We start from the raw sequence: 72,089 nt of genomic DNA on the forward strand, positions 1-72,089 counted from the left end.
TGGACTCCCACTCTACACCCCTAAACAGTCTATTCAGTGCTCAGTGTTTAGTGACTAGATCTCTGTGACCTTCTGCAGAGAATGTGACAGGAGGGAATCATAGTAAGATAGAAGCTTTGGCCTAGGGCAGAAGTTCTGGGTCTGCTTTCTCGTTACTCTGATGCATATCTCCCTTTTTCCTTCTTTGTCCCTCGGTGTCTTCTAAAAGAATCTAAGAATGTTTTTAGAGGGAAGGAAAAGCAGGGATTATGAGTTCTTCCTCTGCACCAGACACTGTACTTAATGCTATCACATATACTACTTCATATGCTAATTTATTTTTTTAATTTATTTAGTTTTTATAAAAACATCTAACCCTATCCATTCATGTTAGAGATAAATAGATCAAAAGTCCAAAAAGGAAAAGTGACTTTATAAAGGTAAAGTCATTATTAGCACTAAATATTCACTAATTGAGTCTGACACATAAGTCCTTCTGTCCCCATTTCATAGCCTAATACTGTTTATCCAAACCCATTATGCTAAGGTCTTTTTCAGCCTCTTGTTAATTGCTAGTATTATGCAATGCTAATAAATTTCAGAGTGAAACTGCAGGTCTTGAAAAAGATTCAGGGTTTCATGAAAACAATGACAGTGACATAGAAGACAATCTCTAATGTCATGTAAAGTCCTTGAAAATGGGATTTGGCAGAGATAAACCAGTCACTACCACTGTCAGAAAAGAAAATCGACCTGGGTAATGACAGGATCAAGGCTTCAAAGAGAATGATTTAACACTTAAAGGATTACAAGAGGTCCTAGGGATAACTGAAGAAGCTCTCTAATTCTGGAAAAACAAAACAACCTTTATGATTGTGTGGCAAAAGTCAATAATGTATTGTCATGCGCTTTGGTCAGGAAGACTGTCATCCCCCAATGATTGATTCATTCTTTGTTCAAAGAATTAGTGCATATTTGCAATTATTTACACTTTTTAAATTTAAATAAAAATGTTTCTCACCTTTTCATTTTATTTTCCAAGATAAAGTCACAGTCAAACCCTTTCCTCCTTTTCCCCCTCTCTGTTATGAAATATTGGTCCCCACTTCAAATGGACTCATTGTAAGAGGCCTTTTTCTAGCACCACTTATCTGAGAATAACAAGGACTTCATGTAGCCCCAATCATCTCTTCATCCTGTGATTGCATGCCTGGCTGCACATTAGAACCTCCTGTAGAGTTTGTTAAACAATACTGAAGCCAGGACCCCAACCTGGACTAATTCAATCCGAATCTCTGCTGGTGAGACCAGAGTGGAAACTCTGCAGGTGATTCTGTAGCATGGTCAGGGGTGTGACTGCTGCCACCGCTCCTGCACATGCTGAGACTGTAAGAGACTGAGGCTGCCTACAGTTGGACTGCTCTGAAGGGAGCACACCAGGGCCCAGGCCCAGGATGAAGGAGCAGCTGCAGGGCAAAATCCAGGAGTCAAAGGGCTGGTAGGGCTGGTAGGGTCACTTCTTTGGCAAAGCTGTTGTGCCCTTTACTGTCTTGGCAATGTGGCTACATAGCCTCCCCCAGTCCCTTGCCTTACTTTCCTGTGCTTTGGTCAAGAGAGCCTGGCTCCCTCATGGACATGTGGTGAGACAAAAACTTGAATGTTATAGTAAGTATATTATGGTTGCTGAGCACATGACATCATGTTATCTTATGGACCAATAACATGTCTATGTCTTGTTACTGCTGTATTCCCAGCACACAGCATGGTACTTGACTTATAGTAATTCCTTGATAGGTATGTTTTGAATGAAAGAATGCCTAAGTCGAATACAGGCAGGATGTGGTAAGTACCATGATTCAGGTACAAAGTGGTGTAGAAGTACAGAAGAGGAGAAGAGAGTGTTTAGCCTGGGAGAAGGGGAATAAGGAAATCTTTGTAGCAGAGGTGGCATTTGAGCTGGACTTTGAAAACTAGCTAAGGCACTGATGGGTAGAGATGGAGCAAAGACATCCTGGTCAGAAGAAACCATGTGAGCCAAGGACAAGAGGTGAGAAGGTGCAGAGCTCATTCAGTGAAAGGTGTATGGGATGGGAGTGCTTGACAGTCTCAGACTGGTTGGATGGGAATTAGAATCCAAAGAGGCTTGAAAGTCTTGCTAGGAAGTTTAAACTTGATTCTACAGGCAATGTGGAGCCATCTGATGTTTCTGATCATAGGTGTAATATGTTCTCTTTGGGAAGATTAGATGTGTACTTTACCACAGCAGTTCTTTCACAAAATATTTATAGTGTGCCTCCTAAATGCCAAAGCAGGTAGTGCTGGGGAAGATGGATCAGAATCGGAGTAATCGAACAAGACATTAGTTGGGAGGTATTGTAGTAGACCAGATGAAAGTTGCAGAGGGCCTGAAGTGGCTAACCGGGGAGGCAGGGGTGGGAAAGAGGGGAAGGATTTGGCACATTACACCGGAGGAGTTGACAGAACTTGGTGACTGTTTTAGGTGGAGGTCAAGGAAAGAGTTGAAAGACTAAGAGACTGATGACAATAATAATGACCCATAGTTCAGCAGCTCCTTCATGCCAGCTGCTGTGCAGAGCCCTTGATGTCTATCATCTAATTCTCACAATAACCCGGCTAGATAAGGACACGAAGGCTCAAGGAAGTCAAGGAATTCATGCCAAGTTGTGAACTCATACACTCGGAGTCCAGAGACTGCGCCCTAAACTCCATGCTCTGCTGCTTTCTAGGGGAGTTGGGGCACTTGGGTTTTCTCAGTGAAGAAATTCGGCAGCTCAGTGAGGATGCCAAGATTCCCTCCTAGGTCACACTCTCCCCTGTCTCGGGTATGTGAGAATGTGGCTGTGATGGAGGGCTCTGTCTGCCGCCTCTCCTCTGCTACCTGAGCACTTTCCCACCTGGGATGGGAAGATGGGCCTGGTCAGGTGGTGTGGGAGAGATGAGGCTGGGAGACTAGGAACAAAGGCTGCCATGAAGGTGAACAACTGCTAATCCCCAGGCCATGTGGGGCCTGCATATTTAGCCCACAGAGAGGTATGTGGGTTTTTTTGTTTGTTTTAGACTTGAGCCAACATTTCAACATTCAAGGCTTCACATAAAAATCTCAAGCCTTGATATCTCTTGAAGAATGAGATGTCATCATTGGGCCCACATTCCCACAAGTCAGTCCTTGACTTGAGCTGTCCATGTAGATGCCTGCACCCTGAACTTGTCACCACTGCCAGCCCTGGTGTCTGTACTTCAGCCCAGCCTGGCCCACTTCCTTCACTCACACTTATCTGCCTGATCCCTGCTCCAGGTTGAATTTGGACTTCCTTCTCTAGAATGGCCTGCTACAGAGGTTACTCTTTTTTTTCTGAGACTTGAGCCAACAAGCAGCGGGGCAGAGGGGTCAGCATCTCCTGGTCCCGCCTCCTCTCCAAGCCATAGACTTTTTCCTCCGGCAATTTTGATGCCATGGAACAAAACCATCAAGGGAGGGTTATCATCAACTCTTTACCATTTATTTCTTTATGGGGTTAAACAAGAGCAGAGAGGCCTCTGCCCCACAATGCAACAAAACAGAAAGCGGTACACATACAGACTCTCACCGAAACACAGAGGCAGGGGTAGGGCAACAAGTGAATCATAGCCAGGTGAGGGAGGAAGGGATGGGGACTACTAGGAATCCGACTTGGAGACTCAGTCATAGGAACTAGTGCAAGAAAGTCCTACTCATGAAGCACAGTGTAGAAAATGGCGTAAGAAAGCTGCCCAGCTCTGCTGCCTGTGACGAAGGGCAGAGGCAGCTGGAGGGGTGGTGAAAGATCTGGGCAGTGGGGTGGATGGGGACAGTCAAATGACTTCGAAGTGGAGTGAGGTGCCCCTTTCCCCTGCCACTGGGCAAGGCCCTGGGCTGGTCTGAGCCAGGGGTCTCCTGGGCACTTGGTGAGGGGGAAGAGGGGGTAGAAGTCTCCAAGGGTCCATTTCCTGGGGCCCTAAGGCCCTCCCTTTACTTCCCAGTCCCTTTTCCCCTCTTGAGGATGCAGGAATTAGAAGGCAGTACCTAGGGTCTCTCACGGCTACAGAAGCATCTCTGGAAAGGAGCCAGCACCTCTTACCCTCCCCAGCTGAAAAGAGCACTCTAGGGATGGGGTATGTGGCTAGGCCTGAAATGCTGAAGGCCGAACAGGGAGTGTGAGGGCAGGGCACAGGGCTGGGGGTGGGTGGAGGGACACGCTGTGAGAAATGGGAAACCTGGCATGGAAGGACTCTGCAGTCTCACAAAGCCTATTTGGGGACCCTGCTGAGGCCCCTGAATGATTTCCTCTCTACTGCTGAGGTCTCTTATTTATCCCTCAGCCAACCAATTCCAGCTGTCCCCCTCTTGGTTTTGCCAATGTAGCTCCAGGTCCACCATCACCCACCCCCCACCTAACTCACTGGCATCTCATCCCAGACACAGGCCCTTCCGGCACTGAAAGCCACCTGGCCTGTCCCAGAAACATAGTTGTGGCTCCCTTTCTTGTCTGTGCCTGTTGGTTTGTAGATGTCCCAGGCCTTTCACTCCCAGGAGATCAGCACCAGGCTGATGGCCCCCAAGGCTCTCTGCAGGCCTCTTCTCTCGGGCAGCACTGTGGCTTGACTAAACACTTCAAGTCTCTTGGCCAAGGGACCACAGCACATTGTCTTTATCCAGTGGGTCCTCTTGCCAGTTTCTGGACTTTCTCCAGCAAGGGGCAAGGGTGGTTGGATTAGGGGACCCCGCTATAGGGTGAGGAGCAGTCTGGTGGTTCCACAATTAGGGAAGTAACCCACGGGGTCAGGGATTGGAAGGGATAAATACTCTTTGGTAGGCTGGGAATGGGGACAGGCTGGGGATGGGGAGGCTCATCTCTGGAAAGCCCTGGGGCAACACCACCAGGGTTTCCTTCATGGAGGCCTGGGCTAGGATGAGTTGGGGGAGTTTGGGGACCCAGGCCAGGCCTGACCCTCTTGGGCTTAAGTCCCTCCTCCCCGTGGAGATCAGAAAGGGAAACATCTTTGGCCCCAAGGCCAAGATCTCCAGGGCAAGAGTGGCCCTTGGGAGTATGTGCACCTTCTGTAAGATATGGCCCTTCAGACAGTGGCAGTCTGACCATGTGCCCTCAGCCTTCTGTTTCAAGGCCCAAGACCCCAGTCCCTGTGCTCTTTCCCCAGAGGGCTCCTTTTGCAACTTTTTCTGATTTGGGGCGGTGTCCTTGAGCCTGCCTCACTACTGATCATCTGCTTCCCCAGGGCCAGGTGGCGACAGGCCATTCAGCCATCTTTCTAAGCCCTCTGTGTTCTTCTCTCCGCTCCACTCCCACCCTCCACTATTCCTATCACCTAGGGTGCTGGGGCACAGCTTAACTGGGGCCCCGACCTAGCCGCAACTGCATACACCTCATGTCCCAGCCTGGTCCTTCCCTGTGGCGGGCCCCCCACCGTGGGACAAGGGGCGCTGGAGCGTGAGGAAGGCCACTGCATCGTCTGCCATTGCCTGTAGGAGTATGGGCAGGAGGGAATTAAGGATCGTGGCAACAAAAGGAATGCAGAGGGGGAAAAGAGTTTCTCCCCTCTGTGCCCCCCAACATTCCCTGCAGGGCCAAGACCAGATAAGCAGCCTTCTTCCCTGGGGTCAGGGCTCTCAGTAGGGGTGGGCATTTCCAGCCCCGACCCCCTCCCCTTTTCTTTTGGCTAAGCTCCATATATGGAGCCTGGGGGGGCACCTGCTGCTCCTGCCTTTTTCTCCCGGATGAGTTTTGCAGTTTCCTGGGGCCCTTTGGCGGCTCTGTTGGAGCTGCTTTTGGGGTGGGGGTTGGTCGGGGGTGATGTGTGACCCCCCATTTCCCCCGCCCCCCACCTGGTCCTACACCTCCCATGGGAGGGGCCCCCTCCCCCTCCCCCTGGGGGGGCTGGAGTTGATGTCAGTGCGTGGTGGAGGTCTGATCTCCCTCCCTGCGGTCACTCTTCCCGAGCCAGGCCCTCATCTAGGGCAGGCAGTGCCTCCAGGCCCGGTCCCCCACCACTCTGGCTGCTGGAGAAGGACACCATGGTATGCAGGAGCACGAGGACAAGGATGTAGAGCCGGATCCTGCTGGGGCTGAGGCGGGAGCCCCCAGAAACCGGCAGCAGGGAGGGCTTGTGGCCGAGACGGCCTGGGGGCTCGTGGCGGGGGTGGTAGTGGTGGTACTGTTGGTGGTAGTGGTGGAAATAAGAGTGGTGGAATTGCTGGTGGTGGGTTTTGGGGGCTTCAGACTCCTTGAACTTCTTCTCCGACTCACAGGAGATCCACTGCACGTCACAGCACTTGGTTTCTGGCCGCTTTGGTGAAGTATCCAGCAACCCTGCCAATGGATAAGGAAGGCAGGGTGGGGTGCTAAGGGGGCTGCTGGCTTTGCCTTTCCGAGAGAGGTGATTGTCAAAGCTGGGGCTGCTCTGGCAGTCCTGCCCAAGACTCTGCCCCCTGTCCCTTAGTACCATCCCTTTCTGAACACTATTTCCCAGGGACCCCAGATAGTTTCTCTGGGATAACTCCCTGGCCCTATTCTACTTCATCCCATCCCCACCTGGGGCCTCACTACCCACTCCGGCAGCCACTAACCTTCCCCTAACCCAACTTCCCTGTTGTCCTCCCCACCCACAGCCCTAACCTGGTGCCTGCCTTGGGCCCCCAGCCTCCCCCCTCTCCCAGGGCCCTGTCTTTACCTGTACAGATAAAGCCAGGGAGCCCTCCGTATACCATTTCCTCATTGTCAGGGAGGATAAAGGGGCATCGGGTCTGCACCTCCAGGCAGTATTGCTTGCAGGGCACCCAGCGCTGGCATTCCTGCTGGGTCACGCTGAAGTATTCTGAGCACAGCCAGGCCTTGTAGACAGCCTGTGGGGAGAGGAAAGAGCGTCAGCCCAGGCGCCAGCCCCTTCCGGCGTCAGAGGAAAGTGATGAGGAGGGGTGTACCTGTAGTCTGTTGGGAGAGGGTATTGTGTGCTTACTAAGCCGACCCTAAGATCCAGGGACTGGGGAAGAAGGGTTTGGGTCAAAACCACTACCTCCTACCCCAAAATCTCACGTTTCATAGCCAGAACTCAGAGTCCCCAGTCTGTAGTAATTGAAGACTTTTAATTTATTCACTGGTAAAATCACAAAATGACTCCTGTATCTGAGCTGGAAACGGTCTTACCAGTCATCCCAACCAACTGCACCATTTTATAGCTGGTCCCAAGAGATGTCCTGACTTCTCTGAGGTTACTTATATTGAGGTAAATTTCACTTGCTTTCGATTCAGCAAACATTTCTTTGGCTGATGGTGTTAAGTTTCTAAACTCAAGAAAAGAGATGGAGAGGATAATTTTTGCTCTGTCTTATTAAGGTGTTGTGTGGATCAAATAATATGACGTATGAAAACGTTTTGTAAATTCTATAGTGCAGTGCCAATGTGAGAGGTTATTTTTTAATAAAAACAGGAATCTGCCTTACTAAGCACCAGATGTGCCTTCAAGCTCTACTTAATCCATGCTCTGTCCTGTTGGCTTCGGCCTTGGAGTGGAGCAGACACCACATTTCATTTGCTTCAAACTTTGCTTGGCCATTTCACTTCACGTGTCTACTTTCTGCCCCTCATCTAGCCCTCTCCTACCAGGCACTGGGTCCCAGCTAAGAAAGGTTTCCTGCACTGTGCTCTTTGGCTATCATCAAGACCAGAGTTCCTCAATGGTGACACTCCTGACATTTTGGACTGCAGGATTCTTTGTAGTGTGGGCTGTTCTGTGCACTGTAGAATATTGAGCAGCATTCCTTGCCTCTACCCAGTCACATCCTCCACCTCCCCATTGTCTCTGCCCATTGCGAAATATCCCCTGAGCAGGGTGGAGGGCAAGGGACACAAAACCATCTCCCATTGAGAACCACTGATCTAACTTCTTGCTCCTGAAAGTGTGGACCTGGACCAGCAGCATCACCATCACCGAGGAGCTTGTGAAAAGTGCAGATTCCCAGGCCCTGCCCCAGACCTGACAAGTCAGACCTGCATTTTAACAGGATGCCCAGAGCCATGCCCACATCCAGTCCTCATGTCTTCAGTTGCTTCTTGTAGCAATGGCTCTCTGACTTCAGTGTGCCTCAGAATCCCCTGGGGTACTTGTTAAATAGGCAGATGGCCCCCTCCAATTCAGCTTCAAGAGGACAGAGGAGGGCTCAGGAATCTGCCTTTGGAACAAGGGTCCAGGTTATTTTGCTTCCAGAGGCCTTTCCACCACACTCTGAGCAACATGGTCAGAGCTTCTTACAGACATTAAACATGTACACTCAAATGCAAATAACTCCACTGTGAACCTGGATTTTGGCAATGTAACCCCACACTGGCCTTTTCCAAAGTGGGGGCAGGGGTGTGGTGGTAGTGCGTTGTGGTGCAAATTATCCTCCTGAGGAACACGGCTTTGCTATCTCACTGGCCTCTCAAGTTTAACATGCTCTAAATCTTAAAATTTAGCTCCTATCCTCCTTTTTTTAACTCCAAATCTGCCCACACCACTAAGTCTTGACCACTTCAGTTAAGTGTCACAACCATGCATCTGAATATTCAAGCCAGAAACTTAGGTGTCGGCCATCATGTCTCTCTCTTTTTTTTTTTTCATCATGTCTCTCTTAATAGGCATTCCCACACACAGTCTATCAGCAAGGCATGCCAAGTCTCCCTCTATGTCCATGACTCTGTGCAGGCCATTGTCATCTGTCACCTCTATGACAGTCTCCTATGTGGCCTCGCTGCCTCCACTTATGCTCTTTCGAATCGACTGTTTACACAAGAGTAAGAGGGATCTCAATATGACATTTGATCATGTTACTCCCTTGCTTCATATCCTTCAATGCATTTAGAATAAAATCCAAACTTTCAACCACAGACTTCAAATTCCTGCATAATGTGGCCTCTGCCTGTCTCTCCAACCTCATTTTCTACCTCTCCCTTCCAGCTCATCATGCTCCACACGCTGAGGATTTCTTTCTTTTCCTTGAACATGCCCTACTTCTTCCCACCTTGGGGCCTTGGCACACACTGTTCTCTTGGCCTGATATGCTCTTGATTACCCATTTCTGGTCTGCCTGGGTCCTTCTCAACTTTGAAGCCTCAGTTCAAATGTTATCTCCTCAGAGCGGGTCTTTCTGACCACTCTAGCTAGAGAATGACCCCTCATCATTCTTTTCTTTAACTGTTTCTTCGCCACAAGTATGAGTTTGTCGGCATCCTTGTTTCTTCTCTGTCAGCCTCACTACAATGTGAGTTGCATGAAAGCGGATGTAGGCGTGTCTTACTGACCATTGTGTACTCAGTGCAATATATGTAAAAAACACAAGTGCTAATGCAATGAACCAGACGAGTATATGAGGACATGTCCCTACTCTCAGAGAAACTCCGGTTTCATCTAACTTGAAACTATGGCACATTTTCTACAACAGAAGTTAAATCACTGGCCATGGGAGGGAAGTAAATAGGAAAGCTGAGAAAGATTTCAATAAGGGGATGAGAGTTGAGCAGGGATTCAAAGTAGGATTTTGGATGAGAAGGGCAGAGATGGGAGAGAGACAAAAGGGCATTTTGGACTGAGGCAACAGCTTAAGCAAAGGTACGGACGTGAGTGCAATGTACAATGTGTTGGAGGAATGGAGAATGGTTTTGTATGAATGAAGTGCAAAGGATACCAATTTCTTGTAAATGGACATTTATTTCCAGGTTTTTACTATCACAAACAATGCTTCAGTGAATAGGTCTATACACATTTCTCTTGAATACTTGTGTTAAATTTTATTTACATAAACTCTTAAGAGTGAAATTATTGGGATAAAAGGTCTGTGCAATGGAGTGAGAAGGGAGTGGAAGGAGGGTGGAAAGGGACAAGTAAAGGTAAGAGGCAGGGGAAGAGGGATCTGGAGTGGCAGGAGAGGGGCTCAGGGGTTGGAGAGAGTGGTAGTGGGGTCAGCAGTACAAGGGAGCAGGAGAGGAAGAAAGAGAGGGCAATAAAGAGTAGGGAGATGGAAGGGAAGAAATGGTGGTACTTGCAGGATAGGAAAAAAAGGGTTGAGGAGGAAGCAGGGGAATGAGAGATGGAGGGTGTAAGGGAAGCAGACAGGTGTGGTGAGGGTAAGAGAAGATGAAGGGTAAGAAAGAGTAGGGGATAGCGGTGAGGTACAGGAGAGCTGGAAGAGGGGCTGTGAAGAGGAGAGGCAAGAAAGAAGGAGTAAGAAAGAGGGTTTAAGAGCCAGCACGGGAATATGGAAGGTGAGTAAGATGGGAGTAGAGGAGAACCGAGATAAGAAAGAGGGATAAGAGAGCAGAAGGATACGGGGAAGAAAGAAAGACAAGACAAAAAGAAACCTGTAATGCTAAGGGCCCCAGGACCTCAGAGACCCCCCTCCATCCTGTGGGCCCCAGAGTTCCAAGAGAAATCTCTCTGTCCACAGCCTCTTCCCCAATCTCTACGGACTGGACCCAGAGTCTACCTCCACCCTCACCCTGGACTGTGTGGAACAGCCCAGTCCTCCACCACTGGGGTTCAGAGGCCCCCTCGGGATTCTCCCTGCGCGATTCTGGTTCAATATTCCTGCTCCCAGGTGAGGAGGTTGCAGTGGAGGGTCAGCCCTCCTCCCAGGCAACTGCAATTAGCTTAACGGCAGGCACTGGTGGCTGGCACTCCCCGTCTCTGCCCTAAGAGAGAGGGAGGGAGTTGAGGGAGGTGAGGCAGGAAGAGGGGTGGCCTGATTGTGGGAGGGAGGCCTTTCTCCTTAGTTAGATGACCCTCCCTCAAGCCCCACCCCCCAGAGTCACCATGGCAACAAGTGGGTGAGCAGATTGCCTGAGGAAGACACCAGGCCTGTGGGTGGCAAGGCAGGAACCGGCAAGGAACTAGTGAGGGAAATGGAGGAAGAAGGGGCTGAGAGGCAATCCAGTTCCTTGGCTCAGCAGATGGCCAGCTGAGGTCACTGCACTGGTCCACATGCTTTAAGAGGGGCTGGGGTCCTTCTCAGATGAAAAATCTGGCTTTCAGGACGACCACCTGGACAGCAAGCCTGCCTTAGTCTCTGCAGCCCTCTTCCTTAGACAGGCTTAAGTCACTTGCCTCATCTCATCAGTGTTAGGACTGAGCCAGAGGGGATTGTGTTACTTGGGCAGCTGCAGGGGTCCTGGGCATTCATCCACAAGGAAGGGGCAGAGCTGAGAGAGCCAGGTTCGAGACTTGTAGGGCTGGCTGGAGACGGGGCATGCAGGGCAAAGGAAGAAATGTCTCAGAACCAGACAGCAGTCAGTTGGGAGACCCTTGGAGATCTTTTGCTTGTTTCTCAATTCTGGCTGCATATTAGAATCACTCAGTCTTTTAAAAATGCTCCTGCTTGGCTTACATCGCACTCCAGACCAAGCAGTTAGAATCCTTGTGGGTGGAACCTACACATCTAGAGTTTTTCAAAACAGCTCAGGTAATTTTAATATGCAGAGATCTTAGCCTCACTTTATTTTATAACTGAGGGAACTGAGGCTCAGAAAAGGGGGGAAGGACTTGTCTACAGTCACACTAAATAGTGGCAGAGAGAGGAACTTGAAACCCAGTTTCTCGATTCCAACTCCAGGGTTCTTCCTACTGGACCATCCTATCAGTGACTGCATTCTAAACTCAGGACACAGGTGTGTGGGGAGGGGAGGACAGCTGAGGAGAACCAGGACTGCTCTGGGCTTTTCTTCAAACTCCAGCTCTGGCAGGAAAGGCTTCTTTATCACGCCCTGTGCACTGTGCTTAAGCATCCTGGACCTTTGAAGTAGCAGCAGACAATGGGTGGGGTGGAAGCTTTGACCTGGCAGTGCCCTCTTTTCCCTACAGAAGCCCCTTCCCCACGTCCAGCAGGCTGCTGCTGGGCTCACTCAAGTTCTGGCAGATACAGCCAAGTTGCTATGGGAACTGGGAGGGGAAGGAAGCAGGGAGTAACTAGAGGGAACACCAATTAACCCAAAAAGGAAGCTGAGAAGGCTATCCCACCCCTCCTCCCGGCTGGGCTGTTAAACCACTCTTGAAATGGGAGCGGGTAAGATGAGAGGGATCCCCACCCATCCTGGGCTCTGCAGCTGCTAGTTTAGGGGGGAGCAGGAGGACCTAAAGAGCCTTAACTTCCTGCTCCCTGGCGTGCAGCCCTGGCCCAGGCATTCTCATTCTTATGCTCTTCTGGGAAGAAGCAGGTGACTTGTCCAGGCCCCCACAGTGCTGCAGGAATGCACACGAGTGTGTGTATACATACACAGCCCACAGCCAAGACTTGGGGCCAGAAGGTTTAAGAAGAGGAGGCCACCCTGGACTCCTTGTTTTGGGGGCCAGAAAACCTCCAGAAAGGAGAGCTTCAGTTCCTGCCAACCAGAAAGTCGGCAGTTTCCTTCTTGGATTCCAACTTGCTTTCCTCCCTAGGGCCAGTTTTCCCATCCAAATACTCCCAATAGACCTTCTCTTCATCGTTGCTTGTTGTCCTAACGCACCCCTGGGACACTTGGCCAGGAGCTGCAGCTGCAGAGACTGTACAGGCAGAGTGGTAGTCTGGGCTGGGCTTGGGGATGAAACCCACTGTCCACAGCAAACAGTAAACACCCTGCCCCTAGATTTTACCTAAGGGGAAACTGAGGCCGAGAAAAGGGATTTGTTTCAGCCAACTCAGAAACATGCAAGAAATCAACTATTAATATAAAGCCAGGACTAGAAGGGAGTTACTCTGATGACTAACCCGATGTCTCTTCGCACTGAGTCCACACCTAGCATTGTGTGAAGGACCTCCGTGGGTAGATCTGAAAAGAGCCACATGCCCCTATTCCTGATTCTGGGCTTTCAAAGAATTGGATCAGAACAGGGTAAGGTTAAAGTCAATCTCTCCAACCCAGGGAGGGAGATAATGGACATAATTCTGGGAGTAGTTCTTTGGGACTGGCAAAGTCAGACTGAGATTAGAGGCATTACAGCGCAAATGCAGGTGGGTGACATGGCTTTACTTAAGTGGCTGTAAAAATAAGCAATAGCTTTCCTGCTGCTGAGAATGAGCAGTCATGAGTCAGAGTGGCCTGGCCTGGCCTGGAGGAAAGTCAGGGTAGATAGCTGGAGAGGTATATATGAACCCAGAGCCAGTGTAGTTCCAGAGGGCCAGTCGCCTCCAAGTCCCTTAGGCCACCTGCTCCAAGACCAGGGGCAGCCTGGTCGGTGCAGAAGTGGTGTCCCTGGTGCAAGAGCAGCTCTCCGAAGGAGCCTAGAGGACCCGTATCAATCAGGTGAGCAAGGAGGCAGGTTCATGACCATGCAGGAATGGAAAGGACTGTGACAACCATAACCCCACCTCCCTATCTGCTGTTGGAAGTTCCACCCCAACATCACTGCCACATCTTATCCAGCTACTGACTGTAAACCTCTTGTCATAGCACACATTCTCCTAGGGAAGCCCGTATCTTCAGACAACTCTCACAATTAAAGAATTCTTTCTCCTTTTGAGCTGACATAATGCCTCTCTGTGGCATTACTCATGGCTCCTACTAGCTCTTCTGGGGCCATAAACTTCCTGTCTCCATGCCAGCCCTGCAGGAGGTATTTGTAAACTTCCTTGAATCAGATCAGGTCTTCCAATTCATTTTTTTCCTGCAATGATCACGTTTGAACACGTTTGAGTGCCTGGCACTGTGCTGGAGAACTAAAGATGATAGAGATAGGGAAGACAAGATTGCTATCTTTAAGGAGCAGGAGAGATAACCCTGTGTATCAATCATTAGAAGTCACTGTAATAAGTAGTATGTACTTGGTACAAGTGATCCCATAAAGGGAGGAAGGATCAACTGTGTTTTGAGGGGTGAAGCATAGGAAAATATCTCCATATGGGAGAGGCTAGAGTTGGGGCTTAGAAAAAATGAGTTGAAGTTCACTGGATAGAATATGGCAGGAATAAGTGCACTTAAAGCAAAGGAATAAGCAGGTATAAAGGCCTGGGGGTTTGAAATACTGCCAGGTTCAGACACTGTTGGTAGTTCAGCATAGTTAGAGGATACGAAGGGGGCCATGATGGAAGATCAGGCTGCAGAGGAAGGCCATGGCCATAATATCATAATATATTATGATATGTTCTGGATGCCAGGCTTCATCCTATAGGCAACAGAGAACCTTTCGTGAGTTTTAAATAACTGCTTTTTAAAACTGCTTATCACTTCTATGACTAACTTTTTAGATTTATGTTCTGAAAATGTGGATGATGGATTATAGGCATCAAGACTGGAGGTAGAGAGATCAGCTAGGAGACTATTGCAACAATCTGAGTGAGAGACGATGGGGGCCTCAACTGAAGCAGTAGCAGCAGAGTTAAAAATGGAGAGAAGGGGATGGATATGAGAAGAGGTAAATTAGGGATATGGGGATTGAGGGTGAGGGAGGGGGTCAAGATGACTACCAGGTTTCTTGTTTGCGTGGCAGGATGAATAGTAGTTTCATTAAGGAAGGGAAAGCAGGAGGAGAAGTAGATTTGGGGGTCAAGAAGATGAATTCAGTTTTTGGTCATGCTGACTTTGAAGTATAGGTCAATATATACTAGGCAAGGTATAATGTCAAGGAGACAGTTGGACATAATGGTCTGCATTCTGAAGGAGGGTCTGGGCTAGAGATAAAGGTTTGGGAGTTACCAATGGTTAAGGAGTTAATCACTAGGAACATAGTAGGACTATACTTTCCCACACCTTTTGAAATCAGCTGTGGCCATAAGACTTTGGCCAATGAAATGTGAGTTGAAGTGACCTGGATCACTTCTGGGGAGAAGCTTTAAGAAGCTGGAATATGATTTGCCACATTCTCTTCCCTCTGCTGCTGACTGTGGAAGTGATGTTGAAATGGATCTTTTACTAGCCTAGGTCTCTTGGTGACTATCATGAACAGATGCTCCGTGATGACCTGTTTTGGACATGTATTATGAGCAAGAAATAACTGTTGTGATAAGCCTCTGATATTTGGGAATTCCCTGGTGGCTCAGACGGTAAAAGCATCTGCCTGCAATGCGGGAGACCTGGGTTCGATCCCTGGGTCAGGAAGATCCCCTGGAGAAGGAAATGGCAACCCACTCCAGTACTCTTGCCTGGAAAATTCCATGAATGGAGGAGCCTGGTGGGCTACAGTCCATGGGGTCACAGAGTCGGACACAGAGTCACAGAGTCGACTGAGCTACTTCACTTTCTTTCTTTCTTTCACAGCACAACCTAGCTCACTCTGACCTATAAAGCAATGGTGGAAGCCAAAGAAGTAGAGGATGTTGCCTAGGGAGAATGAACACATAGAGAAAAGGACCAACAGCGCAGCCCTGGAAAACATTAACATTTGGGGGTAGGTAGGAGAAGGGAGTGTGATGAAGACGAGGGAGTGGTTAAAGAGCTTGGAGAAGAAACAGAAGAGCGGCATTCTGTAAATTAGGGAAGAAAGTTCCAAAGAGTAAGAGTGGTCAGCAGATGAGGACACGCTGGCAGTTTCATCATGGTGAGAGCAGTTTCAGTGGAGCAGTGGGGACAGAAACCAATTTAAAAGGGAATGTGAGGGGAAAAAAATGGAGAGAGCTATGTGTACACTACTTTTCCAAGAAGCCAAACTAGTTTTTCAACTATTTTGGGGGATGTAGTTTCCATTTCTGTTTTATCCTGGTTGTTCCTATTCAGACAAATTCCTATTTTTTTCTTTTTTTTAAACAGATTAACTTTATTAAGTTACCACTTCAGTCCTTACATTGATTTGTTTACAAAAATATCAGTTTGAAATACATTATTGAAAGTGAATTCACACAATAAATAGAAAATAAGGATGCATAGTGCTGTAGACATATCAACCAACTTATCTTCATTTATTGTCCATTGCTATAGACAAAATTTGACACTGATTCAGCATTATTAAAATAGCAGTCAAAGGACTGGGGAGAGGGTTGCAAACAAAGACAAAAGTAGCTTAAAACTCTGGACCACTCAACAAAAAATTATTTATCTGGAAGCTAAGCTCAGTTTAACATTGAATTATCTACACTACCCATAGGAACAATTTAAAAATAAGAAAAGTGCCAGGGAACCTTCATTAACAATATTTTTAAGTCAAAGTTTTACTTTGTCTGATGACTACTCAATATCCTAAGCCATGAGGCAGGCCCTAAAACAATAAGTTATAAATAGTCTGAATTTAATAATTTAAACATGATATGGTTAATATTATACACACTTCATGAGTATCTCAACCAGCCTCTTCAGGTGACATGATAATTAAAAGGTTTAAATTTACAGTTTTGATTTCTGTTCAGAAGAGTGATGTCAGTATTCTAGCAACAGTGATGACATCCCATTATTATAAATATGCTAATATACATATTAGTCTGAATTAAACTTGATTAAATTCTACATACACGTGGTTTCATATTTCAAGTGCAAATTTTCAAAGGTACAAGTTTATAATCAAAGCTGGGTTTGACAAATGCTTTCTGACTTCCCTGGTGGCTCAGACGTTAAAGTGTCTGCCTACAATGTGGGAGACCTGGGTTCGATCCCTGGGCTGGAAAGATCCCCTGGAGAAGGAAATGGCAACCCACTCCAGTACTCTTGCCTGGAAAAATCCCATGGACAGAGGAGCCTGGTGGGCTAGAGTCCATGGGGTTGCAAAGAGTCGGACACAATTGAGCGACTTCACTTTCTTTCACTTTTTCTGACTTCTAAAAGCAAATGATGAAAGCACTTTCTAAAAGTAAATAAACTAGTTGCAAGTAGGTGACCACTTTTTTTCTCTTTATGTGCGGTGAACTTCATGAAGCATTCATTCCTGAAGTATATTTGTTTCTGGACCATACACTTACACGCTCTTCTTTCAAAGGCAGACACCATCTGCTTTACAACTTCATTGAAAAACCATGTGGCAAGCTGTGGTAGAAGTTTGCAAAATTCAAGAGAAATTGAAAAAATCCAAAGTAGAAGTTCTTGGGTAGCCAGGAAGACCTGGGCTAAAATGCCAAACAGTCTCCAAACGATTGAAGAGCTTCCCATCAGCACAGTATGCCTTTACCAAATGTGGTTACACTAAGGTTACTACTGATATATAGTGCTCCACTGCAGGTAGAAACCCAATTTCTAATCATGTTTTGCAGTATTCAGATCTCCTTGATATTACATCTGTTTTTTTGCACCAAGGAGCAAAATGCTTGTAATCCTCCATTCCTAATACTACATCATACATTTCCTGCATAGAACATCCTGTAATTCTCCTCTCTGAATATTTTTTTCTTCTGTTTATTAATGGTGCAGTGATTCTGAAGAAAGTTCTTGCATATATCTCCTTAGGCAAAGCTGAAGAGTGTAGTGGAAGAGTTCCGCTCATCAGTATACTGTGCTGGAGCCGGGGCTCTGGCTGCTACAGCCAACTTTGGACAACATCCCCAAACCACCGTTTTCAGGGCCCTCTGACTGGTCCAAGCTGCCATGCCATCATCATCTTCTGACAAGTTCCTATTTTTCCATGTCCCTTGCAACTGAATGCAATCCCTAGACAGAGTTTATCAACAGAGTCAAGTAGAAATATCAGCCTTCCAATCCTAGAAGCTCTGTTTCTGTTAATACAGTCTAAGAACACATTTGCTCTCTGGGAGACTATATTGTATTCTTCTGATAATTTAGTGGAGATGGAGGGAGGAAGTTCTGCCTAGAGTGTGGGATCAAAGACATAGCTTAGATCAAAGTCCCTGGAAGGCGCTCAAGCCTTCTGGTGAGATATCTGAATAAATTATTAACATTCTTGGGACTGTAGGCTCCCTGAGGACAGGGGTTGTATCTTACATATCTGTGTATTTCCCTCAGGACTTCACAAGGAACTAGGTGTACAGAAGAGATGCTTGCTAAGTGCTTGAAATCCAACCGCTTAAAAGCCAAGCCTCCAGCAACTAGTCCAGACTGGAGGAAGGTGGAGATCTCCAAGAAAAGGATGGAAGTAATGGTTATGTAATGTGTCACATGAATTTTACAGCTTTGATGGAGAAATTGGGAATGCATTAGCAAAAAAAAAAAAATAATAGAAAACTAAGCAAATAGGGGGAAAAAAGAGGCAATTATTAACTCCAGGAAAACAAGTTGGCCAAGGAAGAAAATATAATCACAGTATTCTACATGACTCAGCTATGAACAATATTTATAATCCTAATGATATAAATATGGAATACTGTTAAAACCAGAAATTATGATATGACAATATTGGATATATGAGAGGAGTGTGCATATGGTGCTGCTGGTAGTAAGACAACTAAATACCCCTCTATAAAGTGAAAGTGAAGTCACTCAGTCATGTCCAACTCTTTGCGACCCCATGGACTGTAGCCTATCAGGCTCCTTAAAGTCAGTACATATTTAAATCAGAAAAAAATCAAAAAATAATAGCATACTATTTAGAGATGTGGAGGTACCTATCACAAGAAACAGCTAAGAAGTTTAGAAGTATTTGACTCTGAAGAATGAGGCTTAGGGTTGGAACAGAGGGCTTCTGCTTTAATTATAAGCATTGAGATTGCTATTTATTATTTAAAAGATATTATATTATATATAATTTAAAAGACAGATAGATGCTACAAGGATATATATGTATATATGTGATAGATATACATATGTATATATGTATGTGTGTATCTTCACGTGCACAAAGATATTTCAAACAGAAAAGTCAAAAAATAGCAGCAGTATTGGCACATCATAAAAAATGTGACAATAAATATCAAAAGAAAAAGCTAAGTGTCTATACTGAAGATTCAGTATATATGTGTAGCTAATATGTCTTTTAAAATTATGAACATTTATTACTTTGATAAAATGAAAATAAAATAAGAATATAAACTAATGCAGCCATGAACTTCAAAAACAACAAAACAAAGCCCCCAACACTTGACCTGATCAACCTTACCAGACTCAGCCCCCAAACCCCAGGTCCTAGTGTCTAGTCGTGGATCATCTATTCCATCACCACTGTCTGGGCCATGGGCTTGGGCCAGGTTAACAGGCCAATGAAATTAATGAGTGGTCCCATAGCCAAAGAGAAGAACTAGTGTGAGAGGAGGGGAACTTTGGTGGCCTCTGTACCCAAGCGGTGCAGGCTACCCACCCACAGAAATGGTGCCACTGTGACACTGACAACCATAGCTTCATTTGAGCTGCACACAAATGTGCTGGGCATGAAATCCCATTGCCCACTCACAGGCATGCCTGTCTGCCACACGTTGCTAATCCTGGGCTCAGGCTCAGGCAGGTATCTTCAGTTTCCTGCAGGGATCATTCTGAAACCAGCTCCTTGCCGTTACCTTACTTCCATCCTCAAACACAGAACCTTGCTAAACAGACGACAGGCTGGGGAGAACAGAGACCCAATGAAAGGACCTGTCAGTTGTGCTTGGTCTCTGAGGGTGAGGTAAATAAAGGCTTTGGAGTCTTTCCACCTCTGGCTCTTCCCTCTCCTACCTGAGCATGTCTCTGTGTTCTCACGCACTAGAATCTCTCCAGTTGCCTTCTGGCTCCTAACTTTCCACCTCCACACTGAACACGTCACCTCCTGCTCCCAAATTACCTTTTCCTCCTCCTAAGGGAAAGTGTTGTTGATCTCAATTGAGTATTAAGCAGTCATTTAGATTAAATACATCCAATTAAAGTGAGAATAATAATAGCTACCATTTATTAAGTGCTTCAGAGAAGGCAATGGCACCCCACTCCAGTACTCTTGCCTAGAAAATCCCATGGATGGAGGAGCCTGGTAGGCTGCAGTCCATGGGGTCGCTAAGAGTCAGACACGACTGAGAAACTTCACTTTCACTTTTCACTTTCATGTATTGGAGAAGGAAATGGCAACCCACTCCAGTGTTCTTGCCTGGAGAATCCCAAGGATGCGGGAGCCTGGTGGGCTGCCGTCTATGGGGTCGCACAGAGTCGGACACGACTGAAGTGACTTAGCAGCAGCAGCAGCAGCATTAAGTGCTTACTATATGCCAGGCTCTGTTCTAAGCAACTGACATTTATTAACTCATTGAATCCTCACAACCACCTCCTGAGATGGAGACATATTTACAGGTGAGAACAGGAAGGACCAGAATTTAAACAGCTCATCCAAGGCCACACAGGCAATAACAATAATGGTGGCTACCATTTCTTGAGCACCTTCCATTTCATAGGCACTGTGTTCTTGAGAGATTAGCATGTTATATGCTATTGAAACCTCACAATGACCCTATTTCTTAGTTTTGAATTCAAAGAAAGTGAGGTTCCAAGAGAGATGAAAGGTCTCAACAACTGTTTTATGTAGTAGACAGATTTTGAGCCAGAATTTGAAGTCAGGTTTACCTGGACTTCAGTGCCCAAGCTCTTATATATAATATTGTCTCTTGGATGGTCCCTCCATTTCACTATGACCATTGAAGTAATTAGCTTGTTACTCAAATCTTTTTGATGGAATTTCAGGTCAAGTTGGGGAGAGATTTCTAGGACTGGATGGGAGAGTGATTTTCTAAAATCTGTGTATTCAGCTCATTCCTGATATAAGTTTTCTTTGTAAGGAGGTGTGGGGTGAAGAACATTCAAGTATGAGGGGCTACAAAAGACCATTTCCATTCCTCCATCAAAGCACTCCCTTTCCTCTTTTCTCTAAATGTATGCATGTGTGCAAGCACAGACACACACACACACCTTGGGAGTGTTGAAAAGAGGCAACTGTTCCTGCTTTAGCAACTGGTGATGGGAAGGCAGCTGTCTCCTTGTAGAAAGGTCTTCTTGTCTTTGGACATGAGGTTTCCTGTCCTAGGTCTTACCATGTAGGGGCTCCTGGAACTGCCTTGCTCTAGAAGGCTCCAAAACCAGAGTTAATTCCTTTAGAAAGGTTTCAGGGCAGCCACACACTCTACCTAATTGTTCTTTCTTCCCAGTTTGCTCTGTAAATATTCTTCATCGAAAAGCCTTTGCTCTGGTCAGGTAGTTAGCCAGAGCTGGGTTCTGCCACTAAGTGGCTGTATGAACTTAGACAAGTCATCTGTAAGGAGGGAGAGACTCAGTCACTAATTTGCTATGTGGCTGTAAGCAAAGTACTCTCTCTCTCTCTGAGCCTCAATTTGTATCCAAGAAGATGGTCCCTAGGGAGGCAGCATGTATAGGGAGAAGACAGGGTCAAACATCTTTAACCTCAAACAGTCCTGTGGGCAAAGGTCAGGTCTGCTCTCACTAGTTATGAAACCTCACACAAGTTACTTAAATTCCCTGATCTATACTTTCCTCATCTACAAAATGGGAGATAGTAAGAGCATATATCCTCAACCTTTCTGCAAATGATGTCTGTAAATCAACTAGCACAAAGATTTACCTATAGTAAAATTACACTAGTACAGATCGGGTAGTACCATTGCCTTCTGGTAACTAAATCCCTGGATTTGACCTGAATTCAAATTCCAGGTCCAACCCTTACTAGCTGGATGACCTTGAGCTAGTTACCTAACTCCTCTGAGCCAGTCTTCTAAGTAAAACAGGGATAAATATATAGGCACAAGACAGATGTAAGAATTAAGTGAGATAAAGTATATAAAAGTGCCTGGGATAGTTCCTTTCCTTCCAATGCACCCCTTTCAGCTCCAAGAGTCAAATAATAAATGAAAGAATACTGCCATAAATGTAATCAGAAAAAACTCATTAATACACATAAAAGAGTACATACAAATCAATAATAAAAACATAAGACATAAATAGACAATTCACAATGCAAGCAATACAAATGGCCCATAAATAAGAAAAACAAATGTTTGACCTAAGGAATGAAAATTACAACCAATGATATACCATTTTTAGCTCCAAATTAATATAGTTTTTAAAAATATGATACTCAATACTGGACAAGAGTGGTAAATTAGTCTCACATTTGTGGCAAGGGTTTAAATTAGAATCACCCTTCTGGAAATAAATTTGGTAAGAAAGAAATTTGTATGCCACAAGCTTGAAAAAGGTCAATACTCTTTGATTCTGTAAGACTCATCCCGGAAGTTCATTCTGCAGAATTAATGTATATGCTTTCATGTGTATGCAAAACAAGGGAAAGAATCATTTTGTGTACAAATGCTAATGTAAGCTCAGAAAGAGGGATGGAAGGATACACACCAAATTGTTAACATCAGTGGCCTCAGGGCAGTAGGATTGGGAGAGGAGGGAACAGAAAGATTATTAAATATTTTTTTATAAACCTCTGTATTGTTAGATTTGGTACAATGAAGGTGCATTATTTTGTGATTTAAGAAACTTAGCAAAGTACAGAAATAAGAAAAAATGATTGAGGTAGAAAATTTATTAGAAAAAGAAAATTGTAGATGTGACAAAGACTTATGGACAAAGTTATCCATCACAGCATTATTTATAAAAGTTGAAGGTAAATACCTAATAATAGGGAACTAGGTAAATAAATTGCACTAAATTCATGTGATGGAATATTATATGCTCATCAAGAATGATGTTTGTGGGAATTCCCTGGTCGTCCAGTGGTTGGGACTCTGTGCTTTCACTGCCGAGGGCCCAGGTTCGATCCCTGATAGGGGAACTAATCCCACAGGCCATGTGGTGCAACCAAAAAAAGAAAAGAATGTGGTTTGTGAATATTTAATTACATGGAAAGATACTCAGTATAATTTTAGCAATAAGTTAGAAAAAGTAGAGTAAAAAACCTAGATGATTTCAACTATGTAAAAAATATATAGTCACATCAATTAGGATGGCTACTATCAAAATAAAAGAAAGGAAAAGAGTAAGTGTTGATGAGGATGTGGAGAAACTGGAACCCCGTGCATTGCTCATAAGAATGTCAAATGGTGCAGCACTGTAGAAAGCAATATGGAGGCTCCTCAAAAAGTTAAATATAGAATTACCACGTAATGCAGCAAGTCTAGGTATACAACCAAGAGAACTGAAAGCATGGGTTCAAATAGATATTTGTATACCAATGTTCATAACAACATTACTCACAATAGCCAAAAGATGGAAGGAAATGAAAATATAGGTCCACACACGAACTTGTCCATGAACATTCATAGCAGTTTTATTCATAATTGTCCCAAAGTGGAAACAACCCAAATGTCCATAGAGATGAATGAATTTTTAAAATGTGGTATATCCAGACAGTGGAATATTATTCAACCATAAAAAGAATGAAGTACTGATACATGCCACCACGTGGATGAACCTTGAAAATGTTATGTTAAATGAAATACGCCAGACACAAAGGACAAAAAGTATATATGATTCCACTTAAATGAATTATCTAGAATAGTCAAATTTATAGAGATGGGAAGAAGAATAGAAGTTACCAGGGGCTGGGGGAGGAGGAATGGAGAGTTATTGTTTAATGGGTAAAGACTTTCTATTTAGGAGAATAAAGACATTTTAGAAATGTATAGTGGAGGTGGTTGTACAACATTGCAAATATACTTTAATGCCACTGAACTGTACACCTAAACATGGTTAGAATGGTAAATTTGATGTTATGTATATTTTACTACAGTAAAAAACTATGCCACAAAAAGACATATTGGGAGGAAATACACTAACATTAAGAACATCTCAAGGACCCTTTTCAAACTGTTATATTTCTATTTTCCAAAATATTTCAAAGATCATTTTTTTGGTAATTGAGAAAAAAAGTTTTTTTTTTTTTTTTCTGTTAAGATTCTGAGTCTATAATAGTTCTGAAGGATTAACCTGGTTGGAAGTTTTAGTTGAGTTCAACACTAAGCAGATATGCTCACCTTCCACAGATCAGCCAGGTAGACATGCTATCTGCTGGAAACCAAATACAGAGACAGGGAACAACAGTAACACCCACGACTGCCACATGTCCTTCTCCAGGCAGAGCTTGGTGAGTTTGCACTTCCTTCTACCTCTAAGAGAAGTTCAGCCATCCTAGGCCAGGGCTCACCAAAACCCTGGCATGGGAACTGTGTGTCCAAAGCCCAGAGGCTCTTGGGTAACAAGGTCTCATCATTTTCTCTCCCAGCAAAGGCTGGGCAGGGCTCAGGCCTGTTTAGGGGGATGTACTCCTCTCATGCTCTGGTTGATCCTTCTAGCAGATTTGGATTGAGAATATAGTAGATACCTCCCCTCCAGGCAAGAGGAATCCAGCTCCTCCCATCCCCTTGGAAGAGCCTTTAGAAATAGAAGGGAGCAAACACCTCCCTTTCTCATCCTCTGTCACAATCCCAAGAGGATACCAGTGATTATCACTGGGGCTCAAGGACAAGAGACTGGGGTACTGAACAAAGACGGTGCTGGTAGGTCCCCACTTTGGATCTGAGCCACTCCAGGGGCTCCCTACAAGTTGGCAGTAGGTGTTGCTGGATCCCCTTGCACTTGGTCAGCTTCTCACTCCAGTCTCTCAATAGTCAGCTGGGCATTGCCTCTGACAGCTGGAGGGAGTTTATTAAGCATTTCTTTGTACATGTGTGACTGGGGAAACAATGGACAGACCTGGGTTTGTGTGGCAGTCTTCCCACCTTTTAGCTATGTGACCTGGATGAGTCCCTTTCTGTCAATAAACCTCAGTTGTCACATTTGTAAAAAGGGGATTATAAGAGTACCTGCCTGCTAGGATGACTGTCAGAATTAACTGAGTTCATGGACACACATAAAGCCCCTGGCATCTCCCAGGCACTTGAAAGCTGGCAGTTTTCTTTTCCCCTTTCTCTTTCTTCTTTGGTGCCAGCCTGCCTTTGCCTTCTGGCCCAGAGACTTGTGGTTCAGGTTCCAGCTCCTTTTTCCAGAGTCCATTCAAACAGGAGCTTTGGCCCTGGCAGCACCTGTTACTCCATAGTAACTTTTTCCTTCCTCAGGGCCAGCTGCAATTCACCTGGTACCCTTGCTCTCCCCCTCAGCACCTGTCTGGCTCAAAAATTCAGGCTCTTCTGAACCCCCTTACACGCCCAGGAAGAAAAGTCTGGTCCAGCATCACTACACACACCCTGGTTTGCACCCCTGTAACCACAGGAATAACACATCTGTCCCAAGAGGCCTCCTGGGTCAGCATCAGAGAATGGTGCTCCTGGAGGCCCACAATTGTCTACCCCAGCCTCAGAAGCTGCCTCTGGCTTTCCAACAAACACCTGCAGCTGGAATCCACATGTGGCTGAGATGTGAGCTGGGGGCAGGGAGGGGCAGGTCTGACTCCCAGGGCACAAGGGCGCACAACAGGTAAACAGCCTCACAGGGTGGGAACATAAAAGACTGCCCTGAGGGAGAAGTTTTTCTAGGGCAAACTCCCACCCTCGAGTCTAAGGTGTCCTACAGATGCACCCACACACTGAAGGGTGGATATGCCCTTTCCCTGAGACACTGATGCTGCAGGAGGAGACCAACACACACCACCTGGCTTAGAAGCACCCTCCTGTGTTTGTGATGTGTTTGGAGATCCTTAGCCCTCCTTTAGTCTAAGCCCCACCGGCACCCACTGTCTTCCCTTTCCTCACCCTTCCCTCCACTGTGTTCGGCAGACTCTTCCAGCCAGACCAAGACATGGGTGGGAGGCTGCTGGGCTCCCTTCCTCCACCTAATTCCCCCCACCCCCACCTTCAGGAGATACCAGTGTATCCTTCCTGGAGGTTCCCGTTGCTATGGTGACTATAGTAGTCAGGCACCAGCCTGTGGGAAGGATGGGAAGTTGCCATGAAGAGGACTGTGTGTCTGTGTGTCTAAGCATGTGTGCACATGTCCACCCTGAGTGGGGAGGAGAGAAGGCAGGAAGGAGAAAAAGAGCAGCGAGGGAGAGAGAGGACAGGAGAAGAGGGGACCAGAAGATCAAAGGGGGCAGGAAGAGGGATGCGGATCAGAGAGGCAAACAGTGAGTGGGGTGTGAGGGATGCGAGGGGTGAGGGGGCATGGAGGTGACAAGGGCAAGAGGTATAGTGCTTAGGGGATGAGGCCAGAAGAGGATCACAGTGGGGCAGGGTAAAGGTTGGGGGAGTGTGAGAGACAAGGGGAATGGAGCAGGATGGGAGATGGGAGAGGGCTGGCTGTTAGAAGGGAGCAGTGAAGGGCGAGGGGGAAAGGAAGGGGTGGGAGCAGATGGGGGTAACTGTGGGGAGAAGTGGGGACTAGAGGAGTGTAGGTGTGGGGATAAGAAATAGAGAGTGAGGTGCAGGTGTGGTTTGGGAAGGGTCTAGGGTGACCTTCTGCTTCTCCGGTGGCTCAGACGGTAAAGAATCTGCCTGCAATGTAGGAGACTGGGATTTGATCTCTGGGGTCAGAAACATCCCCTGGAGAAGGGAATGGCTACCCACTCCAGTATTCTTGCCTGGAGAATTCCATGGGCAGAGGAGCCTGGGGGATACAGTCCATGGGGTCACAAAGAGTTGGATACGACTGAGCGACTAACATAGGGTGACCTTCTAACAGAAGGTTGGGAAAATTGTGCAGTCCTTGGAGTATGGATAGGGGATGTTGGTGGTGGGTCAGAATTCGGGGGATTGTGTGGATTGGAGTGGGGTGGGTCAGGATAGGGGTGAAGGGGTTCAGAGTGGTGTGGGTAGCATAAGGCCACTTTCCCATTCTCACATTTACGCTCCTACATCCTGTCTGAGCTACAAACACTGCCTTTTCCCTATCGCTGGCCCTTCCCAGAAGCCCAGTGCTCATGGCTGTGGCCAATGAACTTCCACGGATGTGGATGCCCCTCCTCGAAGCTTTGCCATGGTTCCTAGGAGCCTGCTTCTTGACTGACCCCCCCTTTCTTCCTCCACCCTCCACATGTGAACAGGTTCTTTGCCTGTAAGAACCCTGGGTCAGGAGGCTGACTGTGGGGCACTGTTCCCTGCCAGCAAGCTTGGGTGACAACAGGGACCACTTGCCAACTTGGGGCTCCTGCCCTTAGCCCAGTGCCCTGAGCTTCCTGCTCGCAGCGCCAGCGTTAGCCTGGGAGTCCTGATTGGCAGGAAAGCTGTGGCAGGTGGGAGGAAAGAGGAAGGCACCGAGGCAGAAACAGCTGCCAGCCGGAGTGGAGGAAGAGCAGGGCCCCTAGAGTAAGGGCAGAAGGCAAGGTGCTGGCTCTGGCAGCCCCGACCCCTGCTTGTGGGTGTTAGGCCTCCTTCCTGGCCCTCTCTATTCAATCCTGCTGCTGAGGGAGCAGCCTCTGTTCACAAGCCTGAGCTCTGAGCTGACACAGACCTCAGAGGTGGCTGGTCCAACCTGCCCTATAATCTGGAGTCAGTCATCTCCACAGCATTTCCTCTAGGGGTCTGCCTGAATCAGCCTAGACCTTTCCCCTGGGAGAAGGAACTCACCTCCTCTCAAGGCACTCTGTTTCTTCTTTGGAAGGAAAAAACTGTTAACTGAACAACTCTGACATGCCAGGTCTACGTACTGTGCAGATTTCTCGTTAATAATGAGCTCACAGGGCCATTCTGATGAATTAGCTCCATTTTACAGATGAGAAAAGTGAGGATGAGAGAGCTGAGTCCCTAGCTCAAGGTCACGTGGGTAATACATAAAAGAGCTGAGTTTGAGCCTAGGACTCTCTAACCATGAAGTCCCCTTGGGGTTAAGCAGGACATGCCTCTTCTTTGGCACCCCGACAACTCTTCAGAGGTCTGAAGTCAGAGACCACACCCTACTGAGTCTCCTCTTCTCCTGGTGAAACAGCTCCTTCAACTATATCCAGGAGAACTTGGGTTTTAGCCTCCTCCTACCTGCTCAGTGTGAGACCCAGAACCAAATATACAATCTGCCAGGTGGGTGCAGGTCAGTCTAGAGGAAAACAGAACTACTGCATCCTTCCCTGGCCCTATGGCTAGTGAGAGCTGAGCACTGGCCTTCTCTTGGGCTTCTATCTCCTCCTGGATCAGAGCTATGAGAGAAGAGGTCAGGGTTTTGTTCCCATCTTCAGCACTGTCCCCATTAGACTATACTGAATTTAGACTAGGGAAGGGGCAGGGGTGAAGGAAGAGGCAATCAGAACCAGGCAGGGCCTGGCAGGGTTGGGAGATGGAGAGGGTTGCGGGAGTGAGGAGGTGGTCCAGTAACTGTAGGCAGGGCCAGGAGGGCCAAGCAGAGCGGGAGGCAAAGGCTGAGGGGGTACCTGCACAGGGAGTTAAGGGAGGGGTGGAGAGTGGCCCTGGGGGTTGGGAGAGGCCAGGGTGGGGATGGGCATCAACCTAAGTTATCATCGCCCTGCTGTGCGAGAGGAAGTCAGTCGCACATTAAGGAAATGTCGCAGCTGGTACTAAATTGGGAGGTGTCACAGGAAGCAGTGAGGACAGGTATGATGTGTGGGGCCCTGTGTGGCCCAAAACAGGGGCAGACACTGCAAAGGGAGAGAACAGGGTTTCTGGGGCTGCCCGGGAAAGATCTGAGATACTCGGGACAGGCCCCTGGGGACGGGGGGGTGCGGGGGTGTCACCTGGCCCTGGAGCAAAATCTCCAGGTTTGGTTTCCAGCAGCAGAAGAGGCCTCCTCACCCTGGCCTGGGGCTGTGGGCTTTCCACCCTGGAGAAGCTTGGAGGACGGGGCATTGTCTCCAAGGGGTCCCATTTGGGGGAGGGGCTGGGCAGGACGGCTTGAAGCTGTAGGCCAGACTAGGGATCTGCAAAAAAGGTCTGGGATAGAGATGGGCACTGGGGTGAAGTGAGAGAGGCTGCAGGAAGGAGGGGAGCAGGGCTGTCTTTTCCTGTAGGGCCTGTAATACAGCTGGAATTGAGAGGCCTGTGGGCGTAGGCCTCAGCGGAGGGAGAGCACATCCTCGGAGAGGGTGGGAAAGACAGGAAGAAAGCCGTGGAGCTTGCACTGCCCTTCTCCCAGCACAGCAGGCAGCAAGAGAGCAGGCGGAGTTCACTTGAGAGGGGGAGAGAGAGAGAGAGTGAGAGAGCGAAAACGACAAGGAGACAAAGGAGAGCAGGGAGGACCCAGGCCACTGTGGACCAGATAAGACACCACGGCCAAAGCATGGGCTTAGCACCAACACCATGAGGGTTAGAGGCCTGGTACTCCTGCTCGTTAGCCAAGTGGCGTTGGGGTAAACTGCTTGAGCCTGCACCTCAGTTTCCCCATCTGTAAAATGGAGCTAATGATGCTGGTATTACCAGCCTCCCCAGGCAGTTGTGATCTCATAATATATGTGAGAGAGGATAAAAACCCTAAGCAGGACATCACCATTAGATGTTTTATTATTCTTACAAAATATTATCAGCTACCTCTTCCCACTTCAATTTCACAAAAGTCTCAGGATGTGGGCACAGCCAGGGTTATTATGCTTGTTTTATGAATGAGAAAACAAAAGCTTAGAGAAGTGAAGTGATGTGCCCAAGGTCACACTACGAACAAGTGGTAGAGATAATCAGGCCTCCTGAATCCAAGAGACCAGTTGCTTTTCTCCATCAAGCTGCCTGGTAAAAATAATCAATGGGAGGGGTTATTATTTAGTGCCTCATCAGACAGAGTTTGAAGCCAACTGTGACCTGGAGAAAAAGAAAATCCCGTGGGAAAGTTGTGGCATGGTCTCTCTTTTATCCTGCAGATTGTGGGAAAGAAAATGTCAGGGCCATGGGGTCAGAGTGAAGACCACAAAAAGACAGACATCCTTTATTCCACTTGCTAGTGGGCTGCATCCTTCTGTTTGTGCTGAGTGTGTGTATCTGTGGCTGACATCAAGGGTGTACGTCTATCCCTATGTGACAAAATGTGTCCTTTTTTCATGTGACGGTACTTCTGCCTGTGTGTCTCTGAGATGCTGGGGAGATGTGCATGTGTATGACACCATGTCTGATTCAGTGGCACTGTTTGTGGGTGTGCCGACCTCTCTCCATCTCGGTGTGACTTTGCCTGGGGTGGCGGTGGTGCTGTTTGGCAGTGTGTGCATGTCTATCTGTCTGTACACCTTTAAGAAGTGGAATATCTCATTTGGTAGTGTGAGTGAGGCAGTGAGTCAGCTGAGGCTGAGGGAGGCGGGAGGGAGACTGCTAGGTTACGAGAACAGGAAAAAGGAGAACAAGAAAGTGAAGTCAGGAGCAAGGAGCTACCCCTTTCCTCCCCAACCCCCTGCTCAAATCCCTAAGGAGCCCACCATGAGCTTGGAACCCGGCAGAAGGCCACGCTGTCACGGTGGATGGAAAGGGGCACTTTCCGCCCCTCCCCAAAGCCTCAGAGGGAGACAAGCTAGGCTGGGAGGTAACCATCTTCCTCTCAGCCCCCAGTTCTAGGATGGGTGAGGCCAGCACCCCACCTGGCCTCCTCTTCACTTGACCCTTTGACCTTGCTGTTCCTTTTCCTTTCAAAGGCAGGCCACCTGGCAGGCTGCACGAACAAAGGAGTAGCACCACGTCCCAAACGTTTACAGCCCCCACACACTCACTGTCCAGAATGACCCTGCTCAGGGTCAAGAAGTTTCTCAACACTCAGCTCTGCCCCAGGCAGGTGCATTCTGCAGCAGCCTCGCCTCTCCTCTCTCTGGATGCCTGTCCCCAACAGCTTAGAAAGCCAGCTTTTCCTCCACTGCCACCCCAGCGTGCTGGGAAGGCACCTGAGACTTGTAATGCACCAGCCTCCAGTGACCCTCTCACAAGCTGCTGTGCCGGGCTCCCGGCTCCCAGCTCATTCTCTTGTCGGGGGAGAGGAGCTAGCAGCTTCCTTTCTTGGGAGAAAACAGGCACCCTGGGGCTCCACTTGCCTAGGCTCTGACCAGCCACCTCAGGTCATATAAGGTCAGCAGTGTGCTGTGTCCCACGACCAAACGCCCCTCCCCTCACCCACTGGCAGGGGCTGAAGAGTGAGGGTTAAATGGCAAATATTCTTCCCCCCACCTTTGGCCTTCCCCTTGTAGCAGCCAGTCCCAGGACTTTCCATTCCAGCCCAGGAAAGGAAAGGGGCATCGCTGGCTAAGGATGGGGGCTGGGGGAGCCAGAGCCCTCTTTCCACCCCTTTGCTGACTTGCCCCCCCGCCCCACCCTCCGGAACCCTTCCCGCCTCATGCGGGGGACGGGATGCAAGAAAGCCCTTGTCCGATGGTGCCCAAACCCAGAATCAATAGAAGTTAGCCAGGTGGTTACCTGACCTAAATCCCTGAGGCCCCTTCTCCGCGGAGGGTCCCACAGTAGCACTACCCGTGGCCCACTGAGAACGGTGGGGGTGATGGGAGGCGGTCGGGTGGGTACAGGGGGAAACCTTTTTTCTCCCGGTTCCACCGCCACCGTTCCCGCCGCCAAAGCGGCAGCCGTTGTGGCCGCGGACGCCAGTCCCTACCTTACAGCCTTTCGTGCAGGACCGGATTGAGTACTCTTCTGCCTGTAAGTATTTATGCAGCACGAGGTCGAACTCGTCATATTTTTCCTGAGCATGTCGGTCGAGCCGCTGGTACGCCTCGATACAGTTGCTACACACCTCCCAGGCCCCGGAGCCCGGGCTAGCCACCACGGCCAGCAGGTCCCCCAGCAGGTTGTCCAGGCTGCAGTCCAGGCTGTCGGGGCGGTCCATGCCCAGCAGCAAGTCCCAGACCGTGTAGGTGTCGCAAAAGGAAAGAGTGAAGTTCCGAAAGTGGCCTTTGAGCAAGTTTTTTTTGGCGGTGGGGAACTCGGCCGGGGCACGGGAAGGGGAGTCAGGGGGCCGCAGAGGGGGCGCTGGGGTAGTCGGTTCGAAAAGTCTCTGCAAAGATTGCAGTTTGGTGCAAGCTGCGTCCAGCCCCGTGGGTTCTGGGACGCCGCCGCAGTCCGGCCCGGGACCGGCGGCGGCGGCGGCTTTGGTCAGGTTGCTGTATCGCGGGCCGCAGGTGCCCGGGGGCGCGCTGGGCTGGCCGGGAGGCGGCGGCGGCGGCAGGGGCAGCACCGCGCGAGGAGGCACCGGCTGCCGCTCCCGGCCGGCCCCCCAGGGCGGCCGCATGGCGCTGCTCAGCTCCCTGGCTCGGGGCCGGGCCCCCGCGCACAGCCACAGATGGTCAGCGAGCAGCACGGTGAAGAAGAGCAGGGACGCCAGGGACAGTCGCCATCGCTGCGCCCGCTCGGAGTCGGCGCAAGGTTTGTCGCTCGGCCTGGGAGCCCAGCAGCAGCAGCAGCAGCAGATAGTCAGCGCGGCGGCGTCTTTTCCGGGCCACATCCAAGCGCCCCTGAACATATTTCAGGGGGGTCCGGGCTGGAGGGAGCAGGCGGGCGCGAGGCCGGACGGCCGTCTCGGGCGGGCGGCTGCGCGCCGCTTCGCGCTCCTCGGCGCCGTCCAGGCTCTACCTCGGGGGCTGCATGGCGAGTCAGGCCGGCCGGCCCGGGGCCCCGCTCAGGCCGGAGTGGCGGGGCGCTCTCGCACCGTCCTCGCGCCCGTCCCGCGCTCCCTTGCTCGCCGCCCGGGCGCGGCCGCCCGGCCCGCTAGGCACTGCCCAGCGTCCCGGCGGGGGGCGGTGCGGGGCACTGGGGCGGTGGCGGCTGAGGCGGCAGCGCCGCACTCCTCATAGTGTCGGGCCCCTCAGCTGCCCCGAGCCCAGCGCCACTCCACTCCGCGCCGGCGGCCGCCCGGCTAGCACTCCGCTCCGGCCGTCTCGGCTCGGCGCAGCTCTGCGCCCCTCAGCGCCGCCGTGCGGGCCCGGTCGCCGCGCTCCGTTCAGCTCGCTCGCCCCGCGCCGCTCCGCTCCCGCCCGCCAGTCCGCCCGCCCGCCCGCCGGCCGCCCGCTCCGCACCGCTCCCTGCCTCGCTTGCGCCCTCCTAGGCCCGCCGGCCGGCCCGCTGCCCAGCCCTTCGGGCTTCGCTCGCGCTCTGGCTGTTCGCCGGGGCCGGTCCGGGGCCAGCTCCGCTCCGGCTCAGCGCCCGTCGTTTCCGGAGTTCCGGCTCGGGCGGGCCACCTAGCTCTCCGCGGCGCCACAGGCGCCGGACGCCGACGCGGGGCTTTACTTAGTGAGCCTCTAGCTTCCGCCTCGCGTTCGGACCGCTGTGGCGGCAGCCGAGCGGCACGGCCCCGTGGCTCCCGCTGGCCATGCCCCCTCAGTCTGTCGCCATCTTCCGCTGTGCGGAGAACACCTTGAGAGCCCGTGTGCGAGTGTGTTTGGGGGGGAGTGGGGCGGAGAAAGAGCCACGAAGAGGAGGAGGGAGCGGGACTGGGGCCCCGACTGCGCCTGCGCCTCAGGACTTACGCCCCCCCCCCGCCCCCCCGCCAGCCGGCTGCAGCCTGTGCTGTTTGGGGATGTTTCCAGTCCACCCCCAACTCCATTCACTTCAGCGCCTCCGTTCATACGCCCGCTCTCCGCGTGCACACGCCGCACGCTGAGTCCCAGGCCCCGGCGCTCCCCCTCCCTCGCAGACCCGGGCGCCCGCCTTCGTCCCCGTAGCGGCCGCTCACTCCCCACCCGAGGGCTAGGGGACTTTTGAGGTGATTGTTAGAGGCAGAAAGCAGGAGGCACCTTCATAGCGTCTCTTTGCCACCCTGGGTCGCCGCCCCCGTTCCCGTGACTAGGCGACGCTGGAGCCGGCTGCGGATCGGACCAGTCCCTTGTCCCTAACTCCGCTGTCGCCCTCACTGTCCTGCCTGAGGCCAGGGCGGCCTCTGGTGCTGAAGGACAGCTCCCGGCTAAGCTACCTCAGAGGACAGAGCTTGGAGAGCGTCCTGGAGGGGCAAGACAGTGGGGAGTAGCGATGGGGTGTCGTTTCTGCCCTTAGTAAGATTTCCAGCAACCTCTCCCTGTCCTAGCTTCCTGGCTCCCCCTACAGACTGCTGAGAATAGCTGAGCGAGAGTTAGGGAAGCTACGCCGCCAGGATGGAACCATGTGCTTGGGGCCCTCACAGTCACATGGCACTAGGAACTCAGACGTACAAACGTCCTGCCGCGCCACTAACCTTGTTTGGATTCCACCAGATCTCAGACTGAGCTGGTTGTTTGCTTCCTTTTCTCATTGCCTCATACCCCAGTAACTCCCACCTCCAATTTTTGATCAACCACTACCAGCAAGGATTTGTTAGTATTAAGAATACCAACAATAAAGAAAATAGCCTTTATTGAGTGTATACTAGGTGCTAGCACTTTATATTCATTATTTCATTTGATATTCACAACAGTCTAAGTACATAGGCATTGGTCTTATCTTCATTTATATACGAGGAACCTGAGATTTAGAGTGGTTAGGTTGTCTAAAGTCACACAGCTAGTAACCAATGAAGCCAAGAGAGAAACCTCTAGAGCCTTCAACACTCCAGTTAAGTCCTGGAAAGATAAATGGGTGGAAGATAGTCTTACATTCAAGGAAATTGTAGTCTTCATGAGGAAAATATAGATAAGACACATATTTTGGTTATTGGGAGGACTCGTGGACTGGAAACTTGGGTTCAGGTAATATTTCTACCACTGCACATGCTTTGTGCCCTTAAGCGAGTCCTCTTTCTCTCTCTGAGTTTTGGTTTTCACATGAGTAACATGAGGGGATGCCCAGGGCTGAATGAGATGGTTGGGCATCATTAGCATTACTCAGAGGTGGGCTTGGGTGGATGCATGAAAGGTTTCTGGAGGAGGGAAAATTTGAGACAGTTCTTAAAGAAGTAGCAGAATTTGAGTGGATGGGAGGGAAAGGCATATAAAATAAGAGGATGCGGGTGAAAAGTCTCAGGCATGAGGAGGAGCTTTGTATGATTGTGAAGCCACAAGTGTGACAATTTGGCTGTATTAGTGGTGAGAATTTGTGGGTAAGAGAGTAAAGGAATATGAGACAAGGGACAAAACTGTCAGGTGTTTGGGAGGCTTATTCATTATACTTCAAGCATTATGCTGCAGACTAGGTAGAAGCCTGAGGTGGATCAAACATGGCTCTGCCCTCGAGATGCTCACAGTTGAATTAGGGAGGCAGAATTTTACAGAAAGAATTGCAACCCAGTATAATAAGGATAATATACGAGAGAGAGAGAGGGCTCCTTCCTTAGAGGGAGGGACTGATCAACTCTGCCAGCATCCGTCAGAGATGATTTTCCACACAGCCAACTGAGTTGGGGAGCATTCATTCATTTATTGGGCTTCCCTAGTGGTTCATATGGTAAAGAATCCACCTGCAATGCAGGAAACCTGGGTTCGATCCCTAGGTTGGGAAGATCCCCTGGAGGAGGGCATGGCAACTCACTCCAGTATTCTTGCCTGGAGAATCCCCATGGACAGAGGAGCCTGGTGGGCTACAGTCCATGGGATCACTGAGTAAATGAATTTATTTACTCAGCAAACAACTACTGAGGATCTGTTATATTCTAGACACTGTACTAGGCATCAGAGACACAGACAGCAGTAAAATACGTGTCTTGGGCTGAGGGAGTTTCGTCCAAGTCTTAAGAAATGAGTAAGAGTTGGCTAGACATATAGGAGAGAAGGATATAAAGAATGTCCCAGGCAGAGGGAATGTCATGTGTAAAGGCCTAGGAGCAAAGCCAAGAATGGCGTGCTCAGAAACCTGCAAAGTAGTTCATTGTGACTAGGTGTGAAATGGGAGCAATGCCAAAAATGAGGCTGAAGATTTGGCAGGAGCCAAATCATGAAGGGCCCTGGGTGCCATGCTAAGTAGTTTGGACTTTATCCCAAGGGTACTAAGCTCCATGGGAGAGGTTGAAAGGTTTTCAGCAGGAGGTGACACAATCAGGTTTTCATTTTTAGAAGATTGATTTGGCTGTAGGATGGAGACTAGGTTGGGTGGGGCAGGGGGTGGGTCGGGAGGACTCAAGGCAAGGAAACCGATTATGAGACTGGTTAGTAGTCCAGGTAAGAGGTATTGAGGCTGAACAAGGCCAGCAGCAGCAGGAATAGAGATAAGAAATGCACCGGGAGGGAAACGACAGGCGTAGAATTGAATGAAGCTAGGACTGGCCTTGGAGAAGGCAATGGCACCCCATTCCAGTACTTTTGCCTGGAAAATCCCATGGACGGAGGAGCCTGGTGGGCTACAGTCCATGGGGTCGCTAGAGTCGGACACGACTGAGCGACTTCACTTTCACTTTTTACTTTTCACTTTCATGCATTGGAGAAGGAAATGGCAACCCACTCCAGTGTTCTTGCCTGGAGAATCCCAGGGACGGGGAAGCCTGGTGGGCTGCCGTCTCTGGGGTCGCACAGAGTCGGACACGACTGAAGCGACTTAGCAGCAGCAGCAGCAGCAGGACTGGCCTGGATGTAAGGAATCAAGTAGAGACAGGGCTTGAAGAAGGAGGATGAAACCAAAGGGTCTGAATTAGTGACATGGGCACAATTGCCCCTGCCCACCTAGGAACTATCTTTCCAGAGCCATTCTTTGTTTAGTCCTTGGAGGGTTCAGTGTTCTGTTTAAAAAAGAAGGCTAATGGCTTACAGATACCCAGTTCACAGATGATTGGCAGGACCACAATGATTGACATTCTTGAGTGCCAATGAAACAGCAACTTGCCAGGCCTAGGCTATCAGCTCTGAGCACCTCTGGAGCTTTCTGTGAGAAGTCACTCAGGCAAGACTCCCTCCCTTCTGTCCAGCAGAGACAGGGTGAAAATTGTCTCACAAAGATCCATCTATCACAGGAACGCAATGTAGCAATAACTTATCTACACAGTACCCAGTGCACACAAAGGAGAAGTGGTAGCACATCAGTGGTCAGAGGGAGCTCTGCTCTAGATGACACAAGAAATTGGGATGGGGAAGGGAAGGCATTGGCCTCTAATCAGGCCCCTGGAACAGAACAGCCTTGTGGGTGGGGTGAGGGGCTGGGGGGTGGCTGCTGCTCCCCAGAGCTGGTGGGCCCTGGCCAGCCTTCTTCCCAGCCCCTTCTCTACACCTGCTCCCAGGTCAGCAGAGGCTTAAGCCGGAGGATAAAGGTGGATCACTTCTGAGGGGAGCCCAAGAAGAGTGATAGAGTGCCTTCAAACTGGGCAGAGGAGAAGACAAGTTGGAGTAGAAGGAAGAGGGAAAGGGTTTTTCCACAGTGAAATTCTGAAAACTAGGCAGAAATAGAAGCGGGATCCATTTAAAGAGACTAATGTGGTGACACAGGGAAATTTTTGTTAAGCTCAGATCTTAAAAGGGCACAGGCAAAAGATGAAAACCAGAGCCCATAATTAAGGGTGAATCGAAGAACGCATAGGAAGACTGCCAGGATGGCTAAAGCACAACTTGAGCTAAAGCTTGTCAGGTTTTGCCTGATCCCACTTTCTGTCCCCCTTCCTCCCTCCACAGTTGGACAAATTTCCCTCCCACCTGCAGGCTATACCTGTCCTAAGACAGGAAGAGTTGAAGTTACTCCTCTCTGTGCACTGGAACTCAGGAACAAGTAGTCCCTTTGCCACAGGTCTGAGTCTGATCTCAAGTTTTCACTGAAGTTATTGTTCAGTTCTGATCCCTGGCCTTCTGTCTCATGTTCTATGTCTGAGTCCCCCAACCTGATCACCAGTCTCATGTTAAGGCCTAGGCCAGTCATGCTTTTAGTTCACCCTCTAGGGAGAGAGTCCTGACCCCAAGCCCTAACACAGTGGCTGATGTCTTACTGATGGATTCCTTTGATCCTGTTGCTCACTTGTATTTATAAATGTCTAAATGCCTCTAGTCATGTTTACCTTCCATTTGGATCCCCAATTTTCCTATACTATAACCCTAAGTCAGTTAGGTGTGCTTTAGGCTAGAAATTGATAACTCTACAACAGTAGCTTAAATAGATAGGTTTCTTTGTCTTATGCAACAAAATTTCCCTGAGTACATGGCCCAGGGATGGAAGGGAAGTTCAGAAATGCCATCCAGACCGTGGCTTATTATCTCCACCATCCTTAGGGTCAGCTTTCATCTACTTGCTTTTTGTCTCATAGTGACAAGACAACTGCTGTCGCTCTGGACCTCCTGTTTATAGTATAGACAGAAAGAAGGGGCAAGATGGCTAAGGACAATCGAGCTTCTAGAGAGGTTTTACTTTTTTATTCAGAATGGAGCACTCTACCCAGTGATATCTACCTACATCTCTTTGACTAGAACTGTGTCACATGGACACTCCTAGCTACAGAGGAAGCTGGGAAATCCAATACTTTTAGCTGGGCACATTGCTGCTCCAAGCAAAGTCGGGATACTGTAAATGATCAAGAAAGAGAAATCCATACTGAGTAGGCAACTGGAAGCATCTGCCATGAACCCCAACTACCAACTGCTTGCCTGGACCACTTTTCCTTTTTTAGTAAATTCTGCAGATACTGGGCTTTGACTGTTGGACTTAAATTCCTCACAGCAACTACAGCTGGTTTGTTCTTCTAGCATAGGATAGAAGAGACCTGCCTGGTTTAACAACAGCACGTGTGAAAAAGACCTTGATTTGATTGTAAAGTCAGTGCGAGCCAACAGAGTGATGATGCTGCCAAAAGAGGTAATTAGATTTTAGGCTGCATTAATAGAAATATAGAACCAGAACAAGGGAAAAGATGGTTCTGCCCTTCTCTACACTTGTCACATCCCACCCAGAGCACTGTGCTCCATCCTGGACATCCCCTTTAAATAAGGATACATGACAAAGCACAGAGCGTCCAAAGGTGAGTCACTAGCCTGGTGCACCAACAGCCACATTATATGGGGAACATTTGAAGGACCTGGGGTTATTTGGTCTAGAGGTAAATAGACCCAGGGGGAAGGCTCAGAAGTAATTTTTAAAGTTAGGGTTCAGAGCCAGGGATGTTATAGCAAGCAGGGTAGTATCAAGAGATTAAGTGGGAGAGAGAATCAGTAACAATAAAAACAAACATTTATATAGTACTTGTTTTATGTCCTAGGTACCAGTCTAAGCATTTACATATATTAAGCCACTTAATCCTCTATGACAACAATTCTGTGAGATAGGAACTCTTATTGTCTCCCTTTTCCAGACGATGACAGACACCTTAAGTCATTTACCTAAGATTACCCAGTTAGAAAGTGGCTGAGGTAGAATTTGAACATAAGAATTCATGCTCACCTTACCTCCTCTTTGAAAAGGGTTGGTAATTCTGGGTAATTTCCGAGATATGAATACCAGAGACCATTTGCAGCTTGCTTGATTGTTCAGCTGTGGTGAGTAAGTTGGCACAGATGGGGCAGAGAGATATAGGGTGCCATTTTAAGACCTCCATCTCAGGGGATTCCTCTGAGATACTTTCTTTGATAGCTTCTCAGTCCAAACCAAGAGGAGTAAATGTCCATATCTTAGCCCATCTTGGGCTTTCTCTCTCGCTTCCAATTTCTAGTGTGAGGAATCCAACCTCAACTCTAGGAAGCTGACAGAGTGACCTCACCGTAGATTCTTCCACTGTAGCCCACAATGGTAGAGATGGTCAGCCACCTCTACCCTGGGGCCTGCAGCTCCTGCAGCTGCCACCAACCCAGGCCAAGAGACCTGATTTTCTGGCCGCCAGGCCCAGAGTCTGATAACTCCTCATAGACACTAGGAGTAAATCCACCCTGATCCACATTTCCTGATGTCATCACCTCACTCCCAAAGTGTAAACCTCACCTCTACCCTCCCACTGAATTTCACTTTACTATCAGAGTAGTGATAGTATTACTATCCAATCCATTCTTCCAGTTTTTCTTCACTTTCCTGAGTCTTCCACTAGAGCCTTCTTGACCAGCTGCTCTCTAATCAGCATTCTCAACCTCTTTTACCTAACAGAAACCTAGTTCTACCCAGAAGGCTCTGTTTCCCCTGCTGCTTTCTTATGTGAAGGCTGCTTGGTGTCTTGTCCAGTACCTTAGGGTCAGGAGGTGGGATAGATACCTTCCTTGTTCCCCACTACTACTTCCAGCCCATTAGCTTTCCTCCCTCTTGCAAAAACTATAGCTCTTTTGAGACTCCCATCATGTTGATATTTCATTCACTCCTTTTCATTGGTGTCATGTACATAGCCTCCATAGTGGGTTGAAGTCCTAATCCCCATTTACCTGTGAGGGTGATCTTATTTGGAAATAGAGCCTTTATAAATGTAATCAAGTTAAGAGAAGGTCATGCTGGGTTAGGGTGGGTCCCTGATTGGCGTCCTTATTAGACAAGGGAAATCTGAACACAGTGACAGGCACAGAGGGAAGATGGGAATGTGATAACAGAGTCAGATATTGAAGTGATATCTACAGGTCAAGTCAAAGGATGCCAGGGATTGTTGACCATCACCAGAAACTAGGAGAAATGCATGGCGTAGATAATCCCTGAGGGGTGCTAGAAGGAATTGACCCTTCCAACACCTTGATTTAGGACTTCTGGCCTCCAGAACTGTGAGAGAATAAATTTCTGTTGTTTTAGGCAAACCATTTTGTGGTAATTTGTTGGAGTAGCCCTAGGAAATGAATATATCCTCTTTCTCAGTGAAGACTTTGGTTTTTGTCTCACTGGCTTTCTCTCCACTGCAAATCTTGCCATCATCCTAAGGAACTTCACTGTCCTTGTTGATGATTCAGCCATCACTTGGACCTCCTGCTTTCTAAACATCCTCATCTCTTCCACTCCCCCCGAGCCACCTACCTCTATTGTCACAAATTGGGTTTACTCTACTATAAATCAGCAATCTCAATCGAGTGATCAATACTATTTCATAATCTTACTAGGTACTCAGTTGTTTTAGTACCTCTAACACTCCAGATGGAGAAGGCAATGGCACCCCACTCCAGTACTTTTGCCTAGAAAATCCCATGGACAGAGGAGCCTGGTAGGCTGCAGTCCATGGGGTCGCTAAGAGTCAGACACGACTGAGTGACTCCACTTTCACTTTTCACTTTCATGCATTGGAGAAGGAAATGGCAACCCACTCCAATGTTCTTGCCTGGAGAATCCCAGGGATGGGGGAGCCTGGTGGGCTGCCGTCTATGGGGTCGCACAGAGTCAGACACGACTGAAGCAACTTAGCAACACTCCAGAATGACTATTTCAAATCTTCTCCACTCTTTTCTTAAACCTCCAATCCTTGTGTCTACTCTCTCTCTACCATAGCAGACTATGAGAGATAATATCATTTACTTTATCAAAAGATTGCTCACTAGGTAGAGCCTCCACTTCCCACATTACCCAATCAACATCTCTGTAGGACTTTTCCTCCTGTAACAGTGGAGGATATGTCTGTTCTTCTCAGAAGCCCATTCCTTCCACTGGTATTTGTAGCCTTTTCCTGCCTTCCTTTTCACACTATCAGCAGTCTCTTTTCTCGTCTATTGTTTCAACCTCTTTCTCTCAAATGGACCTTTCTCAGTAGCAGGTAAAATTTTCCCATCTTAAAAATAATGTCCCCTCAACTCCACACTCTTCTGAAGTTATCAGTCATTATTTTCCCTTGACAAAATAAACCTAAAAGAGTTGTCTACATTAACTTTTGGCCTACTCCAAATATGCTTCCTCCCCATCACCTTGAAAGTGGTTTCATTCAGGTCACCAATGATCTTCATGCCATTAAATTCAAAGAGTTCTTTCAATTATTATCTTCCTTAACATCTCTGTGGCATTTGACATTACTGATTGCTTCCTCTTTGCTAAGGTACTTTCTCCCATTAGCCTCTTTTCTTTGTTTTTCTCCTACCTCTCTGAGAATGCCTCATTGGTTTCTTTTGGGAGCTCATTGTCCTCTAACTGGCTTTTAAATGTTGGAGTTCCTCAAATCTGCATTATCTTCTTCCCTTATACTCTTTCTCTAGGAAATCTCATCCATGATTATGGTATGTATCCCATTTTTATATCTCTACTGAGATGACTAAAATGCAACTCAAGTTCAACACATCCAAAACCAAACCTAGGATCTCTTCCTTGAGATCTTTCCTAGTCCATATTTGGGAAGACCAACATTATTTTACATTGAGGATTGCTTTAGGGGGTGGTTAGAAATCCTTTAACCTCCAGGTCTCTCTCAGTTATGTCATTCACTGACAACCTTGCTTCCAATTTTCATCTTTCCTGCTTAAATTTAAAGCTATTTCCTCATGTTCCTCCTAGTAAGGTTAGTAGTACACTGCCCTAGCTATTTCCAAAGAGTTCTTAATAAAGGTTATTGTCGTGGGCTGGATATATGTCCCCACATTTCACAGTACAGAGAATTGAGGTGCCATCTGTTTTACTGTATGTAGGCTACTTTTGGTATTCGGATATTAAGGGTCTTGTAAGATTGAACTGTTGTAAAACCATGGGGGTCAAATCCATGCCTCTCAGTGTAGGGGACTGGTTCTCACCTGAACTGTGGACTAATAAATGGTATCTATCATAATCCTGAGGATCACCTGAGAAAGAAATGTATTTGTCAGAGAGGGAACCAGGACTGAGGGGGAGGCCTCTAGAAAGTCTGGGAATCAGGTTTCTGTGGTATTGGCTGGGAGGGAATTTAGCCCTCAAATGCTTCCTCACTGAAATTGGAGGTGAGTGGTCTACCCTGTGAACATGGGCCAGGGGCAGAGAGGGAAGGAGCCTGGCCTCTGATCCTTTGGAGCTTGAATGTGGTACAGACAGTGTGAGTCTCAGAGAAGAGTTGGCCATGGTTAGCTCAGAGGTGTTGCTGTGGAAGCTGGGCTGTTTGGGTTTCTGTCATTGCCCTGCGCTTCCCCCTGAATACCTTAGGAAGCTCTTCATGAAAATGCTTCCTGTTGCCTCTGCTGTGCCCAGGAAAACGCAAAGATTGGTTTTGTAGCCCTCTTAGGCCAGAGTGTTAAAAAGAGAGGGTCATATGCTTGAAGCTGGGTATATGGCAGCAGGTTAAATGAGAAAGAAGCAGAACCCTACCATGGGACCCACTGTGGAGGTCCTGGGAGTGAGAGCTTCCCTCCTGCTTACCCCCCTCCCCAAGGTCATCATTGCTCTAGTCTGAGAGACTCCATGTTCTGTTTTGCCAAAGGAGTGACAGTGGTAAGATCAGAGTGAGGCCTAGGGCCCTAAAGGTAAGGGAGATTTAATAGACCAGAGTTAGGAGGCAACCACAGCCTCTTTCCCATGCTCTTTTCAGTGCATAATGAGGGAACTGGTTTCTTTATTCACCGGGTACTTTCTCATGGGTTAACAAGGGACTTATCTATAGAGACAAGTAGATTTTCCAGTTGGCATTGGGCAGATGGGGCTCATTCAGCACTGCTCTTCAGATCTTCTCTGGAACCAGTCCCCTAGGCTGGGCAAGGCCTTGGTCAAAAGCCTCCCAGTCTGGGATCCAGTACTGATTGCCAGAAAGTCTCCTTCTGCAGTTTCTTGTGTTGTCAAACCTAGTAAAGGTGGTGAAATGTAGGCCTCCATCCTCCACAATTCGATACCAAGTCACTGCCTGTTTCATCTTCTGACACCAGCAGAGATGAATACAGACGGGAACTGAGTGGAGATTGTAATGCAACAGAGCTGGGCGGAGCCCTAGAGTCCAAATTACATTGAATGCTGCTCAATCTATGATCTGGGACCTTGAAGGAAGGAAGGCCTGGTTTCCTAGACTTGAGCTTTTCCCCCAGTCCCTCCCACAACCTGCTCCTGCTCTGATTCTGACTGGGGTCCACATCCTGGCATATGCTGTGCTTTGGCTCTGTAGCTGTCCTGTCCCCTGGAGGGTCTGTGATTCTCCTCCTTAGTTTTGGGGTATGGCATGGTAATTTAAGCCTTCCTGGGTGGCACTAGTGGTAAAGAACCCACCTGCAAATGCAGGAGACTTAAGCCACGTGGGTTCAATCCCTGGGTTGGGAAGATCCCCTGGAGGAAGGAATGGCAACCCACTCCAGTATCTTGCCTGGAGAATTCCATGGACAGAGGAGCCTGGTGGGCTACAGTCCATAGTGTCACAAAGGGCTGGACATGACTAAAGCGACTTAGCACTCATGCATGCACAGTGATTTAAAAGTTGCCTCTTTCAGCTGACCTTGTGAGCTCTAGTCTATGGCTCCCACCCTCTTTGGGAAGCAGCACATTGTAGTAAAACCAGTACAGACTTTGGAGTTAGGCAGGCTTGGCCTGGTTTTGCCTCCCAGCCCAGCACAAGCCATCAGAGCCTATCAGTTTCCTTATCAGCAAAATGGGGAAAAAATAGCTACTTCATAAGGCTTTTGTGCAGACAAAATGTCATGATGGCTCTGAAGAGTCTGCTATATGGCCCTCAGTATATATTAGTCCACCCTGAACTGTTCCTTGAAGCACAGGTGCATGCATGCTCAGTCATGTCCGACCTTTTGCGGCACCATGGACTGTAGCCCGCCAGGCTCCTCTGTCCATGGGATTTTCCAGTCAAGAATACTGGAGTGGGTTGCCATTCTCTTCCCCAGGGGCTGGTCCCGACCCAGGGATTGAACCTGTGTCTCCTGTGTCTCCTGCATTGGCAGGCAGATTCTTTACCACTGTGCCACCTGAGAAGCCCCTGTAGCACAAGGTAGGTATTTCCTTTTTGTCTCTCATGGCGTCTTTATTCTGTTGCGTGAAACACTAGCAGGTTATTAAGTCTGGTTCTTGGCTAAGAGAAAATGCTGTGTATATTAGAGGCTTGTGGGCTGGGTGCTTGTCTTCATGCCCCTCAGGATAAACATCCTCTGAGATCCAGAGAAAGGGAGCCTCCATGCCCTTGCTGCTCAGGTATGAGTGGGAGAAAGGTGTGTGAAAGGGTGTTGGGGGAAGTAATTCCCACTCTCAAGATAAATAATGCAGAGGGAGAAAGCCTCACAGACCTTCTAGTGGGCATCTTAGAAGGGAGTCAGGAGATAGAGCACAACCTCTTCAACCTCAATCCTCTCAATCCAGGAACTTTCGAAAATGGAAATTTCGCCAGTTCATATTCATTCCACTGTAATACTTCACCAAACCTAGTATGTTCAATGTGTTGCTTCTGCTCTGTATTGCTTTGGTGGTAAGACAGGAAAGGAGGGACTTTCCTGGTGGTCAGTGGTTGGGATTCCGACTTCCAATGGAGGGGATATGTGTTCGATCACTGTTCGGGGAACTAGGTTCCTGCATGCTGAGGAGCAATTAGGCCTGTGTGCCATAATGAGAGAAGCCCGTGTAACACAGCGAAGGATCCCGCATGCTGCAACAAAGATCCTGTGTGCTACAACTGAGACCTGACACAAGCATATAAATTATAATATTAAAAAAAAAAAAAGACAGAAAAGGAAAGGAGACTGAATCCCTAGGTCTTCAGGAAGGAAGCCAGTGGGTCTCTTGGAGTTGGTATGAAGTTCACACATAGTTTGGGAGCTTAGGAGGAAAAGCATGGGAGAGGCTTCCTTCTGCAAGGTATCCCTCAGAGAAGCTCAGCACCTTCATGGGTTGGTCTAAAATCTGAGCCTGTTTATTCTATCAGCTCCATGGTCTTTTGAACCCCTTTGGGGCTCTGATATGTCAGTTAGCAGTCTCTCTTTTCCTGTTCTGAACTCTGAGCTTGGTTTTGGAATCTTCCAATAAGGACCTATTTTTTAGGAGTGCTTCTGGCTTTCAGCTTATTTGCAGGATGTGGATGGCCAGTGTCTTCTGAGTTTAGTAATGAATTAAGCTAGAACTGGTTACCAGACTCACCTTCTTCCCCAAGAAATCACTGATGATTCACTCTTTTGGTGTACCTAAGGGGAAGGTGAAACTCTAGGAAGAGTCCCTGCATTGCCCTCTTATAATATCTGGGTACCTTAAATGTATGGACCTTAACAGTAAGAAGGTGGCTTTTCCATGCCAGAGAAACCAGCATGGTTTCCCAGCAATGATATGGAATAAAAGTCATTGCTAGAATGATCTGGGAGAGATGTTGAAGCAGCTGATCAGAAGTTCTAGGCTCACACAGCTCAGCCTAGAATATCAAAAGTTGGAGAATGTTTCTATGTGAGAGTCAGTTAGGGAGGGAGAGATTTCTGTGCACAGATGTAGTAAGTTGCGTGTGTGCTCAGTTGTGTCTGACTCTTTGCGACCCCATGGATTATAGCCCACCAGGCTCTTCTGTCCATGGAATTCACCAGGCAAGAATACTGGAGTGGGTTGCCATTTCCTTCTCCAGGGGAGCTTCCCGACCCAGGGATCGAATCCACGTCTCTTGCACTTCTTGCATTGGCATGTGAATTCTTTACCTCTGTGCCACCCGGGAGCCCCACAGACATAGTAAGGACTGAACTGAATTATTTGCAAATAACTGCCCCCCTCCTTTACCATGCTGTGGACTTCTTTGTTGCGGTATTCTCAGTCCCTGAGGCTGCCCCACTGTCCTGGAACGTTTCGTCTTCTCTAACTTCTCTGGTTGCTCTTTGGGCTGACTCCATTCTCTACATTGGGTTCCATATGAACTGGGCTTCAGGGAGTGATGCTGCCTGGGCATGGCTCCATGCACAGGCACAGATTCTAACCCAGGAGTTCTGAGTCTAGGCTAAGGGCTCTGTAATTTGGCCTCTGCTGCCCCCCCATGGTAACTGAGGTTACTTTTCCTCACCTGAGGTGACTTGTGAAATAAGGCTGTCAGATCTGCAAATTGCTGGCTGCTTTCCCTAGTTCCTTATGGCTTTCTCAACCCTCTCTGCAGTGCTGCCAAGAACATGGCTCTCAGTTGGGGCAGGAGAAAGACACAACTTGGTCAAGTCCTGAGACTGGTAAGTCTCAGACCATCACTGAGAATGGCTGCTGCTCACTTTGGCCTGTATCCAGACTTCCTCCGTCAGAGTTCTTCTAGGGATATGGAAAGTGAATGGAGAAACAGGGTGTTCAAGACACTGGGAAGGTTATAATTCCTCTCAAAGCATGCTCAGTCTCAAAATTGTCAGCATGAAGCCCCTTAAGATCACCAAGCACCCATCTCAAAGTCTATCACAAGTAAGTATTCTCAAAGGCATCCTAAGTATGCCTTGAAGTTAACTTAGGAGTCATGACTTAGCTTCTATCATTCTTTGCCAGGTAGCTCTGATAGGTCAAACATGATCCAGAACCCAGCTGGCCCACCTCTCACTCTCTGGGCTCTGCACACCTTTGGACATTAGGGCATGGATGGAAGATGAAGCAGACTCTTTATCTGATGCAAAAGACGTAGGCTCCTCCATGGACCTCAGAGAAATGTCCCATTGCTCTCAGAGACAGTACAGCTCTACCCACTGAGCCAGAAAATGAGTTTAAAGCCAAGCCTGACCGCCCAGACAGAGATAAGAAGGTTTGGAGGGATTTATGCCTCTCTGAATATGAGCTGGCAGAGTAAGGATACCACCAGCATCTCACCTCTCAGCTTAAGAATTAGGTGGGGGAAAAGACTCCTGGAAATATCAATAGATGTAGCGACTTTCATCTTGGGCTCTAAGTCCATCCATCAGTAAGCTGGGAAACTGCTGCTCATTTTCACTTTTGGCTCCTTCCCTCAGGTATTCCTTATACAAATCCTTCCTGTGTCCAAGACCCTATCCCATCCCAGAGGAAGAACTTGACCTATTTAGGGGCAAAGTTAGAGATCTGGAGTCATAATAATAAATATCTCTAGGCACTTTATATGTATGATTTCATTAGTCCTCATAAAAACCTTGTGAAAGAGGGATCACAATTCTTTTTTACAGATGAATAAACCAAGGCTCCGGAGAAGGCAATGGCAAGCCACTCCAGTACTGTTGCCTAGAAAATCCCATGGATGGAGGAGTCTGGTGGGCTGCAGTCCATGGGGTCGCTATGAGTCGGACGCGACTGAGCGACTCCACTTTCACTTTTCACTTTCACACAATGGAGAAGGCAATGGCAACCCACTCCAGAGTTCTTGCCTGGAGAATCCCAGGGATGGGGGAGCCTGGTGGGCTGCCATCTATGGGGTCGCTATGAGTCGGACACAACTGAAGCGACTTAGCAGCAGCAGCAGCAGCAAACCAAGGCTCAGAGAAGTGAGATTGCCAGTCTCACAGACAGGTCTTGGAGGATTATCTGGTTTTTAAGCCAGGATTCTAATAGAATCTGCCACCTTTTGTTGTTTTAGATCCCTTCCTCTCCCTTACCCTTTGTATCCTGCTGAATGTCAAATTTATAGATTTTACTTTAAATAGCTTCTATGTCTGCTCCCTCTCCTCTCCCTTTCTCTCTTTCCTCTTGTCTCTTATATTCTGTCTCAATTGAGATAAAATTTACATACAGTGAAATGTACTTATCCCAAATATAATAACTCAATGCATTTTTATGAATGTGTACATTGTATTTTTACCACTCTAAATCAAAGTATAAAACATTTTTATCACACTTGAAAGTTCTCTCATTTCTACTTTCAGTTACCCCTTGGCCCCTGTAGGCACCATGCATATATTTTCTGTTATTGTTATAGAATTGCATATAATGGAATAACAGTATATACTTTTTAGGGTTCCACTTATTTTGGTCATATAATGTTTTTATATTCTACATGTTATTGTGTTTATCAGACACTTTATCCCCCTCTTTTTGGAAACAGCTTTATTGAGATATAATTCACATACCATACAATTTACCCATAGAAGTGTACAGTACACTGATTTTTAGTATATTCACAGAACCATGCAACCATCACCACACCGATTTTAGAATATTTTCATTAACCCAAAAAGAAACCCTAAACCCCTCTGCCACCACTGTCCAGCTCTCGTCCCTACCCCCAGCCCTAAACAACCATTAATCTATTCTGTTTCTCTATAGATTTTCCTATTATGAACATTTCATACCAATGATATAATATGTTTTTATTGTGACTGACATCTTTCACTTGGGCTTCCCAGGTGGCACTAGTGGTAAACAAGCTGCCTGCCAATGCAGGAGACAAAGAGACACAGGTTCAATCCCTAGGTCAGGAAGATGCCGTGGAGGAGGATATGGCAACCCACTGCAGTATTCTTGCCTAGAGACTCTTATGGACAGAGGAGCCTGGCGGGCTACAGTCCACAGGGTCACAAAGACTGAAGCGACTTAGCACACACACATGCATCTTTCACTTAGCATAATGTTTTCAAGGTTTATTCATGCTTAACATGTATCTATAAGTACTTCATTTCTTTTTATGGCTAAATAACATTTCATTGTATGGATATACATTTTGTTCATCCATTTGTCAGTCAATGCACATTGGGTCTGTTCCCACCCTTCAGCTGTTCTGAACAATGCTGCTATGAATATGCATGTAGAAGTCTTGGTGTAGACATGTTTTAATTTGTCTTGTCTCTTAAGGTAACTGTGTGTTTACATTTAAAGCAACTGCCAAGTTGGGAATGTCTTAATTTTTCCTTCATTTTTGAAAAACAGTCTTGTTGTATATGTTTCTTGGTTGATAATTTTGTTTTCTTTTAGCGCTTTGAACATGCCATCCCACTGCCTTACAGTCATCGTTATTGATTAGAAGTTAGCTGCTAATTTTATTGGGGCATCTTGCATTTGACAATTTGTCAAGATTTTCTCCTTGTCTTTGTCATTCAACATTTTAACTATGATGTATCTGGATATGGATCTCTTTGTCTTTATTGTATTAATACTTGGAGTTTATCAAGCTTCTTTGATGTACAAGTTAATGTTTTTCATCAGATTTGGGAAGTTTGCAGTCATTATCTCATTGAGTATTTTTCTGCTCTTTTCTATTTTCTCCTTCTGGTACTCCCATTACATGTATGTTGCTGTATTTAATGGTGTCTCACACTTCACTGAGGCTCTGTTAATTTTTTCTTCTTTCTTTTTTCTCTCTGTTTTTCAGATTGTATAATCTCTAGTGATTTATCTTTGAGTTCACAGATTCTTTTTTCTACTAGCTCTAATTACTCTTGAACTTCTCTAGTGAATATAAAAATTCCAATTATTACATTTTTAGCTCCAGAGTTTCTATTTGGTTTTCATAAAAAATAACTCCTATCTCTTTATTAATATTTCCTATTTGATGAGACATTGCCAAAATAGCTTACTTTACATTTTAAATTATAGTTTACTTTAGTTCTTTGAACATATCTGTAGTAACTGTTCTGAAGTCTATCTGCTAAGTCTGACATCTGGGCTTCCTAACAAGCAGTTTGTATTGCCCCTACTTTATTTCCTGTTTATGGGTCACAGTTTCCTATTGTTTGCACATCTTATAATATTTTTTTTGAAAACAGAATGTTTTAGATAATATATTGTAGCAACCCTTGGAGAAGGCGATGGCACCCCACTCCAGTACCCTTGCCTGGAAAATCCCGTGGATGGAGGAGCCTGGTAGGCTGCAGTCCATGGGGTCGCTAAGAGTCGGACACGACTGAGCGACTTCCCTTTCACTTTTCACTTTCATGCATTGGAGAAGGAAATGGCAACCCACTCCAGTATTCTTGCCTGGAGAATCCCAGGGATGGGGGAGCCTGGTGGGCTGCTGTCTATGGGGTCCCACAGAGTCAGAGACAACTGAAGCGACGTAGCAGCAGCAGCAGCAGCATCCGCAACCCTGGATACTGATTCCCCTGTTCCCTGGGGTTTCTTTTTATTGTTGTTTGCTTGTTTTCTTGGCTATGGTTTAGTGACTTTTCTGGACTGTTTCAGTGATACCTGTTTCCCCCACAGTTTGCTGCTTCTTCTGTCCTCCTCAGAGGCACAGCCTTGGACAAGTGCACAGTCTCCTTGAGTACCTGGGATGGTCTTCCTCTACTGGTATCCCACCCAGTTGTTAGCCTCAATTAATTGCTAGCTGATTAGTCTGTTGATTGTGATGATGCCCTGGGGTGTGAATCACTCCATGGTCTGATCTGATTAAAGTAGATTCCCTTTGTAGAAGCAGAGTGTTACCAATGTTTGTGGCTGCTCAGATCCCGCATAAGCTCTGTGTCTTTCTGTTAAACTTCTAGATGGTATACTATTTTACTTGTTGCTTTAAGTATTCTGGAGCTACTAACTTCCTTTTAATTGTTTACCATCAAGGTCTCCATTGTCTTGAACAAGACTTAGACATGAACTTCCCCACACTCTATTCCAAGTAATGTCAGTTCCTTTGAGGAGGGCTACAGAGCCTTTTGTTTAAAATGTTTTTCTTTCAGTTTTAGTGAGATCTAATTGACATACAGCATCATATAAGTTTAAGGTATACAACATAATGATTTGACTTAACTACATCATAAAATTATTACCACAACAAATTTAGTGAATATTCATCACCTCATATAGATACAAAAATAATAAATAGAAAAAGATGTTTTCCTTGTGATTAGAACTGTTAGGATTAAATCTCTTATCAACTTTCATCTATAACATACTGCAGTGTTAATTATATTTATCATGCTGTACATTACATCTCTGGGGTTGCAAGAGCTGGACATGACTTAGCGACTAAATCACCACCACTATACTGCATCTCTAGTATGTATTTATCTTATAACTGAGAGTTTGTACCTTTTGACTGCCTTCATCCAATTTCCCATCTCCCCACTCCTGCCTCTAGTAACCACAAATCTGATCTCTTTTTTTCTATGAGTTTGTTTGTTTTTGAAGTCCTGTTACTCAACATAGTTATTTGATATTTCTATACATTTCAAAATGATCACCATGATAAATTTAGTTACCATATGTCATTACACAAAGATATTACATATTTAATGACTACATTCCACACTATATTTCATACCTGTGACTCATTGATTTTGTAGTTGGAAGTTTGTACCTCTTAATCTCCCTCACCTATTACTCTCCTTCCCCTCTCCCCCCGCTAGCAACCATCTTTTTGTCCTCTGAATCTATGGCTCTGTTTCCATTTTGTTTGTTATGTTTGCTCATTTGTTTTGTTTTTTGGATTCTATATATTATATCCATGTTGTTGCAAATGCTGGATTTCCTTCTTTTTTATGACTTAGTAATATTTCATGTGTGTATATCTACCTATTTATCTATCTCACATCTTTATCCACTCATCTGTTGATGGACACTTAGGTTGCTTCCACATCTTGACTATTGTAAATAATGCTGCAATGAACGTAGGAGTGCATATATCTTTTCTAATTAGTGTTTTCATTTTCTTCAGATAAATACCCAGGAATGGAATTGCTGGATTGTATGTTAGTTCCATTTTTAATTTTTTGAGAAATCTTCGTACTATTTTCCATGGTGGCTGTACCAATTTACATTCCCATCAACAGTGTGTGAAGGTTTCCTTTTCTCAACGTTCTTGCCTACGTTTGTTATTTATTGTCTTTTTGATGATAACCATTCTGACAGGTGTGACATGATAGCTCATTGTGTTTTTGATTTGCCATTCCCTGATGATTAGTGATGTTGAGCATCTTTTCCTGTGCCTATTGGCTATCTATCTGAATTCTTTGGGAACATACTTATTCAGATCTTTTGCCCATTTTAATTGGGTTTATTAATTTTTTTTGATGTTGACTTGTGTGAGTTCTTTGTATATTTTGGATATTAACCCCTTATCAGATATATAATTTGAAGCTATTTTCTCTCATTTGGACGTTCTCTCAAACGTCCTTCACTGTGCAGACGTTTTTTAGTCCAATCGAGTCCCATTTGTTTGTTTTTGATTTTGTTTCTTTTCCCTGAGGAGACATACCCCCCAAATACTGCTAAGACCGATGTTAAAGAGCATACTGCCTATGTTTTCTTCTAGAAGTTTTATGGTTTCAGATCTTACATTTAAGTCCTTAATCCATTTAAAATTTATTTTTGTGCACAGTGTGAGAGAGTGGCACAGGCTGATTCCTTTGCGTATAGCTATCCAGTTTTGCCAACACCTTTTATTGAAGAGGCTATCTTTTCCCCATTGTATATTCTTTCCTCCTTTGTTGTAGATTAATTCCCCTTGTAAGTGTGAGTTCTCTGTTCGTATGGTCTGTCTCACTTTGGGTAGAAACTCTGCTCTTATATAGGAGTTAAATGTGGGGGCAGTGGCCTGATTCTTCTGCTTCTGTGATGGTACTGCTCTATGAGTAAGGCTCACAGCTGAGATAGTAGCCCCTTTTGAACTTGCCCCTTAACCCTGTGAATAAGCTGGAACAAGGCCATTTGGGACCCAACTTTCTCAACCTGTCATGCCTAGAGTCAAGTTTCTGTCTTACCAATGGAGATTGGGTTGGGGAAAGGAGACTGGTCCTCTTGGCAGTGTTTGCCCAAAGTAGAGCTTCTGAAATATGACTCTTGGAGAAATGAGACTTGCCCCTCCAAAGATGAAACTACAGTGCCAGACTGGGAGGTAGATGAAGAGAGAAGCTTGTCTCCTTGGCTGCACATGACTGGTATGAGAGCTGGGGTGTTGATAAGGGAGTGTGTCATGACTCAAAGACACAGAGTCTCACTGTCACACCTTTTTTTGAATATATGTTTCTTTGTTTGGGGTACATGCTTAGAACAATTTCCAGAGACTTTAAATGGTTGTTTTAAAAATAATCTTCAGCAGTGAGATTGGTTTTTCTCTGGGAAGAGGACTTGCAGCATTCCTTACACTGCAATTCTGGAAGTCAATATCCTTTATTCCTTTTTATTGCTGAATAATACATCATAAGAATATACCACATTTATTATAATTCTTTTAAAATTAATCTTATTTTGAAATAGTTGTAGATTCATATACAGTTGTAAGACATACAGAGAGAACTCATGTACCCTCTATCCAATTTGCCCCAAGGGTGAGAGCTTGCCTAACTATAGCACAACATAACCAAGATATTAGTATTGTTGTAATTCACCAATTTTATTCAGATTTCCTATGTTTTGCTTGTATTCATGTGTGTGTGTGTGTGTCTGTCTGTCTGTCTGTATGTGTATGTGTTTAATTCTATGCCATTTTATCACATGTGTTAGGTATCAACCTCCACAGTTAAAACATCGAACATTTCTATCACCCAAGGATCTCTTATTTTTTTTTTTATAAACATACCCACTACGCTCCTTCCTCCATGCCTCTCTCTAATTCCTGATGACCACTAATCTGTTTTTTAACTCAATAATTTCATCATTTCAAAAGTGCTATATAGATGGAATCCTACAGTATGTAACCTTGCAGGGTTAACTTTTTTTCACTTGACATAATTGCCTATAAATTTATCTAATTTGTTTTTTATTAATAGTTTGTTCCTTTTTATTTTCCACAATATGGATGTACCAGTCTGTTTACCCATTCACCGGATGAAGGATATCTGGATTGTTTCTAGTTTTTGACTTTTATATGATATTATGAACATTTGTGTTCAGGTTTTTGTGTAAATAGAAGTTTTCATTTCTCTTGGATTAATGCCCAAGAGTGCAATTGCTGGATCATGTGATCATTATTTTAAAAAAGAAACTACTAATCTACCTTCCAGGGTGATTTTACTACTTTACATTTCCATCAGCGATGTATGAGTGATCCAGTTTATCTGCATCCTTGCTGCTGCTGCTGCTAAGTCGCTTCACTCGTGTCCAACTCTGTGCGACCCCATAGATGGCAGCCCACCAGGCTCCCCCATCCCTGGGATTCTCAAGGACACTGGAGTGGGTTGCCATTTCCTTCTCCAGTGCGTGAAAGTGAGAGTGAAGTTGCTCAGTCGTGTCTGACTCTTAGCAACCCCATGGACTGCAGCCTACCAGGCTCCTCCATCCATGGGATTTTCCAGGCAAGAGTACTGGAGTGGGGCGCCATCGCCCTCTCCCTGCATCCTTGCTAGCATTTGGTATTGTCACTATTTTTTATTTTAGTCATTCTGATAGGTGTGTAATAATAATTCATTATGGTTTTTATTACCATTTCCCTAATGATGTGCTTATTTGCTCTTGTATACAGTCTTTAGTAAAATGTCTATTCATGTTTGTTGCACGTATTCTAATTGGATTATTTGCTTCTTTAATTATTGAGTTTTGAGAGTTCTTTATATATTCTAGGTATGAATCCTTTGTCAGATGTGTGCTTTGCAAATAATATTCCCAGTCTTTGTTTTTTCATTCTCTTAAAAGTCTTGTGCAGAGCAATAGATTTTAATTTTTTATGAAGTTCAATTTATCAATTTTTCCTTTTACAGACTGGGCTTTTGATGTTTATTTGTGATGTGCCTTGGTTTGGATTTTGTTAGAGTTATCCTTTATGGTGTTCACTCAGCTTCTTCCATGGGTAGGTTTATGTATTTCACTAATTTTAGGAAGCTTCAAAGATTACTTTTTCAACAATTCTTTCAGTTGCATTCTCTTCTCATTTGGGAACTCTGATGAAAAGAATGTTGGATTTTTGTTTTGTCCCTTAGGCATCTGAGATTCACTTTATTTTGTTCTCAATCCTTTTTGTTTCTGTTCATCAGATATGGTGAATTCTATTGACCAGTCCTCAAATTTCCTGATTTTATCCTCTGTCATCTCCACTCTACTATTGAGCCCATGTGGCAAGTTTTGTATTGTATTTTCCAGTTCCATAATTTCCATTTTTTGTAACTTCCATTTATTTTCTGAGATTTTCTGTTTTTCACTTTTTTTCAGTGAATGTGTAACTGCTTGCTGAAGCATTTTTGTGATGGCTGTTTTATGATCCTTGACAGATAGTTCTAACATCTGGTTCATCTTGGTGTTATTTGATTGTTTTTTTTTTTTTTTTTTCTTGTTCATGTTGTGATTTTTCTGGCTTTGATTTTTCTTATGAAGAGCCAGATGATTTTTATTGTATCTTGGACATTTTGGCCATTATGTTGAAACACTCTGGGTCCTATTTAAATCTCTTATTTTAGCAGGCAGTTCATCCTGTTTAGGTACAACACACTGGTCCTGACCTAGGTTCTGGTTCCAATGATAATTTAATTTTCATAGCCTTTGCTATTATCTGTTCATCTCCTTGGTTTATCTGGTGCTGCTTGGGTTCTCATTGGTCTCTGCAGAAGCACTTTTCTCAAGTCAGACTGCCTAGTGCATGTTTATGGGGAAAGGGATTCTCTACAGGGAAGAAGGATGCTTCCTGGTCCAAGCCACTTATGGTGGGATCTCCCTCACCACTGGCCCTGCCTCTCACTTATTTTGGAGGGACATCTCTGGCTCTGTGGGAGAAGGAGATTTCTTTCTGGCCAGGTGCTTCTTGTGGCAGTATTACCCTCCTGTCTGTGGGAGATTGAATGGCTTCAGGCCCAGATGACTTGTTGTAATGGGATTTTCCTTGTTGGTACCCATGAGCTGCCATATTCCATGTCCCTGGTTGGGGCAGAGGAGTCTCAAGCCCATGGGTACAAATAAATTTGCAGGCCTAGGTCATTTGTTATGGAGGGGTACCCTGTGGTGATACTGTCTGGCCACATATTGTCTCTCTGTGGTGGAGGAGATTCTTGGATCTGGTGTGGAAGGAGAAACTTGTTCGCTCACTTATTGTCAGAGGTGATCCCCATTAATCTCCCTTGCCAATGTTGCTAAGATCACTTGGGGTTGTTACTGGGGCTCTTGTTCCATCTGGGGAAGAAATGGACCTACCTGGTTTCCTTGTGTTACTAGATTGGGGGTCAGTTATGATAGGCCTGGGTCAACATCTGTCAGGTAGGAGATTCTTAGATGCTCTGCAGATGTCCCTTTCCTGAAGTCCATGACTCTCTAAACATTTCATTGTCATCTTTCCACCTTTCACAGTTCTCTTTCTATTTCCTCATGTGCTATTTCTAGTATTTCTAGTTGCAGCAAGGAGAGTAGGGATGAGTTAATCTATACCATCACATCTGGTGTCATGGAAGCCTAGGTCACTTTTAAAAAGAACTTGAATACATTTTTTCAGAATGAAAAATGTAATTGTTAGTTTAATTTAAAATATTCAATTGACAGATTAAATAGCAAATTAGACAGAAATAGACTGTTAGTGATCAGAAAAATAGATCTGAAGAAATTGTTCAGAATGCAACAGAAAGAGAGAGAAAGTGATAGGAATTATAAATAAGAAATTAAAAGATATGGATGGTAGAATGAGGCAATATATCATAAATCTAATTGCATTTCTAGATGGAGAGAATGAAGAAAATGAGAGAGAAACAAAATTCAAAGAAAAACTTCTGATAATTTTCCATTATTGATGAAAAACATGAATACTTAGATTTGGGAATTACAATAAATCTCAGGCAGAACAAAGACAAAGAAAGCTGTATGGTATAAAGATAGAGATACATTTTAGTAAAAAGATAGAGAATGTTTGAAAAGGGGTCAAGCAGAAATAAGGAATTATTTCCAAAGCAATGACTATTAAACTGAGAACAGACTTCTCAAAAGCAACAGAGTCAGAAGATAGAGGGATAATACTTTCAAAGTGCCAAGGGAAAATATCTGTCAACCTAGAATATTCATCCTTGAAAAGTTAATATTGATAAATAAGAGCCAAATAAAGACATTTATATATATATATATATAAAATCAGATCCTCACTAAAGATCTTATCAAATTTCCAGAAAGAAGAATGAGATGAGAAAAAGAATAATGAGTAAAGAAACTTAGATAAATATAAACAACCATTTGCTATGTGAAACACTATAGTGATTGAGTTGGGAGTTTAAAAAAGGGTGCAATTAATTTATTGGACAAAAACAACAAGTAAGCTGAGGGGGTGATCAGCATTAAAGCATTAGAAGATCTTTGTATCATTTGAGAGAAAGGTGAAGTGAAGTTGCTCAGTTGTGTCAGACTGTTTACAATCCTATGGACTGTAGCCAACCAGGCTCCTCCATCCATGGAATTTTTCAGGCAAGAGTACTGGAGTGGGTTGCCATTTCCTTCTCCAGGGGATTTTTCCCGACCCAGGGATTGAACCCAGGTCTCCCACATTGCAGGCAGACACTTTAACTTCAGAGCCACAAGGGAAACCAGAAGGTAGAAATAGTAATTAAATTTAGACTTGGTTTATTTAAGTATGAATATTGAAATTTAATAGTAACTACTAAAAGAATAGAAAATGGAGAATACAACATACAAACTAGTAGAGGGAAAAATTGAACAAGGAAACCTCAATTACTTGTAAATAAGACAGAAAAGGAGAAAAAAGAAGCATAAAAAATCAGAGTAAATATAAAACATTAAATTAGATGGTATAATAAAAATGACAGTGATCAGAATAAAGGTAATTTGATGAAATCTACCAAAGTACTGAAATTTTAAATTGGTAATTGGGCCTTAGAAAGGATTATTATGAACAAAGCTAGTGAAAGTGATGGAATTCCAGCTGAGCTATTTCAAATTCTAAAAGATGATGCTGTTAAAGTGTTACATTCAATATGCCAGCAAATTTGGAAAACTCAGTAGTGGCCACAGGACTGGAATTCAGTTTTCATTCCAATCCCAAAGAAGGGCAATGCCAAAGAATGTTCGAACTACCATACAATTGCACTCATTTCATTTGCTAGCAAGGTAATGCTCGAAATCCTTCAAGCTAGGCTTCAACAGTACATGAACTGAGAACTACCAGATGTACAAGCAGGATATAGAATAGGCAGAGGAATGAGAGATCAAATTGCCAACATCCATTGGATCATAGAAAAAACAAGAGAATTCCAGAAAAAAACATCTGCTTCTGCTTCATTGACTGTGCTAAAGCCTTTGACTGTGTGGATCACAACAAACTGTGGAAAATTCTTAAAGAGATAGGAATACCAGACTACCTTACCTGCCTCCTAAGAATCCTGTATGCAGGTCAAGAAGCAACAGTTAGAACTGGCCATGGAACAATGTACTGGTTTAAAATAGGGAAAGGAGTACAACAAGGTTGTATATTGTTACTCTGCTTATTTAACTACATGCAGAGTACATCATGTGAAATGACAGGCTGGATGAATCACAATTGGAATCAAGATCACAGGGAAAAACATAAAAAAACTCAGATATGCAGATAACACCACCCTTATAGCAGAAAGTGAAGAGGAACTAAAGAGCCCCTTAATGAAAGTGAAAGAGGAGAGTGAAAAAGCTGCCTTAAACCTCAACATTCAAAAAACTAAGATCATGGCATCTGGTCCTATCACTTTATGGCAAATAGATGGAGAAACAATGGAAATAGTGACAGACTATTTTCTTAGGCTCCAAAATCACTGTGGATGGTGACTGCAGCCATGAAATTAAAAGACGCTCGCTCCTTGGAAGAAAAACTATGACAAACAGTGTGTTAAAAAGCAGAGACATCACTGTGCTGACAAAGGTCCATATAATCACAGCTGTGTTTTTTCCAGTAGTCATATATGGATGTGAGAGTTGGACCATAAAGAAGGCTGAGCACTGAAGAATTGATGCTTTCAAATAGTTGTGCTGGAGAGGACTTTTGAGAGTGTCTTGGACAGCAAGGAGATCAAACCAGTCAATCCAAGGAAATCAACCCAGAATATTCATTGGATGGTCTGATGGTGAAGCTGAAGCTCCAATATTTTGGCCACCTAATGTGAAGAGCCAACTCATTGGAAAAGACCCTGATGCTAGGAAAGATTGAGGGCAAGAGAAGTGGGTGACAGAGGATGAGATGATTGGATGGACATGAGTTTGAGCAAACTCTGGGAGACAGTGAAGAACAGGGAAGCCTGGCATGCTGCAGTCCATGCGATTGCAAAGAGTTGGACATGACTGAGAGACTGAAAAACACCAAATTAGTTTTTTTCAAAATCAAGTTATATATTGTTACAAAGGCATAGCTAAAACATAAAGACCATGTGTATACTCTAGTCACAGTTCAATTAAATTAGGAAAGAGACACATATACCCCAATGTTCACTGCAGTACTATTTACAATTGCTAGGACAAGAAAGCAGCCTAGATGTCCATTGAGAGATGAATTGATAAGGAAGTTGTGGTACATATACACAATAGAATATTACTCAGCTATAGAAAAGAACACATTTGAGTTAATTCTAATGAGGTGGATGAAACTGGAGCCTGTCATACAGAGTGAAGTAAATCAGAAAGATAAAGACAAATACTGTATATTAATGCATATATATGGAATTTAGAAAGACAGTAATGATGATCCTATATTAGTTCAGTCACTCAGTCGTGTCTGACTCTGCGACTCCATGAACCACAGCATGCCAGGCCTCCCTGTCCATCACCAACTCCCAGAGTTTACCCAAACCCATGTCCATTGAGTTGGTGATGCCATCCAACCATCTCATCCTCTATCATCCCCTTCTCCTCCTGCCCTCAATCTTTCCCAGCATCAGGGTCTTTTCAAATGAGTCAGCTCTTCTCATCAGGTGGCCAAAGTATTGTAGTTTCAGCTTCAACATCAGTCCTTTCAATGAACACCCAGGACTGATCTCCTTTAGGATGGACTGGTTGGATCTCCTTGCAGTCCAAGGAACTCTCAAGAGTCTTCTCCAACACCACAGTTCAAAAACATCAATTCTTCAGTGCTCAGCTTTCTTTATGGTCCAACTCTCACATCCATACATGACCACTGATAAAACCATAGCCTTGACTAGATGGACCTTTGTTGACAAAGTATGATCCTATATGCAGGGGAGCAAAAGAGACACAGATGTAAAGAACAGACTTTTGGACTCTGTGGGAGAAGGTGAGGGTGGGATGATTTGAGAGAATAGCATTGAAACATGTATATTACCATATGTAAAATAGACGACCAGTCCAAGTTCGATGCATGAAGCAGGGCACCCAAAGCCAGTTCTCTGGGACAACCCAGAGGGATATGGTGGGGATGGAGGTGGGAGGGGTGTTAAGGATGGGAGGGACACATGCATACCTGTGGCTAATTCATGCTGATGTGTGGCAAAAACCATCACAATATTGTAAGGTAATTATCCTCCAATGAATATAATTAGATAAATTAAAAAAGAAGTCAATAGTGAAAAAGTAACTTTAAAATATATATAGAAAATTTGACAATGATGTTTGATTAACTCATAGGTCAAAGAAGTAGTCATAATGTAAATTAGAAAATACTTATAACTGAATGTTAATAAAAATACCTCATGTCAAAATCTAGAATTTACCAAAGGAATAGTGTACTTAGAGAGATTTATAGCCTAAAGTACATTTATACAGAGACAAGAAAGAATGAGTATTTATATATTAAGTGCCCATTTTAGGTATTTAGAAAGGAAACGGTGAAATACAGGAAAAGAAAGTAGAAGGAATGAAATAAAAGATAAAGGTGGAAATTAACAAAATTTAAAATGAAACTATAATAGAGAGAATTTAACCACCAAATTGATAATTGAAAAGATGAGTTCTTTGAAAAAACTTTTGATAATGCTAATCAATTAGTAAAGAAATAAAGTAATAAATGAAAGGAAGTTTACAATTAGAAATACAGAAGATTTAAAAAATAATGTTATTATTATAGTTCAACCATTATAGAAATGTACTTAGGGAAAAAACAATAATTTTGGAGACTAACATGACAACAAATATCGCACATCCATAATAAAACACCTCCTGGGTCATCCAGTTGCTCAACTTCCAAAACATATTTAATTGCAACCAGTCCATTCTGAAGACCAGCCCTGGGATTTCTTTGGAAGGAATGATGTTAAAGCTGAAACTCCAGTACTTTGGCCACCTCATGTGAAGAGTTGACTCATTGGAAAAGACTCTGATGCTGGGAGGGATTGCGGGCAGGAGGAGAAGGGGATGATGGAGGATGAGATGGCTGGATGGCATCACTGACTCGATGGACGTGAGTCTCAGTGAACTCCGGGAGTTGGTGATGGACAGGGAGGCCTGGCGTGCTGTGATTCATGGGGTTGCAAAGAGTCGGACACGACTGAGCGACTGATCTGATATGATCTGATTTCTATACTACTCAGAAAGATACTGTTATCTGTGGCATTAAGGAAGGTCAGCTGGTTGTTTTATTTTGAAGTGTTCAGGGTGAGATGCCAACTGGATATTTAGATGAAGGTGTCAAATAGAGATTCTGACTCATGTGCTTGTACTTCAGAAGAGAGCTTAGACCTGGAGATTGAGAGCTGGAATCTTTAAGGAATATATGCACCAAAGTCCTGGCACTAGATGAGGACACAGAGATGATGCACAGATATAGAAAAGGAAGATCAGGCACAAGCCCTGGAAACTTCTGACACTTAGAGCTGTGAAAAAATAGAAGAGCCACCAGAAGACGAAGAAAGGATGTCCAATGAAAGAAGAATAATCCAGACCTACGTGTCTTCTTAGAAGTTTAAGGAAAAAAGAATTTCAAGAAGGAGAATTAGACTTTGGATTGATTAGCCTCTGAGTGTTCAGATAACAGAAAGAAGTGACCCCTGGTTTTGGCAAGAGAGAGATCATTGTCTACCTTAAAAGAGCAGATTCAGTGGATTACAGAGAATATAAATGTAACTAATTAGGGGGGCAGGAGCGGCGCACAGCAGAGGAGATACCCCACATCCAAGGTCAGGAGTGGTAGCCATGAGGACATACCCCACATCCAAGGTAAGGAGCAGCGGCTGCACTTTGCTGGAGCAGCCGTGAAGAGATACTCCACGTCCAAGGTAAGAGAAACCCAAGTAAGACAGTCGGTGCTGAGAGAGGGCATCAGAGGGCAGATGGCTGAAACCACAATCACAGAAAACTATCCAATCTGATCACATGGACCACAGCTTTTCTAACTCAATGAAACTAGGCCATGCCGTGTGGGGCCACCAAGATAGACGGGTCGTGGTGGAGAGGTCTGACAGAATGTGGACCACTGGAGAAGGGAATGGCAAACCACTTCAGTATTCTTGTCTTGAGAACCCCATGAACAGTATGAAAAGGCAAAAGGATAGGATACTGAAAGAGGAACTCCCCAGGTCACTAGGTGCCCAATATGCTACTGGAGATCAGTGGAGAAATAACTTCAGAAAGAATGAAGAGACGGAGCCAAAGCAAAAACCACACCCAGCTGTGGATGTGACTGGTGATAGAAGCAAGGTCCGATGCTATAAAGAGCAATATTGCTTAGGAACCTGGAATGTTAGGTCCATGAATCAAGGCAAACTGGAAGTGGTCAAACAGAAGATGGCAAGAGTGAATGTCGACATTCTAGGAATCAGTAAACTAAAATGGACTGGAATGGGTGAATTTAAATCAGATGACCATTATATCTATTACTGTGGGCAGGAAACCCTTAGAAGAAATGGAGTAGCCATCATAGTCAACAAAAGAGTCTGAAACGCAGTACTTGGATACAATCTCAAAAACGACAGAATGATCTCTGTTCATTTCCAAGGCAAACCATTCAATATCACAGTAATCCAAGGCTATGCCCCGATGAGTAATGCTGAAGAAGCTGAAGGTGAACAGTTCTATGAAGACCTACAAGACCTTTTAGAACTAACACCCAAAAAAGATGTCCTTTTCATTATAGGGGACTGGAATGCAAAAGTAGGAAGTCAAGAAACACCTGGAGTAACAGGCAAATTTGGCCTTGGAATACGGAATGAAGCAGAGCAAAGGCTAATAGAGTTTTGCCAAGAGAACATACTGGTCATAGCTAACACCCTCTTCCAAAAACACAAGAGAAGACTCTACACATGGACATCACCACATGGCCAACACCGAAATCAGACTTATTATATCCTTTGCAGCCAAAGATGGAGAAGCTCTATACAGTCAGCAAAAACAAGACCAGGAGCAGATTGTGGCTCAGATCATGAACTCCTTATTGCCAAATTCAGACTTAAATTGAAGAAAGTGGGGGAAACCACTAAACCATTCAGGTATGACCTAAATCAAATCCCTTATGATTATACAGTGGAAGTGAGAAATAGAGTTAAGGGACTAGATATGAGTGCCTGATGAACTATGGACAGAGGTTTGTGACATTGTACAGGAGACAGGGATCAAGACCATCCCCAAGAAAAAGAAATGCAAAAAAGCAAAATGGCTGTCTGGGGAGGCCTTACAAATAGCTGTGAAAAGAAGACAAGCAAAAAGCAAAGGAGAAAAGGAAAGATATACCCATTTGAATGCAGAGTTCCAAAGAACAGCAAGGAGAGATAAGAAAGCCTTCCTTAGTGATCAATGCAAAGAAATAGAGGAAAACAATAGAATGGGAAAGACTAGAGATCTCTTCAAGAAAATGAGAGATACCAAGGGAACATTTCATGCAAAGATGGGCTCAATAAAGGACAGAAATGGTATGGACCTAACAGAAGCAGAAGATATTAAGAAGAGGTGGCAAGAATACACAGAAGAACTGTACAAAAAAGATCTTCACGACCCAGATTATCATGATGGTGTGATCACTCACCTAGAGCCAGACATCCTGGAATGTGAAGTCAAGTGGGCCTTAGGAAGCATCACTCTGAACAAAGCTAGTGCAGGGGATGGAATTCCAGCAGAGCTATTTAATATCTTAAAATATGGCACTGTTAAAGTGCTGCACTCAATATGTCAGCAAATTTGGAAAACTCAGCAGTGGCCAAGGACTGGAAAAGTCAGTTTTCATTCCAATCCCAAAGAAGGCAATGCCAAAGAATGCTCAAACTACCACATAATTGTACTCATCTCACATGCTAGTAAATTAATGCTCAAAATTCTCCAAGCCAGGCTTCAACAATACATGAACGGTGAACTTCCAGATGTTCAAGCTGGTTTTTGAAAAGGCAGAGGAACCAGAGATCAAATTGCCAACATCCTCTGGATCATCGAAAAAGCAAGAAATTTCCAGAAAAACATCTATTTTTGCTTTATTGACTATGCCAATGCCTTTGACTGTGTGGATCACAATAAACTGTGAAAAATTCTGAAAGAGATGGGAATATCAGACCACCTGACCTGCCTCTTGAGAAACCTTTATGCAGGTCAGGAAGCAACAGTTAGAACCAGACATGGAACAACAGACTGGTTCCAAATAGGAAAAGGAGTATGTCAAGGCTGTATATTGTCATCCTGCTTATTTAACTTAAATGCAGAGTACATCATGTGAAACGCTGGGCTGGATGAAGCACAAGCTGGAATCAAGATTGCCGGGAGAAATATCAATAACCTCAGATATGCAGATGACACCACCCTTATGGCAGAAGGTGAAGAAGAACTAAAGAGCCTCTTGATGAAAATGAAAGAGGAGAGTGAAAAAGTTGGCTTAAAGCTCAGCATTCAGAAAACTAAGATCATGACATCTGGTCCCATCACTTCATGGGAAATAGATGGGGAAACAGTGGAAACAGTGACAGACTTTTTTTGGGCTCCAAAATCACTGCAGATGTTGATTGCAGCCATGAAATTAAAAGACGCTTACTCCTTGGAAGGAAAGTTATGACCAAACTAGAGAGCATGTTAAAAAACAGAGACATTACTTTGCCTACAAAGGTCCATCTAGACAAGGCTATGGTTTTTCCAGTAGTCATGTATGGATGTGAGAGTTGGACCATAAAGAAAGCTGAGCACCAAAGAATTGATACTTTTGAACTGTGGTGTTGGAGAAGACTCTTGAGAGTCCCTTGGACTGCAAGGAGATACAACCAGTCCATCCTAAAGGAGATCAGTCCTGGGTGTTCTTTGGAAGGACTGATGTTAAAGCTGAAACTCCAATACTTTTGCCACCTCATGCGAAGAGCTGACTCATTGGAAAAGACCCTGATGCTGGGAAAGATTGAGGGCAGGAGGAGAAGGGGATGACAGAGGATGAGATGGTTGGATGGCATCACCGACTCAATGGACATGAGTTTGAGTAGGCTCCGGGAGTTGGTGATGGACAGGGCGGCCTGGCGTGCTGTGGTTCATGGAGTCGCAAAGAGTTAGACAGGACTTAGCAACTTAACTGAACTGAATTAGGGGGGAGTGGATAATTAGAGCAGAGAAAGTCGAAACAATGCATAATGTGTACCTTCTTCATATGAAAACATGGAAGTGATTTTGACTCTGTCCTGGGCTTTACAAATATAGTTTTACTCTGCTGTAGGTGTTGACTATATTGAGACATTTTTATTGTTAGATAAATCTGAATCACCTTGGTGATAATAGGCCACACTTCAAGGTGATCTTTATTTAGAGATAAGGTGTTAACTTTACTTTAAATACTTTTATTCATTCATGAAATATTTTACTATTTTTATTTATCCTTTTACTCAGTTAATAGACACTCATTTATGAGACTATATGCAGACCTCTGGAGTAAATGCTTTGAGAAATACCAAGCTAAGGAGAAAATAAAAGCATACTTTAAGAAGCTAGTCCTGGTAGATGCAGAGCAGCCAAAACTGATATTTATACCATTATAATAAGATTAAGTAAAAACAATACAAGAGAAGCAGCAATAATGAGCTTTTTGAAATTAAAAGTTATCTAAGGAGGTAGACTATATATCTGATAGTAAATCAGGAAAGGAGATGTATGTATAGTTGAGTTCCAAAATATTTTTAGATATAAAGTTAGAGCCAAAAGAAAAAGAATGGAAAACAAAACAAACAAGAAGAATCATTGATTATGCTTGGGAGATGATTCTCATTTTGTAACACAGAGGCATCACAGGAAATAGAAAAATTGTGTGATTAATTTGAGTGGGCTGGGTAGTGTTAAGTTTTACTGTTGTATGTCCCTCTCTTACTCTTTCTATATTGTGCACAAATATTTTTAATTAATTTTTAAAAGAATTACTTGTGTAAAATTACATATTTTACCAAAAAATAATGTTATTACATTGAACTATTTTATGACAATAATCTGAAATCTTAAACAAAATGGACAATATCCTGGGAAAACATAACTTGACAAAAGTGACTGCAGAAGAAATGGAAAGTTGAATAGACCTGTAAACCTTAAAGCAATACATCAATAGGTAGAATGCTACCACGTTCCTCACTCCAAATCTCACAGCCCAGGTGATTTCACAGATGAGTTCTCTCCACATTCAAGAAACAGATGAATCCAAACTCACACAAAACTTGTTTAGGGAATAGAAAAATAAGAAAAATCCCCCTCAATTTATTTTATGGAGCTTTATAACCTTGATAACAAACTGGCCAGAACATTAAAATAAAGGAAAATGTATAGGTTAATCTCTCATATGAGCATAATAAAAATCCTGTACAAAATATTAGTATCTCTGTGGAGAAATGTTAAAACTTTGTTGAAAACATTCAAGAGATCTAAACGAGTAGAAAGGTGATGCCATATTCACAGGTAGAAACACACACTATTGTAGATGTCAGTGATCTCCCAATTTAATCTGTAAAATCAATACAATTCCAGTCAGAATCTCAACTGTTTTTTTCTTCCTTTTTGGTGGAACTAAAAAAGCTGATTATAAATGTTATATCAAAAAGCAAATGGCCAAGATTAGCAATAATCCTGTAATATAGGTACTGTTTTATGCGTATTTCATATATGAGAAAACTGAGGCAGAGAATGGTTAAATAATTTGGTCAGGGTCACACAGCCAGTAAGCAGCAGAACCAGAACTCAAAATGAGGAAATTTGGTTCCAGCTTCCACACTTTTAAATCCTCTCCAGGGAATTCCTTGGCTGTCTGGTGGTTGAGACTCTGCACTTTCACTGCTGAGGGTGTAGGTTCAAGCCCTGGTTCAGGAATTAAGATCCTACAAGCCACGCGGCCAAAACATAAATAAAATAAAAAAAAATCACAGTAGATAATTTTGAAGAGCAATTTGTGGAATTCACTCTGCCTCATATTAAAACTAACAGAGCTATAGTCTTTTAGAGAGAGTGGTATTGGCACAAGAGAAGACAAGTAGGTCAATGGAACAGAATAGAGAATCCAGAAATAGATCCAAAAGACCAATCCTAAGGAGGAAGCTATAATTAGAATTAATTCATTCAACAAATGTTTATGAAGCATCAGCTATGTGGTTGGCACTAGAAATGTACCAGTGAATAAGAGACAAATCTCTTCTCTTGTGGAATTTACATTCTAATGGAGGAAGACAGAGAATAAATATTGTAAAGCTATAATCTATCTTAAGTAGTTTGCCATAGTGAAATGGGTATTATTGTGACAGCAGGAAGCAGTGAAATCAGCAGAAGCCTATGAGCCCCGTGGAACATATTGCTGTAGGTAATGTTGAGGCAGTGGGAGGAGTGGTTAATAATTTCAGAGATCTGATATGGGGCCAGTAGTACCTTTTCTTGTTTAGTTTAGTATTGGCAGGGCAGGTGGGGCAGGAGGATAGCCACCTCCCTAAATGTTCAGCCCTTTCATTGTGATTAGCAGTGTTTGGCAAAAGAGATGCTTCCTTCAAGGTGTTGTCTTGGAACTTCCCCAAACCGTTGACAGAGTTGTGATGGGTAGTGCAGGGAAGTGATAGAAATGGCATTCTCATTAATCACAGGATTCTGGGTGAAGCATAACTGTCACAAAGGACATTTGTGACAGACTTTTAATGAAGGCACTAGGATATCATATGGTATAAGCAGGGGAGTGTCCTGTTAGATTTAGATATAAAGCCACCAAACATCCCTGTGGATCATATTCAGAATTTTTACTGTCTACAGAAACAAACTTCTGGAGTAGCATTGTGGAAGGAATTTCTTATATTTTTTAAGACTTAGAATTTTTAAAAATTGAATTATAGTTGATTTACAGTGTGTTAATCTGAGGTGTGACAACAAAGTGATCCAGTTATGTATACACACACACACACATAGGTAAGCTTCCCTGGTGGCGCTAGTGGTAAAGAATCCACTTGCCAATGCAGGAGATATAAGAGACATGGGTTCAATCCCTGGGTCAGGAGGATCCCCTGGAGAAGGAAATGGTTGCCCACTCCAGTATTCTTGCCTGGAGGATCCCATGGACAGAGGAGCCTGGCTGGCTATAGTCCATGGGATCACATAGAGTCAGACATGACTGAAGTGATTTAGCACTCAAATGTGCACACACACACACATACATACATTTTCAGATTTTTTTTCCATTATAGGTTATTATAAGATATTGAATGCAGTTCCCTGTCCTCTACAGTAGTTTCTTGTTGTTTGTTTATTTTATATGCAGTGGTATCTGTTAATCCCAATTCTCAGTTTATCCCTCCCCGCTTTCCCCTTTGTAACCATAAAATTGTTTTCTATATCTGTAAGTCTAGTTTGGTTTTGTAAATAAGTTTATTCATATACTATTTTTTAGATTACAAACAAACTCAACATTCAAAAAACTAAGATTATGGCATCTGGTCCCATCACTTCATGGCAAATAGATGGGGAAACAATGGAAACAGTGACCAACTTTATTTTGGGGGGGCTTCAAAATCACTACAGATGGTGACTGCAGCCATGAAATTAAAAGACGCTTGCTCCTTGGAAGAAAAGCTATGACCAACCTAGAAAGCATATTAAAAAGCAGAGACATTACTTTGCTGACAAAGGTCCATCTAGTTAAAGCTATGATTTTTTCCAGTAGTCATGTATGGATGTGAGAGTTGAACCATAAAGAAAGCTGAGCACTGAACAATTGATGCTTTTGAACTGTGGTTTTGGAGAAGACTCTTGAGAGTCCCTTGGACTGCAAGGAGATCCAACCAGTCAATCCTAAAGGAAATCAGTCCTGAATATTCATTGGAAGGACTGATGTTAAAGCTGAAGCTCCAATACTTTGGCCACCTGATGCGAAGAGCTGACTTGTTAGAAAAGACCCTGATACTGGGAAAGATTGAAGGCAGGAGAAGGGGACAACAGAGGATGAGATAGTTGGATGGCATCACTGACTCAATGAGCATAAGTTTGAGCAAACTCCAGGAGATAGTGAAGAACAGGGAAGCCTGACATGCTGCAGTCCATGGGGTCGCAAAGAGTTGGACATGACTGAGTGACTGAATTGAACTGATGAATGATATCATATAATATTTTTCTTTCTGACTTACTTCACTTACTATGATAATCTCTAGGTCCATACATGATTCTGCAAATAGCCTTATTTCATTCTTTTTTATGGTTGAGCAATATTCTACTGTGTATATGTACCCCATCTTCTTTATCCATTCCTCTGTTGATGGATGTTCAGGTTGCTTCTACATCTTCACTATTGTCAATAGTGTGGCAGGAATTTCAATAATACTGACACTTCTGTTTCTTCAAACATTCTCTCTCATTTTTACCTCAAGGTCTCTGTGCTTGCTGTAATCATCTTCTTTCATACATTTGTGATATTTCAACTCAAATATTGCCTCTTTAAGATAGGCCTTCGCTGACTATCCTGTGTAAAGTGAACCCTCAGTCACTCTATCACATCCCATTGATTAATAATCTTCTTAACACTTATCACTATCTAAAGTTGTCTTGTGTATTTGTTTACTAGTTTCCTTTTCTACTGTCTACTCAAATGTAATCTCCATGAAGACCGAAACCATTTCTTTTTGGATCAGTGCTTTATCCCAGGTACCTGATACAGCACCAGACGTAAAGTGCTCAATAAATATTTGTTGAGGAAAGAAGGAAGGAAATGTATCTGCCAGGGGGCAAATGGTATCTTGTCCTAGTGGAAGAAGAATCTGAAGCCGTCTGAGTTGATTTTGGCATCTGCCACACAAGATTGTATATCAGATCAGATCAGATCAGATCAGTCGCTCAGTCATGTCCAACTCTTTGCAACCCCATGAATTGCAGCACGCCAGGCCTCCCTGTCCATCACCAACTCCCGGAGTTCACTGAGACCCACATCCATCGAGTCAGTGATGCCATCCATGTCTGTGCTTGATTGTTGCCATTAGCTGAAATCAGAAAGCAAGGCCTCAAAGCTTTCTGATCATAGAATTTACCAGAGTGAACCTGTAACATTGCCTCCACAACTCTGGTTTCTGAGAGAGGACATTTCTCCCCATCCTCCCTCACCTCCAGCTCCTCTACTCCCTACTTTTAATTCTGATTGTCTGGCTACCTAGGAAGACATCTAACTTCTGGAATGAGATGCATTTCTCTTTTTTGTTTGTTGTTCAGTCACTAAGTCTTGTCCAACTCTTTGTGATCCTGTACACTGAAGCACACCAGGCTTGCCTGTCCTTCATTATCTCCCAGAGTTTGCTCAGACTCACGTGCCATCCAACCACCTCATCCCTTCTCCTTTTGCCTTCAATCTTTCTTAGCATCAGGATCTTTTCCAGTGAGTCAGCTCTTCACATCAGGTGGCTGAAGTATTGGAGCTTCAGCTTCAGAATCAGTCCTTCCAATGAATATTCTGATTCATTGATTTCCTTTAGGACTGATTGGTTTGATCGCCTTACAGTCCAAAGGACTCTTCAAGTGTCTTCTCCAGCACCACAGTTGGAAAGCATCAGTCCTAAGGTGCTCAGCCTTCTTTATTGTCCAGCTCTCATATCCGTACATGACTACTGGAAAAACCATAGCTTTGACTATATGGACCTTTGTTGGCAGAGTGATGTCTCTGCTTTTTAATATGCTGTCTGAGTTTGTCATGGCTTTCCTTCCGAGGAGCAAGTGTCTTTTAATTTCATTTTGCATTTTTTTCCTTAGGTGTTTTTGACTGCCATGATTTGAAAACTGTGTAATGTGACGAAAACTTTTAATGACTTGTCTTTATGGGATGAGAGTTTAGTATGTAAAAAAGGGGAAAGGGGCAACAATTCCATTAGCCCTCTTTTTACATTGAATGTTTCATTAAATACATTTTATTTCTTTCTTTCTTCCTTTCCTTGTTCTCAGTATTGTGTTTGTAGTAACAAAATAGTGAGATTATATGTAAAATGTAAACTGCATGCTTTGGAAACATTTTTTTAAGATGCATTTTGCTTAAAAGTGTAGATATATGAAAACTTTCAGAATACAAGACAGCCAAAAATTTTGTAAATCCATTTAGTTTTTATTTTCATTTGGGCAGTAATGTGCTATATAGCCAAATAACATTTTAGTTAAAATTGATTGACTCAATATAAACGTTACAATGCATACTGATTGTATATAAAAATCTTATATATGACAAGTTAAAAAAAAAGAAAAACAGTGATGTTCTATGTTGTGAATGGTAGAGGAAAGGGGATACTCAAGGTAATTTTTGTAATAGATAGTATTGACTATTCTAAGTCACTGTTTTGAATTGTTGTTGTTTTAGTCGTTAAGTCATGTCCAATTCTTTTGCGACCCCATGGACTGTAGCCAGCTAGGCTCCTCTGTCCATGGGATTTCACAGGCAAGAATACAGGAGTGGGTTGCCATTTCTTACTCCAGGGGATCTTCCCAACCCAGGGATCAATCCCAGGTCTCCTGCATTGTCAGGTGGATTCTTTACCACTGAGCCAGCAGGCAAGGCTCATGTTTTGAATACCATGTATTAATTCATCTAAATGTTGATCAGTCCTATGAAGTAATGCTATTGTTGTCATCATCATTTTACATATGGGGGAGCTGCAGCATAATGATATCAAGTTACTTGTCCAGTGTCACACAGTTAAGAAATGGA

At 44.9% G+C, this 72,089-nt stretch overlaps 1 protein-coding gene and 1 pseudogene across 1 annotated transcript; both read right to left on the reverse strand.

The window, feature by feature from the left end:
- Positions 1-3,485: 3,485 nt before the first annotated feature.
- NALF2 (NALCN channel auxiliary factor 2) lies at positions 3,486-32,149 on the reverse strand. The gene is made up of 3 exons (XM_070365961.1): positions 31,269-32,149; positions 6,706-6,877; positions 3,486-6,344 (listed from the first exon to the last, which is right to left on the reverse strand). Exons 1-3 carry the CDS (start codon positions 32,130-32,132, stop codon positions 5,962-5,964), a joined length of 1,419 nt encoding a protein of 472 aa, XP_070222062.1. The 5' UTR covers positions 32,133-32,149; the 3' UTR covers positions 3,486-5,961.
- Positions 16,795-17,632, reverse strand: LOC102277114 (coenzyme Q-binding protein COQ10 homolog B, mitochondrial pseudogene; annotated as a pseudogene).
- Positions 32,150-72,089: the final 39,940 nt, after the last annotated feature.

Source organism: Bos mutus, chromosome X (genome assembly GCF_027580195.1).
Source record: "Bos mutus isolate GX-2022 chromosome X, NWIPB_WYAK_1.1, whole genome shotgun sequence".
In the NCBI taxonomy this organism is placed as follows: domain Eukaryota; kingdom Metazoa; phylum Chordata; class Mammalia; order Artiodactyla; family Bovidae; genus Bos; species Bos mutus.

What these genes read in the sequence shown, in the direction of transcription:
- NALF2 (XM_070365961.1), bottom strand. Translation starts at nt 32,132, where the DNA reads ATGTTCAGGGGCGCTTGGATGTGGCCCGGAAAAGACGCCGCCGCGCTG. An exon ending in CCTGCACGAAAGGCTGTAAG is followed by an intron (nt 6,878 to 31,268) that starts GTAGGGACTGGC and finishes CTCTCCCCACAG; the next exon opens with GCTGTCTACAAGGCCTGGCT. An exon ending in CCCTGGCTTTATCTGTACAG is followed by an intron (nt 6,345 to 6,705) that starts GTAAAGACAGGG and finishes ATCCATTGGCAG; the next exon opens with GGTTGCTGGATACTTCACCA.